The sequence below is a fragment of the Pinus tabuliformis genome, chromosome 8 (genome assembly GCF_031772625.1).
Source record: "Pinus tabuliformis cultivar Carrire ecotype Pingquan chromosome 8, CPIR1, whole genome shotgun sequence".
Taxonomy (NCBI): Eukaryota; Viridiplantae; Streptophyta; class Pinopsida; order Pinales; family Pinaceae; genus Pinus; species Pinus tabuliformis.
In genome coordinates, this window is record NC_142294.1 from 829,451,033 (window position 1) to 829,523,121 (window position 72,089).

The 72,089-nt window shown below is 37.7% G+C and overlaps 1 protein-coding gene across 1 annotated transcript; it reads left to right on the forward strand.

Moving 5' to 3' along the window:
• Window positions 1–46,708: 46,708 nt before the first annotated feature.
• On the forward strand, window positions 46,709–53,170 carry LOC149238159 (3-ketoacyl-CoA thiolase 2, peroxisomal-like). Its single transcript, XM_089372924.1, has 14 exons — window positions 46,709–46,856; window positions 48,817–48,893; window positions 49,169–49,253; window positions 49,440–49,566; window positions 49,673–49,771; window positions 49,857–49,924; window positions 50,101–50,208; window positions 50,578–50,655; window positions 50,815–50,947; window positions 51,085–51,181; window positions 51,268–51,391; window positions 51,486–51,594; window positions 52,654–52,737; window positions 52,828–53,170. The coding sequence occupies exons 1-14, from the start codon at window positions 46,767–46,769 to the stop codon at window positions 52,896–52,898; spliced, it is 1,350 nt and encodes a 449-aa protein (XP_089229050.1). The 5' UTR covers window positions 46,709–46,766; the 3' UTR covers window positions 52,899–53,170.
• Window positions 53,171–72,089: the final 18,919 nt, after the last annotated feature.

Here is a 72,089-nt window from a genome sequence, read left to right on the forward strand (position 1 = left end):
TACTAGAAAGAACAAGCAATCTAGAGGTAAAAAGAAAGGAAAAGGTAAAATGAAAGAAAACACTGCCCCTAAGGAGAAATCAAACAATAAATAACCATCTGACGAAAAGAAGAAACCTCGTTATCCTTGTTTAATCTGTGATGAAGATCATTACACCAAGGAGTTCCCTCATCACACCGAAGTTTCTAAATTCATTAAGGGTTCACCCACTCCCGTTGTTTTGAAGGATCATTTTCCTCCTTCAAACAGTAAGATGGTATCCCATATACCATCTTCCTCTTCAACATCGGCAGACATCATGATGATGTCTTCACTAGTTATGGTAGCTACGAGATCCAAAGACTATGGATAAAAAATTCCTATTGTAGATGGAGATGATTCTAGTTTACCTGATCTAAACTCCACATCCACTCCTCCTACTTCTGAACCTTTGCGTATTGAGAAACCAAATCTTGATATGATAATTTGACCACTTGCTAAAGGTGTTCTTCGAAATTCAGCTTTTAATCCTCATGCTAGAGCTGCTCAGAATTACAACATTGTTGAAGATCTGGTTATGTCACCTTCAGCAATGTCAGCTCTTGAAGTGCTTCAGACTTGTCCAGCACAAAGGAAATTACTATTATCATCTATAGGAGCAGTAAATCTTTAGGACTCAAATCTAATTGTTTTTTATCTCAAAAATCATGTACCACGACTCCCACATCAACTAGCAATTCAGTTACCAGTTTTTGTCGAATCTAGACAAGTTTTTCGAACATTAATTGACGAATGAGTGTCTACATGCATTATGTCTATTCCTTGTTGGAAAGTTATAGGTTCGCCAACAATCAATTAGTCTCCCACAACTTTTAAGGCCTTTGATGGAAGAGGTTTTCGACCTTATGGAATTTTGAATGATATTCCCATAGAATTAGAGGGTAAAATAGTTGTGATTGAAGTTGAGGTTGTCGATGCTCAACTTGATTATAACCTTTTACTTGGTCGAAGTTGGACTTATGCCATGTCTGTAGTGGTCTCCTCATTTTTTCGAATGATTATGTTTCCTCATAAAGGAAAAATTATAAAAGTAGACTAACTGTCCTATTATACTTCAGACCCTAACTCTATCGGTAGTGTTCCTTTTGTTGGAAAATCGACTACTCTATATGAAGATGTTGGTGTTGGTCTTCTTAAAGACTCATCCCTTATGGGAACTTTCACATTCCCTCCACCAAATTTTCCTCATAATGTTGCCCAGGTCAATATGATTACATCAAGCACTTCTGAGTCTTCTAATCCTTGGAAAGTTCCTTTAGAGTTAGAATTAGCCTTATACAACAGTGAGATGCCTCTTAGCCCTTTTGAATTGGCTTTTATCAGGCAGTTATGTCCTTTTCCAACGCAACATCTGAAAATGATTGAGTGAATATGATCATCATTATTATTCTCATTTAGAACCAATATCAACACCTCATCCTTTTGATGGAAACTTTATAGCTAATGAAGGGATTATGGAGGTCATGATGTTAGATGAAATGCCATGGTACACTTACCATCATTGCTCATATTTCTTACTTTTCCTTGTCAAAATCGAGAATGATTTTTCATCTATGTTTTCACCTGAGATTTTCAATGATCTTGAACATTTGATTTCTATCCTTTATTCCGAATCTGAAAATAATTTAGGAAATATATCAGCAATAATTCCCATTAACATCTCAGTCAAACCAGAGATTATTGAAAATATTCATATAGGTGCTTCTTGATCTTTGGAAGAAATTTCAACATATAAAGCCCTATTTCAGGAATTCCATGAAATTTTTTCCTGGTCTTACGAATAAATGCCAGGAATTGACCCTAATATTGTAGTGCATGAAATCAAGACTTATTCGGATGCCAAACCTATCAGACAAAGATTGTGTCTGATTCATTTGCGAAAAGTTGTTGCAACAAAAGCTGAGGTTGAAAAAATGTTAAAAGTAGGATTCATTTACCCTGTTCCATTAAATGATTGGGTATCAAATATTGTACCAATCAATAAAAAACAAGGAACCATTAAAGTATGTGTCAATTACAAGGAAATTAACAAAACTTTTCCAAAAGAAAATTACCCAACCCCAAATATCAATCAAATCATTGATGATTGTGTCAGAAATGTTATTTTCTCTTTCATGGATAGATTCTCTGGTTACAATCAAATAAATATACTCCCTGTTGATCGGCATAAAACTGCATCCATTTGTCCATGGGGAACTTTTGCTTATCGCAAACTCCCATTTGGTTTGAAGAATGCTGGCACAACTTTTCAAAGAGCAATGTCTTACATGTTTCATAATATCAAACATATTGTTCAACCCTACATGGATGACCTATCGACTCATTCAATGAAACTTCAAGATCATCCATCACATTTGAAAGCAATTTTCATTAGATGTAGGCACTACAATATTTATTTGAATCCATACAAATGCATTTTTTCCGTACAATCCATTTGAATTCTAGGTTTCATAGTTTCAAATGAAGGCATTCATGTCAATATTTGAAGGTAGAGGCAATTCTAAACTTGCCTACTCCTTCTACACTTTGTCAACTCCAAAATTTGTAGGGGAAAACAAACTTTTTGTGTAGATTCATCCATAACTATGCCGAACTGACCCAAGATTTTACCCAAATTTTGAAAAAAGGCATTCCTTTCATTTGGGATGAGCTTGCTGAAAAAGATTTTGATGCATTAAAATACGCGTTGACCCATGCACCGTTATTGCATCCACCTGATTATCACCGAGATTACTTTCTATACCAGTTGCGTCAAATGCCACCATATGCATGGGTATTAGTATAGGAATATGAGTTTAACAATGAACATGTTATTTACTATCTAAGTCAAAATCTAACTGAAATTGAGATAAAGTATGCACATGTGGAGAAACTAGCTTTGGCAACTGTTCAAGTCATTCAACGTTTTCGTCACTATATACTTTTGCAACAACAAAAAAAATTGTCATTTTAGATTGCAACCCTATGATGTATATTCTTACCAAACAATTTCTAGGGGGGAAATACTCAAAATGGATAGTTATATTACAGGAATTTGATTTAGAATTCGAAAGATCTAAATCAAACAAATCATTAGTTTTCATTGAGTTGTTATGTGACTTTCCCTATACTGATACTGAAACAGTGGTAGAGGATTCTCTTGCCGATGAATCTCTCTTTCTAATCAGTACGTTTGATCCCTGGTACGGAGATATCATATATCTTCAGACCCAAACTTTTATGCTTGAATTATCTCAAACTCATCATCGTCGCATTCGCTACCAATCCCAGCAAAACAATATTGTTGGAGACACTCTTTATCGTTGCAGTGCTAATTTTATTTTTCGTTGATGTTTACGTTGGGTTGTGTTATATTATTTCCACAACTAGCTGCCCTAATTAACCAGGGGGTTAGAGGGGGGGTGGAGCCCCCCCTTCATTGTATCGATTGCACAGTGGGGGGGTCATAGGGGGTTTGATGGGGGAGGTTAGCCCATTTTTTTTGGACGCTAGATTAAGTGGGGGCGAACCTACCTATGCTTTTGTGCATGGTTTTCACACACAGTTTTGGGCGCGATGGTTTTCGGTCCATGGTATTGGATGCTTCGACATGTATATATATGTATTGTAACATTGAAAGGAACATAATGAAAAATCAAGCTGGTAGTCCTAGTTTTGGGATCCAGGGGAAAATATTTGTGTATATGTTTTTTATGTGTTATGCTCTTGCATTGTTTATTTTATATGTTTTAGAATTCGTATGCAGGTAATTTCTATATGGGGTTAAAACCTACATTTGGTATTTGAGTTGTTTCGGCTTCAAGGGGACGCCTTTGTTGCTAAGGGGTTTTGCTTGGGCCTATAGTAGACCCTGTTCAGTGGGAGATCTACAGGATCGATTCTAGTGGTGGAAGAAGATGGAAAGCAGTGGAAAGATAGAGATCAAGAAATTTAATGGTCAAAGTTTTGAGTTGTGGAAACTCAATATGGAGGATTTGTTGGTAGATAAATATTAGTGGATCGCAGTAGATCCGGGTACTAAACCGATGGGAGTGTCTGATGAATAATGGAAGAAGTTGGATCCGAACGCAAAGAGCACAATACGATTGTGTGTCTCAGTTTTAGTATTGTTGAATGTATCAAGGGAATCTACGGTGAAGGCTTTGTGGGACAAGTTAGGGACTTTGTACCAATCTAAGTCTCTGGTGAATAAATTGTTCCTACGGAAAAATTTGTATAACCTAACGATCAAAGATGGGGACTCTGTGACAGAGCATCTGAACACATTTAATATTGTGGTAAGTCAGTTATTATATGTTGATATTAAAATTTCATATGAAGATAAGTGCATCAATTTGTTGTGTTCTCTACCAGATTCATGGGATAGTCTAGTTATTGCAACAAGTAGAAATGCAACTGCCTTGTAGTTTGATGAAATAGTCTAATCCTTGCTGACGGAGGAGATGAAACAGAAAAATATGGAGAGACAGAATGGTGATGCCTTATCTATATGAGGATGGTCCCATAAGAGAAACAAAAATAATTCATCGGGTGGGAGATCTAAATCTCCAGGAAAACATGTATAGTTGTGCTGGAAATGCGGAAAGGAAGGGCACTACAAAAGGGATTGTAAATCTAAAGCTTCTAACAAAGAAAAGGGATCTGATGTTTCTCCTTCTACAGAGGTGAAAACCACCTCAGATGAAGGTGGGGATGTGTACTTGGCTTCTTCAAGTACACATGTAGATCATGAGGCATGGTTGATTGACTTAGGTGCATCCCTTCACTTCACTCCCCATAGGGAGTGGTTTTGCGAGTATGAGAAATATGATGGTGGTGATGTCTTCATAGGGGATGACAGGAAGGCTAGAATCATTGGTCGCGGAAAAGTAAAGTTGAAGTTGCAAGGTGGAAGGATTAGAACACTTTCAGGTGTTTTGCATATTCCTGCATTAGCCAAAAATTGAATTTCTGTAAGTAAGTTGGATGATGCAGGTGTAAAAATAGGTTTGAGAAAGACACTTGCAAGATGGTTCGGGGAGCACTGGTATTGATGCACGGAGTTCGGATTGGAACTTTGTACAAGCTACAAGGTAGCATTGTTGTTGATGGGTGCAACAGTTCTATGGTTCCTGAAAGTGGAGCAGAAAATCTAGTGGTTTCTGGAGAAGAGACCATGTTATGGCATCAAAGGCTTTGACATATTGAAGAGAAGGGCCTTCGAATACTTCATGGTAAAGGTATGGTAGAAGGTATGACTAATAGCTCTCTGGATTTTGATTTCTATGAAAATTGTGTATATGGGAAGTAGAATCGGGGGAGTTTCCCTCCTAGTGATAAGAGGGTGAAATAGATATTAGAGCTTGTCCACAATGATGTGTTTGGACCTGTGAAGGTTCCATCACTGGGTAAGTCTGTGTACTATGTATCATTTATAGATGACTTCTCAAGGAATAAATGGATATATTTCCTTAAGAATAAATCTAAATTCTTTGACAGGTTTAAAAAATTTAAGGCTCTGGTGGAAAACTAGACAAAGAAGAAGAAGAAAGGCGCTGAGGACAGATAATGGTGGAGGGTTTTGCAAAAAGGAATTTGAAGAATTCTGTAAGAAGTGTGGTATAGCATGGCAGTAGACTACTCCATACACACCTGAGCAAAATGGAGTTGCAGAAAGAATGAACAAGATGTTGACGGAAAGGGCAAGAAGCATGCTCAGTGGTGTCGGGTTAGGACAGGAATTTTGGCCACAGGCAGTGGAGACTGCATGTTACCTGGTCAACAGATCACCTTCATTAGCGTTGGAGGATAAGACTCCACAAGAGGTATGGACTGGTAAGAAACCCTCTCTTTCACATCTGAGGGTATTTGGATGTGATGCATATGTACATGTTCCAAAGGAGAAAGGAAAAAGGTTGGATAGTAAATCTGAAAACTACATCTTTATTGGGTATAAGGATAGTTTAAAGGGTTATAAGCTTTGGAACACAGTAACAAGGAAGGTTGTGTACAACCGAGATGTGGTGTTCAGAGAGGTGAAAGATTTTATTAAACATGAAGTCCAACCAAAGGAAATTGAGAAGATAGAGTTTGAGATAAAGGAGGAAGAATCATACTCTATAGCAGAAAAGGAATCAGGAGATGAAGAGCCACAAACTCCGACTGTGAGAAGATTAGTTCGAGAAAGAAGGTAGCCAGAAAAGTATATTCCATCTGTAATCTGTTCAAATTTTTCTTTATCTATTACTGATGATGATCCCAGAACTGTGAAGGAAGTAGTAGATTCAGAGGATGGCAAACTCTGGAAAGAGGCCATGGTTGATGAAATGACATATTTGCACAAAAATGAGGCTTGGGATCTGGTGGAGTTGTCGGTAGGAAGGAAACCCATTGGAAGCAAATGGGTGTTCAAGATGAAGACAAATGCAAAAGGAAAGGTGGAGAAATAAAAAGCTTGGTTGGTAGCAAAAGGTTATTCCTAGGTGACGGGAATTGATTTTGGTGATATTTTTTCTCCTGTTGCCAAGGTAGCTTCTATTAGACTACTTTTATATGTTGTTGTTGCTTTTGATTTTGAGGTAGAATAGATGGATGTGAAGACAACATTTCTTCATGGGGATCTGGAAGAGGAGATCTACATGAGGCAACCTGAAGGCTTTGTGGTGAAGGGTAAGAAAGAACTAGTATTCAAGTTATAAAAGTCTTTGTATGGGTTAAAACAGTCACCAAGGATGTCGTATCAGAAATTTGATACATTTGTACGGGGACTTGGCTTCACCACAAGCAAAGCAGATCATTGTGTGCATTTTAAATTAATTGGTGACCATGTTATTTATCTGGTCTTGTATGTGGATGATATGTTGCTGGTTGGAAATGACAAAGAAATTATCCAGGATTTGAAGACCTAATTGTCCTCCAAATTCAACATGAAAGATCTTGGTGCTTCAAACTATATTTTGGGCATGGAAATTAAAAGAGATCGGGCAAAGAGGAACCTCTGGTTAAACCAAAGAAAGTATGTCAAGACAATACTACAAAGGTTTAATATGCAGGTTAGTAAACCGGTGAAGGTTCCTATTCCTGTAGGTGTGAATTTATCTGCTGAACAATATCCCAAGACACGAGAAGAGGAAGAGAATATGTCCCATGTTTCATATGCAAGTGCATTTGGTGGCTTGATGTATGTGATGGTCTGTACTAGACCAGACATTGCACATGCAGTGGGAGTATTGAGCAGGTTTATGTCAAAACCATGGAAGGAGCACTGGAAAATAGTGAAGCGGGTTTTCAGGTATTTGCGTGGCACTAGTGATTATGGTTTGTGGTACCAAGGAAGACCGGGATTGGACAGCATGTTGGATATTTGTGGCTTTGTTGATGCAGACTGGGCTAGAGATATGGATCAAAGAAGATCTACAAGTGGGTATGTGTTTAACCTATTTGGAGGTGCCGTCAGTTGGATGAGTAAGAAAAAATATGTAGTGGCACTATCAACTATAGAGGTAGAATACATGGCAATCACTCATGCAAGCAAGGAAGCAGTTTGGTTGCAGAGATTGTGTTCAAGTATGGGGTTAGTACAGGGAGCTATAAGGATAGACTGTGGCAACCAAAGTGCAATTTTCTTGGCAAAGAACCCTGCTTATCATTCAAAGACAAAGCACATTGATGTTTAGTATCACTTTGTGAGGGATATGATAGAAGACAAAAAGGTGTTGCTAGTAAAGGTGGACACTTTGAAGAATACTGCAAACGCATTGACAAAATCTATGAGCTCTGAGAAGTTCCCTTGGTGTAGAGAAACAATGGGTGTTTCAGGGCTAGATAAATGTCTAAGCTCTCATGTGGCCCCCTATGGAAAGAAAACAACAAGTGGGAGAATGTTGGGTTGTGTTATATTCTTTCCACGACTAGCTGCCCTAGTTAACCAGGGGTTAGAGGGGGGGCGGAGCCCACCCTTTGAAGTGTCGATTGCATAGTGGGGGGGTCATAGGGGGTTTGAGGGGGGTGGTTAGCCCCCCTTTACGGGGTCTGGGGTAGAACCTCGGGAAAAAAAAAATTGGACCCTATATTAGGTGGGGCGAACCTACCTATGGTTTTGTGCATGGTTTTCGCACATGGTTTTGGGCACAATGGTTTTCGGTCCATGTTATTGGATGCTTCGGCGTGTATATATATGTGTTGTAACATCAAAAGGAACATAATGAAAAATCAAGTTGGTAGTCCCGGTTTTGGGATCCAGGGGAAAATCTTTGTGTATATGTGTTTTATGTGTTATGTTCTCGCATTGTTTATTTTCTGTGTTTTAGAATTCGTATGCAAGTAATTTCTATACAGGGTTAAAACCTACAGTTTAACTCTTCAAGAGGCTAAAAAAACATTGAATGATTGCCATTCCAAAGCGTGCGGCGATCATATGTCTGGGTATACCACTGCCCAAAAGATATTGTGTGTTGGTTATTTTTGGCCATCTATGTTTAAGGATTGCATCATTGCAGTTCGAAAATGCCATAATTTCCAAGTTTATGATTGCAAGATGCGAGCGCCCCCAGCTCCTCTTAACCCTATTAGAGTTGTTGGTCCTTTTGCGAAATGGGGCATAGATTTTGTTACATGTAACCCTCACTCAAATAGGGGGCATGGGTATATTATACTTGCAGTTGATTATTTTATGAAGTGGCCCGAGGCGATGCCTACATACAAGGACGACAACGAAACTACAACAATTTTCATTTTAAATCATGTAATTGCTCGGTTCGGTGTAACACAGGCCATAGTTACGGACCATGGTAGCCATTTTTTCAATTTTATGATGACTGAAATATTTGTACAGCTCGGCCTTTGCCACAATAGCTCTACACCTTATTATCCAAAAACAAATGGCCAAGTCAAAGATGTCAATAAATTTTTGACAAACATGATAAAATAAACAGTTGGTATTCATAAAGGAAACTGGCATACCATGTTTTTCCAAGCCTTGTGGGCATAACGGACTACTATGAAAACATCCACGAGTTTTACTCCCTTCCAACTTGTCTAGGGTTTGGAGGCAGTTTTATCGATTGAATGTGAAATTCCATCTTTGAAACTAGCCATCAAATTATTACCAGCTACCTCTGCAAAGGAATAACATTTTTTACACTTAACATGTCTATATGAAACTGGTCGTGAAGCCACTCTGGCTAGCGAGGCTCATTAAAAATGAGTTAAGGCTCAAATTGATAAAAGTGTGAACCCTCGTTCGTACACAGAAGGTGACCTAGTCTTGGTCTATGATCAAGCTCATGATAAACTAGGTGCAGGTAAATTTGAGCCCATGTGGCATGGCCCTTACATTGTAAAACATGTATTAGCTAAAGGAGCCTATGACCTGGTCGATTACGATGGTGTTTCTTTGGGGAAGCCCAGAACTGGCCTTTACCTAAATAAATATTATGCATAAATATTTCGTGAATATTTGTGCAGTAGTTTTAGCATTTTTTACAATTCACTACTACTTCTCCTGCTTATCTTGTTTTACACTTGATTTATAGATGTCAACATCTCCTCAAAATTACATTGAATTTGATGATGGCGCTAAACATAATACTCGGAATTTGTCTTCCGCAACTTGGGTTATTTATTCACCCAACGATGACTTATTTTCCATTCATGCGATATGCCTTGGTCAAACAATGAATAACATAGAAGAATATAGTGTTGTTATTGAATTATTATCTAACACCATTTCATTTGGAATTTGACGTTTGATTGTTAGGTTAGATTCACAACTCATAGTAGACATTTAAATAGTGTCTACATAGTAAGAAGTCCATCAATGTTAAGAATGTTTTTACGAGTTCGTATTTTGGAAAGGCAGTTTGATTATATTGAATATCGACACATTCCAAGAAATTTAAACACATTAACTAATGCACTAGCCAACCATGTGTTAAATAAACTATCGCAACATTTGTAAGTAAAAGAAATATTCATCCACATATTGAACAAAATAAGTTGAAATCAAAAGTAGTAGTTTTTCATTAGATAAAGCTTGTAGACCGTGTGTTCCACAAAAAATATGTCATCCAAGGACATAAGGCCCGTGGCCATTATTATCCGAATATGCCGATACAATAATAAAAAATGTAGCCATAAAAGACTAAACAACTAAGCATGAAGATGATCATGATAGTAGACTATGGTGCAAAGCAACTCAGCTCCAAGGACATAAGGCCCATGGCCATTATTATCTGAATATGCCGATACAATAATAAAAAATGTAGCCATAAAAGACTAAACAACTAAGCATGATGATGATCATGATAGTAGACTATGGTGCAAAGCAACTCAGCATAATAGTCGCCTGAGTGGTCCTGGAACCCCAGTCACATGTCTCTGGTATTGGAGAGGCAGACCATTTATCCTAGTCTCTGGGATGTCAATGGTCAACCTCTCCAGGTTGTGCTCTAACTTCGCCAAAGCCTTTGCCAACTCTGGGTTGGGCGCTGCAGCTGCTATATATTGGTCATCGCGCCTGTCAAAACATCACAATCCTGTTGGTCGAACTAGTCCCACATCTGCATATGTATTTCAAATAATTAGCCTTGAAAGACAAAAATCACATAAAAAATAAAAATTCAAAGAAAACATCAAAATGAGACATTCTCACCTAGGTCACCCTACTGTGTCACTGCTAGAAGAGGGATGTTTGGGTCACCTCTGTAATCCATTCCCGCATAGGGAAATTCTTCGATCAAGATCATATGTTGAGTTAACCATACAAATAACTCAGGGACATATCGTACCATTGGACCATTGTTCCCATGACGAGCCATAAAAGAGACCCACTTAAGAATTTGTGGATCCTAAGGTCTTGCCTCATCCACTAGACCCTATTGTGTCCTAAGGAGTAGAATCCTCTCTAGAGAAAAAGAAATCAAAATGGCCCCATAATAGAAGTTCTTTAGTCTATCATTTTTTACTCTAGCCAGTTTTCCTTTCATGTTGACAACCACTGCCTCGCACCAGTTAAAAACCGTAGACTCCCAACACTCCACGATAGTCTGCATCTCGGCCTTCATGGCCAAGTGAAGGGTTACACTACCACACATTTTTATAACTGTGGAAGGAATGGTCCTCAAAGCCAGGTCCCAAAGAGTCTTGATATGAATCCTTCCATTTGTGAGTTGTGCATTCCCACAGAAACGACGGATGTATCCAGTAGTAGTGTCTCCACCCTGCCTCTACCCAAACAAAGAAATCACAGCTCCTCTACGAGAAAGTCCAGTCAAAAAGTAGATATCATCGGCATTAATGGTGATGTGATGATCCCTGATCACAAAGCATTGGTCCTGGACATCCCATGTTCGTGCCAACCAAGTCATAAGATTTGTACCGGATCTTTCATCCCTGGAATGATCCAATATTTGTAGAGGTCGTAGTTTCTTAAAGCCTTCATAGTGGCAGGATCATCCAAAGCAATTGAATCTTGGGCTTCGTGTTCTCTCTCCCTCCATTCCATGATTGAATGATTAAATAGTCTTGAAATGAAAAATACAATGAGTTAGAACAATTATTAAAACAAATTGTGGATTTTTTGGAGCGAAATTTCCGCGTTTTTCAAAAGCACTCGGTGCCTGTGCGCCTGAATTTTTGAAATAGAGTGTAGCTATTTGGATACTCAGGCAAGTTTCCGCGCAGGCGAATTATTTTATTATACAGAAAATTATCTCCCTACATGAACCTGATGGAGAGTTCCCATGCAGGGTCGAGGACGCATTTTTGAAAATGGAACCCTCCCAAAAAAATCACATGAATGCCTAAAACTGAAAAATAAATGGATGAAAATGGAGATAATGAAGAGATCTATTACCTGGAGAAAACGACGTGTGATTTCATCTACCGTTTTGCTCGGAATCAACTTCGGAAGTTCGGTGGTAAAAAAACCCTCTTTCTGCTCTCCAAATAAGTAAAAAAAATGATGAAAATATAATTACTTTTTCAACTTTTATAAATTTTTTAGGTAATTAAAATATTATTTTTATGCCTAAGACCTTTTAAAGGTCAAAATTTTCACTTTTTTTACCCAAATACTGAGCAGTTATGATAATTTATTTGAGTTTGATGTGCAGAACATGTTACAGTGTGAAAATGAATCATTTTTACTATGAGCAGACTTTTATCACTTTCCATGCTCTTAAAAAATTATGAAAAGCGAAACCATGGAGTCCTCTTTTAAGCCCTTTTCAGACTTTTAAAACGTGAAAATATTGTCGAGCACTTGATTGTTCGAACTCGTAAAAGTAAATGAAGAACCATCCACTCAGTATAAGTTTACCCCTTTTACGGACTGAACTGGATTATTTATGAAAATGTTATACATTGACTGATTATGTTCAATATAGTTCTCTCCTACATTATTTTATCCTTTTTTAGGCTCAAGGGACTAAATTTACAAAAAATAACATGACAGAGTTTCCTTATGTTTTTCTTCTAACTCCCTAAAACTAAAAAACATCGAGCTTTACTTTCTCCGGGCTCGTTAAAATTTTAAGGTAAAAGAACTGAATGATTTTTCTTTTTGTGTCTTTTTCAAATTCTTAAAATAAAACGACATCGAGTTACTGCTTTATTGGATTCATAAAATTAAACAGTACAAGACTCGTTAAGCATAACGAGATCGAACCCTTTCGTCTTAGGGTTCGTTAAAAATACTAGAATGGACTTGTCCAGAGGATGAGCTTACAGGACAAGCATATGTTATCCTCCTCAAGCTTGTAAAAAATTAAGAGGTACTTGCAATTAATGGAGGGGGGGGGGGGGGGGGGGGAATTGGGAAAAGGTATTCATTTTACATTCATTATAAAGGTAGTATGTCACTCTTGAACATGACACTCCGTCACACCTGTGTCCGGGTTGGGAAATCCATTTATCTTATAGTTAATCAAACCTCATTAAAATTCTTCAACAAGTTTTGAGTATTATCGTTGAGTCAAATGCTACCAAGTAAATTGTCGTGTCGTTATGTGTTCAAGAGAATTTCAACCTCAGTTCATGTTCCTTTGTAAATTTTAGTCTTCAATCACATCGGCCATCTCTGAGGCAGTCCTTGCAAACTATTTTCCAAAACTTGAAATTGTGTTTCGTGTCGTAGGCTTTCCTGCGACGGGTCACTTCCTATCGACTTCAACTCATTATCTAGGAATTTGATCTAGAGACCTTCAGTACCTTGAGGGCTGCATGCCTTAATGGAAGGTTCCTCGCTTTTGATGATAAGTTCTCATCATTGGCCTTCGATCAAAAGATTCTATGAGTGCTTGACTTCAGATCACTTATTCGCACTTCATAGATTGTATTGGGAGTACCTTGAGAGCCATTTTCATTATTGGTGGTTTCTCTCACACGTGTTAATGGTTCACATCATTGACTAGTAATCAAGTGGTTTCTACCATGTTCGACTTCGAGACATTCACTCGCATGGATAGATTGGTACTATGGATCGAGAGATGGAGATCAAGATCCTGGATCTAGTTTCAGCAATCCAAGTTGCGAGGAGTTTTATATTCATTGAGTTAGCTTACTCTAAGTATGGGAATGCCTACCTCAGTGATGATTATATATATTTGCATTTTAATCCTTGAACGTTTCTTGGAGGTTTCCGACCATTGTCTCTAATCTAATCTTTGGCATGATAAAACACTTTAATCTTAAATCCTTGGAAGTGGCCCTTAATCCTCCTATAGATATGGGTTTCTCCAATGGCGATGATGGAACACTTGATTCTGTTGATGTGCGAGTCCTTAGAGTAGACATACCCGCTACTTCCCATCTTAAATGAAGATAATGTCCTTTAATATCAGAGGATTGGGATCGTCCAACTCTCGATGATCACTTCAACATATTATCTACTCTAATCGACCTGCAGTGGTATTGTTTCAGGAGACCATGATAGATAAGGATAAATCTCAGGAAATTTTACTAAGACTATGCCCAAATTGGGAAGTATGCGCCACTAGTGCTCTTGGCATTTATGGGGGCTTAGCTTCCATGTGGAACCCCAAGCTTTTCTTTCTTAACGCATACAAAACATTTACATGCATCATTCTAAATGGATACTTTAAGGGCACACTCAATTGTCTGCACATACTTAATTTATATGCTTCATATGCCAATAGAAAACAATTTTTTGGAAAATATGAAAGTCCGTGGATTATTAGATATACATTCACTCATTATAACAGGAGAATAGAATCTTATTATTAAATCTATGGAGATATGGGGACAACATTGTAAACCAGACCCATTAGTCAGATATTTCAACAAATTATTCTCTTAGAAAATGCTCAAGGACATTGTCCCTGCCCTATTTGCCCTACCTAGAGGAATGGGCGCTCAGGATCAAATGGTATCACAAAGCGTCTGGATAGGTTCCTTGTTCACTCCTTTCTGCATTTGAGATTAAATAATTTGAAAACCCAGTCTATATATTATGGAATCTCGGATCATGATGCTATATTTATGGAATGGATAGGTGAACAAGAACCCATAGTGTTTCGTTTTAAATTCAAACACATGTGGCTTCGAGAAAAGGAGTTTGTTGGTCTAGTCTTACAATATTGGGTGAAGCCTGTTGAGACAGAAAAAAATAAGAAGATGGAATTGGTCTCTCATAAACTATGCAGGTTTAAGTCAGAGGTAAAATCTTGGGTATACAAGCGCAAAAGGGAACTCTCCCAGGAGCTAATTACCATAGAGAAAGAACTAGTAGATCTCATGGATCCCACATTTTCCGGGCTCTTATCAAAACAAATTAAGCATGTACTTTTGGAATTGGGGACAAGGAAGAATAATATTCTCAAACACCAGGAAGATGAATGGAGAGTTAAAATTAGAATGGCCTAGATATAAGGTGGATATAAGAATACCAAGTACTTCCATGTGGTTGCATCTGAAAGGAAAAGTTCTAATATAATCGGGTATATTCAGAATGAGCAAAATTGTCTTCTTATGTCCCTAAATGAAATCCAATAGGAGGTTGACCATTACTTCAACAAAAAATTCTTGGAACCTGAAGTAACATGCATAGAATACCAAGTGGAATTGGCCAATTTATTTCCCTATATGGTCAACACGGAATCCATTGAGCGTATGGATAGACCTATCGCATCAGAAGAGTTGCGAGGAGTACTGAATGAGCTAGCAAAGGATAAAATCATGGGACCGAATGGATGACTGGTGGAGCTTTCCATTTTCTTCTTTGATATGATGGGAACTGATCTCATTGAGATGTGTTGGGTGTGGAGCCTAATTATCTTTTGTATTCAAAGGTATCGTCACATTGGACCCCAGTTTGTCATCGTTGTCGCCCGTAAAATATTCGCTGCATGGGAGGTCCAGGGGAGGTGGCTACGACCTTTGGGAACCCCCCCTGGCGGGTGGATTGGGGGCAGCGCCCCCGAAGCTAAAAATAGATGTAAAATTGCCTTGTAAAATGTTGTAATTTCATATTCAATCTGGGTCGTTCATTGAGCAGAGATCTGACAGTAGACGTTATGTTTAATTTAGGTTTTTTTTTCCTTAGAAGGCAACCCCTCGCTATTAATGAGGAAATTGTATTGCGTCTATGTAGATCAATATTCTAAGTGAGGAAGAGAGAGGAGATTGAAAGTGAAGAGGGAATTACAACGGAACTACTATAGATTGTATCTCTTCAGTTTGCTGGATAATATAAAAGGAAGGATTGGTTGTTCTTCGTGGATGTAGCCCAAACTAGGTGAACCACGTATATTTGTGAGTCTCTTGTTTTATGCATTTTCTGTGTTTATATTTCTGCAATATTTTATGTGTTCCATTTCTCGGTAATATATAATTTTCTAACAATTGGTATCAGAGTCGAAGGTCTATTTGGCTAAAAAACTCGCAGGGGAGAAGGGTTCCTGGTTCGAGTGGGAGCAATGGCAGAAGATGGTAGGTTTAGGGTCGAAAAATTTAACGGCCAAAACTACTAGCTGTGGAAGATGCAAATGGAAGATTATTTGTACCAGAGAGATCTGTACCAACCTTTGAGCGGAAAGGAAAAGAAGCCGACGAGAATGACAGACATAGAATGGGATATTCTCGACAAAAAAGCACTTGGAACAATACAGCTATGCCTAGCGGCATCGGTAGCGTTTAATATTTCAAAGGAAACGACAACAGAGGGTTTAATGTTGACATTGGCCAAACTATACGAAAAACCCTTAGCCTCAAAAAAGGTATTTCTTATGAAGCGTTTATTTAATATGAAAATTTCAGAAGGTAGATCTGTTGCTGATCATTTAAATGAATTTAATACAGTTACCAGTCAATTAAGTTCTATAGGGGTAACTTTTCATGATGAAGTTAGGGCTCTGTTATTTCTGTGCTCATTTCCAGAAAGTTAGAATGGTTTAGTTATGGCCATTAGTAACTCTGTCTCTGGATCTAGTACTTTAAAGTTTGATGATGTTGTCGGTGCAATCCTTAGCGAGGAAATGCGACGAAAAATCTCTGCTAAGACATCAGGTAATGCTTTAACTGCAAAGACTAGGGGAAGAAAAATGGAAAGAGGAAAGAGCCTTGGATATCGCAGTAAGTCAAGAAAAGGTAGATCCAAGTCCATATCGGGGATAGTGTGCTGGAAATGCGGGAAGAAAGGACACCTGAAGAAAGACTGCAAGTCTCGGAAGGGAAAAGAAGGAGACCCAAAACAAGAAAATAATCATGAAGCGAATGTAACAGGTGATGTGTTGCAAGATGCTTTGATTCTTTCATTAGAAAATATTATTGATGCCTGGGTGGTAGATTCAGGGGCCTCATTCCATGTCACACCTGATAGGAAACATTTTCATGATTATGTTCAAGGAGATTTTGGACAGGTTCGATTAGGTGATGATAAACCCTGTAAAATCATTGGAATGGGCATAGTTTTCATAAAACAACAAAATGGAAATCAATGGCTATTGAAGGAGGTAAGGCATGTTCCAAATCTAAAGAAAAATCTAATTTCAACAGGGCAATTGGGAGGTGAAGGCTGTGTAACTACTTTCACATATAAAACCTGGAAGGTCACTAAATAATCCCTAGTAATAGCAAAAAGAGAAAAGGTTGGTACAATGTATTTATGCAATGGTATTTCTAATTCTATTAATGCTTTAACCTCTACAGGAGAAGATATGACATTGTGGCATCATAAGCTCGGGCACATGAGTGAGAAGGGGATGCAGATTCTTCACTCAAGAAATTTGTTGCCAGGTTTGAAGCCTGTTGGTTTAAAATTCTGTGAGAATTGTGTTTATGGAAAACAAAAGAGAGTCAAATTCCTCAGAGTTGGAAAAGAAAAGAAGAGCGAATAATTAGAGCTTGTGCATACATATGTATGGGGACCTGCTCAGGTATCATCTCTTGGTGGCTCTCGTTATTATGTTACTTTTATTGATGATGCAACCAGAAAAACCTGGATTTATTGCATTCAAAATAAATCTTATGTATTTGATACTTTCAAGAAATGGAAATCTTTGGTTGAAAATGAGACAGGAAAAAAGCTTAAGTGTCTCAGATCAGACAATGGAGGTGAATATTGCAGCAAAGAGTTTGATAGGTGTTATTTAAAGAATAGAATTCGTAGAGAGAAAACAGTTCTAGGAACACCACAAGAAAATGGTGTGTCAGAAAGGGTGAACAAGACAATCATGGAGCGTGCAAGATGCATGAGATTACATGCAGGATTGCCTTTACAATTTTTGGCGGATGTTGTAGATATTGTTTTTAATCTAATAAATAGGGGGCCTTCAAGTTCCTTGGATGGTGGTATTCCAAAGGAAGCATGGATAGGTAAAAAGGTAAACTATTCTTTTTTTAAAGACTTTTGGTTGTGAAGCCTTCGTCCACATTAATAAAAAAAAATAGAACGAAGCTTGAGGTAAAATCAAAGAAATGTACCTTTATTGGATATGGTGTTAATGATTTTGGTTATCTCTTTTATGATTATGAAAAACACAAAATCATTAGGAGTATAGATGTCATATTCAATGAAAAGGTTTTGTATAAGGATCAGCTGCAAGAAAAGAAGCAGGTAAAAGAAAATAGAGAATACATAGTGTTTGACGAGATCACAGAAAAAATAATGGTCCTTGAAAATCATAATGATCAACATCCAGAACAACAACCACAACAGCAACAAGCACCTCAAACAGTTGAAAGTGGTGTTAGAAGATCTACCAGGATAAGTAAACTCCCTAAATGATACTCTCCTTCATTATATTATGTATTGTTGATTAATTTTGGTGAACCAGAATGTTATGAACAAGCAGTATAGGTAGAAACCAGGAAGAAGTGGGAGAAAGCCATGAAAGAAGAGATGGTCTCCTTAGCACATAACCAAACTTGGGACTTAGTTAGGTTGCCTGCAGGTAAAACAACATTGCAGAATAAATGGGTTTACAAGTTGAAGGAAGAAGATGGAGGTAAAAAAAGGTATAAAGCTAGACTTGTTGTGAAAGGGTTTGCATAGAAAAAGGGTATAGACTTTGATGAGGTATTTTCTCTTGTTGTTAAAATGACTTCAATCAAAACTATTTTAAGTCTAGTAGCATCTGAAGATTTGCATCTTGAATAGTTAGATGTAAAGACAACCTTTCTCCATGGGGATTTGGAGGAAGAGATATATATGTAGCAGCCACAAAGATATGAGCTAAAAGGGAAGGAGAAACTAGTGTCCAGGTTGAAGAAGAGCTTGTATGGCATAAAACAGGCTCCAAGACAGTGGTATCTAAAATTTGATAGGTTTATGTTTGAACAAGGCTATACTAGACGTCACTCTAATCATTGTGTTTATCTCAAAAGGAAAACTGATGGCAGTTATATTATATTGTTATTGTATGTAGATGACATGCTTATTGCAGGTTCTAACATGTAGGAAATAAATGTGCTCAAAAGAAAATAGGCGAACTTATTTGAAATGAAGGATTTCGGATGTCCAAATTCATTGAGTACCGTATCAGATGCCTGCCTTGGGGTAGATGAGGTCTGAGTTAGGGGCCAGCCTTGGACTAGGATACAGACTAAGGAATCTTATGCCTAGTTCCGAAAGTGGGAAAAAGAACAAATATTCCTTGAGATTTCCCAAGTGTTGTGAAAACTTTCGATGTCTGCTGGTTATACTAGTTCAGCAGAGGGTGTAGGGTAAGCATGAAGTAATAAATTACCAAATAAATAAAATGTTAAATAATTCAACTTAACTTCGAGACAAAGTTTCTTAAAGAGGGGAAGTATGTAATGTCCCCTAATAATAATAATAAGAAATAAGAAATAATATAATATAATATTAAAATATAAGAAAATAAATGATAAACAATAAAGAAAAGATAATAATAGTAAATAAATAATAAATAACGCAGAAAATATAATAATAAATAAAATAATAAAATAATAAATAACAATACTAGAGTTCTAAATAAATATAAATATAAATAAACTGTAAAAATAAATAAAGTTAACAAAACGTAAAATAAAATAAGAAAGAGTTAAATTAAGAGAACTATAAAAATAGTAAAAATAAGTAAAGTTATCAAAAAATAAAAAGGAATAAAATAAGAAAGAATTATATTAAGAGAATTACTAAATTAAGTTAAACTTAAAATAAAGAAATAAAAGTTGCATGTTGACACATGGAATGTGTGCATGCGGTTCCCCTTCCAATATTTGCTCTATTTAACATCGAATTTCGGAAATATGAGCAGAGACAACTTACCTATGGCGATGATATTCCTTACTTGTGATTTCTGAGTTGAACACTATTTGAATCCTGCTAATCGCAACAAGGTTTTGGGGATGACTCTCCACCCAACCGTAAGCTCAATTGCACAAAATCTTGCTACAACTGGCCACCCCCGAGCCCTCAATCAATGTACTACTGCCAGGGAATCATTTTCTCACAATACTTTTCTCCCAAGAGAATGGATGATGGAATGATTGAATAATCTCTCATCTTCCTCACCGTCTATTAAATAAAGATAATATTGGAAGGGGAACCGCATGCACACATTCCATGTGTCAACACGCAACTTTTATTTATTTATTTAAAGTTTAACTTAATTTAGTAATTCTCTTAATATAGTTCTTTTTTATTTTATTCCTTTTTACTTTTTAATAATTTTACTTATTTTTACTATTTTTATAGTTTTTTTAATTTAACTTTTTCTTATTTTATTTTACTTTTTGTTAACTTTACTTATTTTTACTATTTTTAGAGTTTATTTTTATTTATATTTATTTATAACTCTAGTATTGTTATTTATTATTTTATTTATTTATTATTATTATATTTTCTTTATTATTTATTATTTATTTACTATTATTATCTTTTCTTTATTGTTTATAATTTATTTTTTTATATTTTAATATTATATTATATTATTCCTTATTTCTTATTTTTTATTATTATTAAGGGACATTACATACTCCCCCTCTTTAAGGAACTTCGTCCTGAAGTTAAGTTGAATTATTTAACAGTTTATTTATTTAGTATTTATTACTTCATGTTTGCCCTACACCCTTTGTTGAACTAGTATAACCAGCAGGCATCAAAAGTTTTCACAACACCCGGGAAATCTCAAGGAATCTCTGTCATTTTTCCCACTTTCGGAACCAGGCATAAGCCTCCCCAGTCTGTATCCTAGTCCAAGGCTGGCCCCAAGACTCGTGCCTGACTCAAACCTCATCTGCCCTAAGGCAAGCATCTGGTACGGTACTCAATGACTCTGGGCATCTCGCAAGTTTAGCCCACTCCCTCCACAACTACTACGGCGCACAACCCCAGGCATCGAAGTTCTTACACCCCCACTAGACTTCGGCATCCCTATCTAATAACAGGCACCTAGCCTACAACATCAGGCACTTGGCCTCCTCAAGATGGTCCCATAGCCCTCAAGAGCTATCCATTAATAGCTATACAAGACAAAGGAACCACTGGCATATGTAGTGTTGATTGAGTATGTCCCCAGCCCATATGGTGTTACATATTCTCCCTCGCAAGTATGGGCTCCCACGAGATTATCAAATAAACCGGCCCTCTCGACCCATTTGTGGATTTCTTGTCAGTCACCACATCTCAACATGTAACCACTGCATTAGTTATAGTCATAGTATCATATAAAATAATCTACATGCCAACTCTTGCATGTCATCATGATAACATAACATCATTGTTAATCACCACATTCTCATGTTATAAAATTTGCTCGCAATTACCACATGCTTCACATCATAATATCATCATAAGTTACAACATCAACATATGAACATCAAAGACATATCATCATATAATAAATAAACCACATGGAAATATACATCATATCATAACATCATAATCCCTATGCATATCATATTAATCATGAGCATACTACATCATTATCATAACAGCTAAATAAATAAGAACTATATGTGCATCATTATCCTCATACCATCATATCATGAAACCTAATCCTAACATTATATTCAACAACTCTATTTTGACATAACAGTTAACTAAAACCATAACTGAAATTATAGTGTATGATTTAGATGTATCAATAAATTTAAACAATAGGACATGATTTATATGCTCCATAAAAACACCTACCTTAGCTAAGTTATGTAATCCTATCTAGTTCACCACACAATTTAATCAAAGGAAAGTCGTTAAAATAGCATTTGCATCTTCCCAAGTAGCTGACCCTGGGCTATATTGGTCCCACTACTTCTGGTTGACTTCTTCTAGTTATTTGTGAAATCCTCACTCGCTCACCTTAAGTATCTTATCTATTACTCATTTCAATTCATCCCCTCATTCTATGTTGGTCATAGTTATGACTCATGAGGGCTACCATTTGTTATTTTCATTATAAAATTTACAAATTCCTCCTTTGCCTTTATCCCATAGGATAACTTTATCAAATCTACATTGCTAAATTGTTTGTTTAGTTATAACATCCATTTTCTTTACCTTGACATAAGAATATGAATACTTCGCATAAAAAGTGTTTCATTGGACAAACTACATCTCTCCTTTATGTAATATTTGTTAATATAAAATAATCTCCCTATGTACCTATTTCAAAAAGAATGATAATTAAAGAAACTAAACTTAACACCTTTTATGTAGAAACCTTAAAAATAAATCATAATCAAAAAATATAACTTCTATTTACATTATATGTACTCCATATTTAACATTACTTTTAATTTAATTCATAACTTTATTTAACTCATATTGACGTTAGATAACAACCCAATATATTTAAGCATAATATAATAATATCAATATCACAAGCAATATTTAACCTATAGATAATTTTTATATATATATTATATTTAATATGAAAGTTCATCACACACACATTTACCCTATTCTCTATACATTACCTCTTTAATTATAATTAATATATTCTATTAAAAAAAATATACTTGCTTTTATATATCTTCATTTTATACCTAAATTACTAATTATACCATTTTCCTAAAATTAATATTTTCAAAATATCAAATAAGAAACCTTATATATTTATATATCAATCTAATATATCACAAATAATTTGTGAGTTTAAACTTATGAACATGTAATTTTAACTATCCAAGCCAATATATAACTATAGTGACTTTTTGAAGTCCTGGCAACTGATAGGATAATTCTAGATGCAAAAATAATATGTCACCAAAATTGCATTGTTTAACCATTGCAAAGGCTGTAAGAACCATCGAGCTTATAACGACCCATACCTAGTTTTTATTTAGACAATGTGATTGTAGTTTCCATGTGGGAAAACATGTTTCTAATTACAATAAGGCTTTGTTCGCAGTCAAGACCCAATAAATTTAAAAAATAATTCGCTCTGATTTCAGTAATAGTAGGGTAAAATAATTAAAACTGAAATGAGAATAGTTAATTTGAGAGGAAAAGGAAAAATGGAAAAAATTTACGTTAACAATTTGCGCATACAAAATTGTTTAAATTTTGGTTAAATTAACTTTGGTGATAGACTAATTTAATCTCAGTGGACGTTAACCATCACAATCATCATCATCAATAAATTAAATATATTAAAATTAAATATTACAAACGTAAATGGTATGCATCCAAAATTAAAACTAACCATTTTTAACCATCCATCATATGTCCTCCAAAAAATAGTCGTTTTAGCGAATATCCTTAGAATTTTATCCAACACATAAATAATGAACTTTGTATCTCCGTATTATAATTTTCATGTGGCAGTGCCACTTTAAAGTGAGATCCCAACTCCATAAGTTCGTAGTCCTCTCGTGATAAGAAATTAAAGGAAAACTTAATTATTTTATGAAATAGAAAATGTTTTTAAATGAAATAAGGGGATTTAATTGGTTGTGTTTGTATATGTTAAAGCTACGTAAAATACAATTTCCTAATTCAAACTTCTAATGCCCATCTATCAAATTCTGCATAAAAGAGAGCATGCATAACCCAATGCACTTGATTACAATGACATGTAAATTTAAACATTGAGTAATTATTTTGGCATATATAAATTACATATAAATAAGTTCTTTTATTTAATTTGTTTTATTAATAATAATTATTTTATTTTATCTTAATTTAATATTAAAAAAATTCTTTTCCAAATCTATTTTTATTTTTTTATTTTATTTTAATAAAAAAATTTAAATTATTTTTATTAAATATTGTTCTTCTCAATATAAAACAATATATCAAATTATTTCTCTATTTAATTAAATAATATCATAGATATTTTTAATCAGAGGAAGAAGTCAATTTACATATAGATTTTTTTTAACTAAATCAAACATGTGTGCCAAGGGTTATAGGCTGCAAGGGTTGTAACTTGCTCTGATACCATATGTAACAACCCCGAAATTAAAACATGCAACTAATATAATCAACACACAATTTATCAACTATTTAACATCGAATTTCCGAAATATGAGGAGCGACGACTTACCTGTGGCGATGATATTCCTTACTTGTGATTTTCGAGTTGAACGCTATTTGAATCTTACTAACCGCAACAAAGTTTTGGGGACGACTCTCCACCCAACCATAAGCTCAATTGCATAAAATCTTGCTACAACTAGCCACCCCCAAGCCCTCAATCAACGTACTATTGCCAGGGAATCATTTTCTCACAACACTTTTTTCCCAAGAAAATGGATGATGGAATGATGGAATGATCACTCATCTTCTTCACCATCTATTAAATAGATCAAACATTGGAAGGGAAACCACATGCACACATTCCATGTGTCAACATGCAACTTTTATTTTTTATTTTAAGTTTAACTTACTTTAGTAATTCTCTTAATATAATTCTTTCTTATTTTGTTCCTTTTTACTTTTTGATAATTTTACTTATTTTTACTATTTTTATAGTTCTCTTAATTTAACTCTTTCTTATTTTATTTTACTTTTTGTTAACTTTACTTATTTTTACTATTTTTACAGTTTATTTTTATTTATATTTATTTAGAACTCTAGTATTGTTATTTATTATTTTATTTATTTATTATTATTATATTTTCTTCATTATTTATTATTTATTTACTATTATTATCTTTTATTTATTGTTTGTCATTTATTTTCTTTTATTTTAATATTATATTATATTATTTCTTATTTCTTATTTTTTATTATTATTAGGGGACATTACAGCTGCAAAACAAATCCTTGGTATGAGAATAACTAGAGACAGAAAGAATCACAAATTAACATTGTTTCAAAGTGAGTACATAAAAAAGGTGTTGAAAAAGTGAGTACATATAAAAGGTGTTGAAAATGTTTAATATGCAGAATGCAAAACCAATTAGTATACCTTTGGCTAACCATTTCAAATTAAGTAAGGAGGAGTGTCCCAAGACTCAAGAAGAAATGGCTCATATGTCTAAATTTCCATATGCATCAGCAGTTGGAAGCTTAATGTATGAAATGGTCTGCACAAAGCCCGATATTGCACATGCAGTGGGAGTTGTAAGTAGGTACATGAACAATCCAGGAAAAGAACATTGGATGGCGGTGAAGTGGATTCTCAGGTATTTGAGAGGTACCACAAATCAAGCATTATGCTTTGGTGGTTCAAACATTGCTCTACAGGGATATGTTGATGCAGATATCGCAGGTGATAGAGATAACAAGAGGAGCACAATAGGGTATGTGTTTACTATAGGCAGAACAACTGCCAGTTGGGTCTCAAAACTGCACAGTGTTGTTGCACTCTCAACAATAGAAGCAGAGTATGTTGTTGCTATAGAGGCTAGTAAATAAATGATTTGGTTATGAAGGTTTTTGAATGAATTAGGTAAGAAGCAGGAGTTGGGCAGGTTATACAGTGACAACCAGAGTGCCATACATTTCGCAAAGAACTCTGCGTTTCATTCCAAGACTAAACATATATAGCTCAAGTACCATTTCATATGGTCAGCGTTGGAAGATGGATAGTTGAAGTTGGAAAAGATACAAACTAGCCAGAATCCTGCAGATATGTTAACAAAAGTTATAACCATAGAGAAACTAAGAATCTACTCAGTTTCAATTGGTCTTGAAGTATGATGAAGAAGATGAGAAACAGTTAGGTCCAAAGTGGAGTCATTGTCCAGGAAATGAAGCAGCAGTGGAGTTGCTATAATCAGTCTATGTAGATCAGTATTCTGAGTGAGGAAGAGAGAGGAAATTGAGAGTGAAGATGGAATTACAACAGATCTATCGTAGGTTGTATCTCTTTAATTTGATAGATAATATAAAAGGAAGGACTAGTTGTTTCTCTGTGGACATAGCCCAAACTGGATGAACCACGTATATCTGTGTTTCTCTTCTTTTATGCGTTTTGTGTGTTTATATTTCTGCAATATTTTATGTGTTCCATTGCTAGGTAATATATAATTTTCTAACAAGATGGCAGAAGAGTCTTGACTCCAAGGACACATTATAGGTGTTATTAATGCTACCTTTCTTACTCTCATTCCAAAAAAATATAATTCATCTTGTTTTTCAGATTATAAACGTATTTCTCTATGTAATGTGGCATATAAGATGATATCTAAACTCATTGCTAACCAAGTAAAGCATATACTAGTCGAGCATATTACTTTGGAACAATTTGGTTTCCTTGCAGACAGAAGGATCGAGGATGTTGTGGAGATTACACAAGAATGCATCCACTCTATTAAAGCCTATAAATTGAAAGCATGCCTGATGAAGATTGATCTTATCAAAGCTTATGATAGAGTTGAATGGGAATTTCTCAGGCTTATCCTTCACAAGATCGATTCCCATACAGGCACATCAAGTGGATTATGGCTTGTGTATTGACGACCAGCCTAGTTGTCCTATTCAATTGGATGCCCTTAGAATTTTTTCAGATCTCCAACAGACTTTGCCAAGGTTGTGCATTCTCCTCACTACTTTTTATTCTGGTTATGGTTGGCCTTAGCACAGGGATTTCCGCATCCAAGGAAGCTTAAAGAATCATAGGTTTGGAAGGTCTCTGCAAATATTCATTTGTCACACCTAATGTTTATAAACGATGTCCTATGTCTTGGGGAGGCAGAATTTGTAGAATGACACACCATTCACCAAATTTTGACTAAATTTGGGAATGCTTCCGAGCTCATCCTAAACAAGGACAAACATGAACTCATCTCTAAATGTATTAAAGATGAGGAGACTAGGAAGATAGTAAATCTATATGGGATCAATGCCAAATATTTCGCTAGTGGATACAAATATTTGGGCTTCTATTTGAAGCCTTGCAACTATGAGAAGCGAGACTGGAACTAGATCGTTGAGAAATTCGAAAATAAATTAACCTTGTGGGAAAATAAATGGCTTACATTAGGTGGAAGGATGATTATGATCAAGGTTGTCCTCCAAGGCATCTTTGTCTATTGGATGCACTTGTTCCATTTACCAATGTCAGTCATCTATAGAATTGACTCTATTATAACATAATTTCTATGGTCAGGTTCCAGAAATAAATTGAAATATCATCTATATACACTTGCTTCCATTTGTAGGCCTATTGAGGAGGGGGCTTGGGGCATTAAGGACACCAAGAAATTCAACATGGCTATGCTTACTAAAAACCTATGGAGGACATTCATGGGCCATGGTATCTGGCACAACATCATCAGTGAAAAATATTTAGACCATGTCAGCCTAGAAGATTGGGTCCTCACTGGTGCGTCGATGTTGGCTTGAGGGGTCCTGACCCAGGTTCAGAGTTAATTAGCCAAACAATACCTACACTACTAGCCCTTTCGGCAACAACCCACGGAGTGCGGACTAAGGTCTCACCCGAAGTAGTATGGCGGTATGCTAGAACCAAGTTTCCGCAGCCTTGAGATGTCTGAGGGGTCAGTTTAGTCCAACTGTGAATACCTTCGCGTAGGTCATGTCGCACACTATCCTGACCTACGAAGCCTTCGTGATCTGTTATAATCACCTTCGCGCAGCTCTAACCAGGGGCTGAGGTGCTTTCGCACTGCTAAAGCAACGATCTACGCTATTTCCCCAAGTTACATTGCGTATCTTACTTATCTTCACGTAAATAGATACTTTATCTTATATTCAATTTATCAACACATTCATATAAGTTCGCGGATCATATAAACAATAAAATGCAATTTATATATATACATTCAATGCACAAAACAGGAAAAAGACATACATAAATGATATGAAACTTCTCTTTTTTACTTCTCCAACAGTTACAAACTCGACTCGCTCTGCACACTCAGCTGCCAGGGTCTGCGCACTCAATTGCAGACTACTAGGCCTCTGCGCACTCAGCTATAGAGCCTTCTCCTACTCTATGACCCAAAGACTCGACTTGACACTTAGATAAGACTCAATTCTCCATCTATTACTTCCACTTCTCTTCGCTGATTTACAACTTAGAGCCTCGCTCTATTTATACAATCCCATGGTCCGCGGACCATGGGTAGATTTCTAAAGCCGACATTACATTACAAAAATGAGGGCGAACAACCCTATAACTCATTTACAATATTCACGCTTCGCGCCCACAAAACGCGGAATCTTTATATCAGATTTAGTCAAAATATGGGCTTTAAGCCCCAAAACTTGCCTTGGGGGATCCCGCGCCTAACAGGCCCCCAACACAAACATCATGACTCTCCCTCGATTCACTCTGTCGATGTGGAGATCTTCGCGTGGAGACCTCCCAACTTTGCCGGGACCGCTACAAGGCCGGCAACGCACTAAGTGGTTGTGTGCTATATCTTCTGGATGTGTTGTTCAGAGACTGTTGAACTGCTTCTGTGCATCTGCTCCTGCATTCCCTGCATCTGTTTATAGTCACGTGCCTCCTTTCAGCTACCTGGAGCACTGATCCAGGTGGATATTGGTGGCCACCTGCCAAATCCACTTGGACCCCCACCACTGTTTCTTTCAGCTTTTCATTTTCCTTAATTGTAGCACAGTTTACTATTTTTAGCAGTTTTTCAGGTTCTTAACTTCTGGCGCTGTTTTGAGGCCCTAAATGATGTTTTTTGGGAAAATTGGGAGCAACATCAATCCTTGGATCGATCTCGCTCTTCCCAAAGTTGTAGTTCTCGGATAGATCTTTCTAATGAGATATTGTGCATGTCAAACAGAGATCGTATGCCAAAGTTACGACCCCGGGAAGTTGATGTACCAATTTACCCAAATGGGGCCCACAGTTTGGCATTTCATCTTCTAGGGTTAGGTTTTGCAATGTTAATGGTTTTCCATTGTTTCTCAACAATAAATAGGCCTTCAAGCCTCATTGTAACATAGTTCAGAGGCATGTAGCTGCCACATCTCTTCTCAGAGATAAGCTACCATCGCCCTAGCTAGTTTATTTCCAACTCTGTTTGTAAGCATATTTCAGTATTTTACATTAATGAAATGAAGTATTATTTCCGCTGCATCTATGTGTTTATGGTTATCTCTGTAATTTGTTGCATTCCTGTTTAAATCTGGATCAGTGGTATCAAAGTGGTCTGCTTTTTCTCTGTTTTTCTTTGCATGTCCCCAACAAAGTCGGGATATAAGGAGTTAGGGCTTGAACTAGTCGAACCTTTACAAGACTAGCCTCGCAAATCCCGATGGCCTCCCATGGCAGATGAAAAGAAAGACGAGGGGGCAGGAGATCCTATCAAAATCTTGCTCGAAGAAGCCCTCGAGCGACAAAGGAATGCGATGATGGACAACTTCGCCCAGATCCTTCAGCAGCTACCCAAGGGCGACGCATCGGCTTCCAACAACTACTTTGGAAATGCCACACCGTTTAAGGTACAATTTAATTTATAAATCCCCATATTCGAGGGTCAAATAGACGCAAATGCCATCGATAAATGGTTAAATCTGCTAGAGGGTTATTTTTCTGTTCATGATTTTTCCAATCGAGAAAAGATTATTTTCACTCTTCTCAAAGCAGCCCTCCACGTCAAGGACTGGTGGGAAACCTACTGCGAGCAGAAGGATGAAGGTACAGGCTCATTGTTTTCAGTCGCACCCACTTGGGATTCATTACGAGAGGCCATCAAGGGGCAATACTACCCTCTCGGAAGCTATGAGGATCATTACATAAAGTGGACCACGCTGCGGCAGGGAAGGGACCAAGATGTGCTGGAGTTTACCAATATTTTCCATAACCTTCGCACAAAGTTGGGTATCAAGGATTCAGAGCAACATTTGATACTCAAATACCACGGCGGCCTGCACAAGTACATCCAGGAAGAAATAGAATTCCTGAACATCCCCTCACTCGGCACGACATACCGATATGTTGTCAAGGTCGAGCAAAAGTTTAAACAAAAGAAGCGAGACTTTGGTTCTGTGAATCAGAAGCAAGGGAAAGGTGCCCCCAAACCACAGAACAAAGAACAAAGCCAAGGCGGGGCGGCCCAAGAAAACCCGCCAAAGTTGCAAGCAAAGAACAGCGTCGTGAAGCCGAAAAAGGACACAGGAAAGTGGTGTGAGTTCCATAAGAGCTCCACTCACAACACAAGTGAGTGTCGGGCCAAACAATCACTGGTGGCCGAGCTAAAGGTTTCAAAATCAGATGCATGTTTTGACTCTGAGTCAGAACCCGACAAGGGGAATGAAAAAGGGAAGTAGATTATCGATGCAGAGCCCAACACCACCGTTGCCACCACGAAGATCCAGAAGGAGGAACCCGAAGATCCAGAGGAGGAGGAGCGTCTCTTCCACTCCCAAATGTGGGTAAAGGGCTCCCCGCTACAGTTCATTGTCGACAGTGGGAGCCAAAAGAACCTCATTTCGGTAGAGGTTGTGAAGTGGCTAGGCTTACCAACCACAGCACATCCACAACCGTACACCATCGGGTGGCTTCACCAAGGACGGGATCTTCGCATGAGCCAGTAGTGTCGCCTTCCATACAACATCAAGCCCTTCACGGATGAGGTATTGTGTGACATTGCTCCCCTTGAAGTTTGTGATGTATTATTAGGATAACCTTACTTTTGGAAGCAACATGTTGTGTATGAATCAAGGTCCGTGTTGTTATTGTTACTTTGGGAAATAAGTTGTACAGGATACAGGAGGTAGCACCGCCTACTGCCATCTCTTTGTTTACTACAAAACAATGTAGTCAGCTCATTTCCAAAACCGGGAAATTTGTTTTCCTGATGATACGCCCTCAAGGAATGAAGAAGATGGTGGCCACAACCTCCAAATAGGGCCCCTCCACACAACAACTACTGATGGACAAGGTCATGGAGGAGTACGAGGATATCTTCACCTCCCCCACAGGGGTTCCTCTACACTGTTAGGTCAAGCACTCCATCGATCTAAACCCAGGTGCACCGCTGCCCAATGGACCAATCAGCACTCTGTTATGGAGAATGATGAAATCAAGAGGCAGATTCAGGAGTTGCTACAGAAAGGTCACATCCGTCCAAGTTCATCGCCCTGTGGGAGCCCGATCATGTTGGTACAGAAGAAGGATGGGACTTGGAGACTTTGTATTTACTATCGGGTGCTAAACAAGATAACTGTCCTTAATAGGTACCTGATCCCATGGATTGATGACCTCTTGGACCAACTAAAGGGGACAAAATATTTCAGCAAGATCGATTTGAAGTCAGGATATCACCAGGTACCAATCGAACCTTCCAATATGTGGAAGACCGCCTTTAAAGCCAAGGAGGGCCTTTTCGAATGGTTGGTTATGCCTTTCGGATTGACGAATGCTCCTGCAACCTTCATGAGGCTAATGGATGACATCTTGTGGCCATTCACCAACTCATTTGTAGTGGTATACTTGGATGACATCCTGATATTCAGCCAGAGTTGGGAAGAACACCTCCACCACATCTGACAGGTTCTCCAAACACTGCGGCAACACAAGTTATGTGCCAATTTGGAAAAATGCACTTTTGGCATGACCTAGGTTTAGTATCTGGGATACATTATTGATGAACAGGGGGTACATGTGGATCCATCCAAGATCCAAGTCATTCGAGATTGGCCATCTCCAACCACTCTGACAGAGCTTCACAGTGTCCTAGGTCTTGCCAACTTCTACCGCAGGTTCATGTTGGGATTTTCTCATATCACTTGGCCCTTGAGTCAAGTCACCAAGGGAGGAGCGAAAGAAAAATTCTTTTGGTCTGAACCTCAACAGAAGGCATTCACAGAGTTGAAAGATCGCCTTTGCACGGCACCAGTGCTTGCATTACCAGACTTGCAACAACCATTTGAGGTCGAGACAGATGCCTCTGACTATGCTATTGGGGCAGTCCTCACTCAACACGGGCATCCAGTGGCATATCACAGTGAAACAATTTTAGACACAGTCCGGAAGTATCCCACTTATGACAAAGAGATGTATTCCATTATACAGGCCTGCTGACAATGGAAGCATTACATTTTGGGGAAGGAAACGGTCATCCACACAGACCACCGACCCCTGCAGTTCATACAGACCCAAGAGAATGCAGTTCATACAGACCCAAGAGAAATTGCAGAATGATCGCCATCAGAAGTGGTCCACATACCTGCAACAGTTCCATTTGAATATCAAGTATAAGAAGGGTAGCACCAATAATTTTGCAGATTGCCTCAGTCGACCACCGATCATGGTGTTAACCACTGTACTCAACTCTTGTGGGCACGAGACTTCTGATTGGCCACTTCTCTACAAAAGCAACCTAGAATTCGGCCACACATACCAGACACTCTTGGAGGGTCAGTATGTTCCAAATTTTCACCTCCAGGATGCCCTGTTATGCCACCTGGGTCACCTTTGTGTTCCTTCAAGCGAGCGTGCCAAGATGATTTGGGAAGCACACTACAGCCGGGCTGCTGAACATTTCAGGGTCGAGAAAATGTTGGCAGTACTGCAGAAGTATTTCTATCGGCCGAATCTTCGACAAGATGTCGGGAAGTACATCGGATCATGCATTGCCTACACCATTGTCAAACCGACCATCAAGAAGCAAAACCTCTATACCTCGCTGCCTACCCCTAGTCGACCTTGGGAATCCATCTCCATGGATTACATGTCAGGCCTTCCTTACACTAAGCATGGAAATGATTGTGTTTTTGTGGTTGTCGACAGGTTCTCGAAGATGGCCATTATGGCTGCCTGCAAGAAGAATATCATAGCAGAAGCCACTGCTAAACTCTTCTTTAAACGAGTGTGGGTATACTTTGGGATTCAACAGTAGATCGAGACAACAGGTTTCTCAGTACATTTTGGTCTAGTATATGGTCGATGCTCAACACCAAACTCACTAAGTCCACAGCCTTCCATCCTCAAACTGATGGCTAGACAGAGGTTATCAACAGGATGATCGTACACATTCTACGCATGTACAACTCAGAGCATCCACGCACATGGGACAAGAGCCTCCCCTATGTTCAGCACATCTACAATCGAGCTCTCCACATCTCGACTGGCCATAGCCCTTTTCAGGTGGGCTTGGAATTCCAGCCACTATGTCCCATTGATGTGGCCATGCCATTTATAGCTACTCACGCAGATTCGGCTCATGTCCAGTCCGAAACAGATAAGGCAAACAGCTTCATTGAGCACATCCAACATATTTTCCAGCAGGTCCATGACATTTTGGAGAAATCAAATGCCAAGTACAAGCAGTGACATGATCAACATCGGGTGCCACACAAGTTTCAGGTGGGCGACAAAGTCTAGTTGCATTTGCAAAAGGAACACCTTACCGGAGCCTATCGGAAACTCAGACCACTCCGATATGGTCCTTACACCATTACCAAGGTTGTGGGAGACAATGCATTTGAGCTTAGCATTCCCCCATTTCTTGGCCTGCATCCAGTGTTCAATGTGGACCGCCTTCGGCCATACTTTCCACCATTACTAGACACATCCGACATTGCTGAACAGCTCACACCCACAGAGTTAAATCCAGATTACATGGAACAAGCTGCAGCTGATCGAATCATGGACACACAGATCAAACACACTCGCCAGCAGAATATCCAATTGTATCGAGTTGTCAAAGCAGGCCAACTCCTTCACCAGGGCAAGTGGCTCACTAGGGACCAAGTTCAACAGAAGTTTCCTCATCTCATGGAGGAACTCAATGCAATGGGGACCATTGCTTCCTAAGGGGGGAGGAATGATCCAGGTGGATATTGGTGGCCACCTGCCAAATCCACTTGGACCCCCACCACTATTTCTTTCAGCTTTTCAGTTTCCTTAATTGTAGCCCAGTTTACTATCTTTAGCAGTTTTCCGGGTCCTGAACTTCCGGCGCTGTTTTGAGGCCCTAAATGACGTTTTTTTGGGAAAACTGGGAGTAACATGATTCCATGGACTAATTTTTTTCTTCCCAAAGTTGTATTTCTCAGATAGATCTTTCTAACGAGATACTGTGCATGTCAAACGGAGATCGTATGCCAAAGTTACGACCCCGGGAAGTTGATGTACCAATTTACCCAAACAAGGCCCACATTTTTGTGTTTCATCTTCTAGGGTTAGGTTTTGGAATGTTAAGGGTTTTCTATTGTTTCTCAACAATAAATAGGCCTTTAAGTCTCATTGAAACACAGTTCAGAGGCATGTAGCTGCCACATCTCTTCTCAGAGATAAGCTACCATCGCCCTAGCTGATTTATTTCCAACTCTGTTTGTAAGCATATTTCAATATTTTACATTAATTAAATGAAGTATTATTTCCGTTGCATCTCTGTGTTTATGGTTATCTCTGTAATTTGTTGTGTTCCTGTTTAAATCTGGATCAAGTGCTAAGACTGTGCTTCAATGGGCTAGTCAGATAGCCCGGCCACCTGTGTATGGCTTCAACCGACTGCCATTCGCTCTTCCTGGGAAAGGTTCTTCATTTAACTTTACCAACTGCATCGCGCATTTTACCAACTGCGATCCCCTTAGTAACATATGGTCCAATCCAAGGCATCAAACTGATCAACTCTCGGCGGTAGTCCCCAAATTTATCAACATAATCGTGTGCATCCTATTTTATCACCACAGTTTTCTTATCAAGAAAGTCCTTCTTTATTCCTTCCTCAAGCTTCTTGACTTCTTCTTCCGCCATGGCGCTTTTCTCCCTCAACTGAACTCTTTCATTCATGAGTTCTTGGAGCCTAAGATCACCCTGCTGAATCTCTTCATTAGATCCCAAGCATTCTTCTTCGAGTTCTTCCAACTGCGTGATCCCATATTCCAAGGCTCTGTGATCTGTCATATCCATGGGCGCTGCTATGCGTGGACTGGGCAGAATATACTCCAACGGCGTTACATCATTTGCTCCATAGACCAGCCTAGAAGGCGTCTACTGTCAGTTTCATTCACGTTGTCCTATAAGCCCATAAAACTACTGGTACGCGCAGGTCCCAATCACTTCGCTGCGCATTACATACCTTCTTCAGTGCTTCACACACTTCGTTAAATGCTTCCGCGTGGATAACCTTCTACGCACTCGTTCTCTCCACAATGTCGTTCCAACTTGAGGGACCGTTCACGCAATTTCCCCCCCAACATATGCTTATTGACCATATTTCTCAACATGAAGCTCATGTGCATCCGCGTAGATTATTTACCATATGCATGTACCCACCTGCACAGATGCACGTGCAGACCATCCCATCCATTGTATTTATCTATCCATCGCACTCTAGGCTTCTCAAACCGTGAGCGCAACATTTTTCTACATGCGTGCCAGTCCTCAAAGCTCCCTCTATGTGCACCCCACCACTTCGCAGGTGTAGCGCGTAGTACCCAATTCAAGGCCTGGAAACGTTGCTTTTCCAGCACCTCCCTTTCAAACTTATCTAGGAAAGTATCTACCTCACTTAACCCATCATAAGTAGGCAGATCCCTCACTTCTGTCAATACGCAGCACAACGATCTTGTCATCATATTACAATTTAGCGTGGTTACCTCGTGTAACCAATTCTGTCATTGCTCTATCTCCTCATCAGAATCCGATGTACAAGAGCTTTCGCGCTCCCATGAGATCCATTCGTCCGCAATGGGATTTACCCAGTCTTGCTCTCACACAGTTATCTTGTAGATGCAGTCCAAATCATCGTCGCTTTCATAGTTGTGCACTGGCTCGGTGTAGCGCGATCCCTCAGTAGGGTTTAAAGGTATAACTACGTGCAGAGACTTCTTCTCAAAAATCATCTTGCGCTTCTTTAGATTAATCTCCCCATTCATATTAGTGGCCCAATCAATTCCTAAGAGCGCAAGGTAGGGATTGTTGTCATCAACAATCTCTATCACTTCAAAGTCTACCAGCGCGCTTGCTCCCTCAATATCGACGGTGATTCCCTGCAATCTCCCCATTAGGCATTATCTTTTGTTGCTTCGCCATTCACTGTAGAAATTTTGAATAATATGACACATATTCACAGAGATTATCCTGATTATACACTTATAAGCGGAACATGCATAATACATAACCTCCTCTACGTTGATCATCAATTTACAGAAGCAGAAACATTCACAGGCGTACATAGAAGCATCAATCACACATATCAACACAGTATTTTCACGGGGAAAGCATCTCGCTAAAAACCCCAACTATCTGTATATTATAGTGATTGAATCATGTAACAATACATAGTACAATACTCCTCACAAGTACTCAATACTATCTCCACATGCTACACACAATACAGCTCAGATCTGATCTCCAAATCTCCCCCGCTGCTTGCCTGCCTCCACAGCTCAATACCTGCTCAAGAATGAATGAGAATGGTTTACCAAACTCGTATTTAACCTCCAAAGAATCACTCACACTGGGAAAGACGTGAGCAGAGGCTATATTACTTGGTATTGGCCAATTCATTGGCATACTCAATCCCTTTGATTGTGCAAATCATCATGCACCACTATAGTCACAACTGATAGCAATCTGATCCTCTAACACCTGTCCATGCTGAACTAAACATGCACTGACATGCAACTGAGTTAACTGATGTATTTTATAGTTGCATTATGAGTTGATAATTAGTTTAACAACTCATCATTAGTCTATTTGCAGTTAGACTAATTACAACTAGTTTAACCAAGTCAAACTAAACACAACTTCATTAACTCTACAATCAACTCCACCAAACTCAACTGATTGAGTTCTAACTGAAGTCATGCATGCAACAACTCAACTGACCCACAAAGAAAGCGTACTTCCTTATGAAAGCTACATGTGCCACATCTGTAGCTCAAACTGAAGTGCTCCAAGAGAATAAGATCAAGTTTATAGTCCAAATATTATTATGAGACAATAATATTTGACTTTTCTATTTTTGACAGCCAGTCTAAAAATAGACATTGATCACTCCTGCTGTGATCACTCCTGCTGTGATCATCCCTGCTGTGGTCACTCCTGCTGTGATCATCCCTGCTGGGATCCAAAAATAAAACTTGCGCCATAATTTTCCTGCGGGCCCACTTAGTGAAGGCGACTCTTTTCACTAAGCTCCATCATCTTGTTGCATTCTCAACAAGCATTTCTTGTTGCACACTTTTCAACATTCACAGTTGGATAGGAGACCATTGCAGCATAGGCCTCCCCATGCGCTCCCATGTCTGCTTCGGCAAAACGTTCGCGTCTGATCTTAAATCCAAAATTACTTGGTCTATCTCATATTCTCCAATCTGCGCGGTTAGCCTCATTTCTCTCCCTGTCCTAGTCTTGTGTTTTCCAATCTTCCGGACTACACACGGTTCTCCTGGCGCAGTCCCAATGCATTTTCTAATGAGTTCCTGCAATCCTTTTACAGCCTTACTGTCACGCAGTAGCTTCATGCATGTTTCTAGGAACGTCGTAAGCATAGATGGGTCCAATTCCGGCTTCGGTCTATCTTTTCTTTCTGAAGTGGAGGCATCAATGAAGCTCTTCTTAGCTTCCATGAAGGTTTCCTTAGCGCACTCCAAATCAAACTCTGCTTCTTTCGTTAGAGCTTTGCGAACCCAAGTACTATCTTCAGGTTGTTTGCCTTTATCATCTCTCGTCGCGATTCCACTTCGGAGCACAATGTTCACATTTGGATCTTCCTCGCGCAGCTCAGACCTCATCATCTGCAGGTTCTGAGTCAGGGGAGGCAGTAGCGCTCCCTTGTCGCGTATCCTAGCTATCAGTGTAGGACAATCTTCCATCTCATGATCAAACAAGGTACAATACAAACATGATGGATGCGTTGGGTTCGTACAATCATGGGCATAATGTCCTGGCCCTCCGCAATTGTAGCATATCAGCTATCTGTGACCTCTTCCAGGTCCTCCTCCACCTTGGCCTCATCCGCGCCCTTGAAATCCGGTTCGTGCTACTCCTGAGTTTCGGTCTAGGGGCCGCGTTTCGGCCTGAACTCTATAGGTGGAACTTCTCTCTTATAATAAGCTCATAGCTTCTACAAGTGCACTCATCATGTCCAATCGATCTACAAAAATTACAGAACAACTGTTGCGAATTCTGCGTGTACTTCTGTAACAAATGGCAGTTGTCCATAACATGCTTTCCTCCTATTTGACAAATTGCGCACCACAAAGCAGGTGCCACACTAGGTCTTGCTTGCGCTTCTAGGCTTAACGGCATCGGTCCTCCTCCCGCAAGGTAATTCGCGAACATAGGGCAGTGGTCCTTATCATGATCCTGATCCTTGTATTTTACGCACCATACCTCTTCGCGCACTTCCTGACGAGCTGTCATGTCCTGTTTCAGACTCTGTATCTCAAGGCATAAGTTTTTCAACTGCACGTGGATCTGCTGAACCCCCAAGTTAGGATCCTGTATTGGGGTCTCATGCAGCCTCATCACAATCTCCAAGGCCTCTGCCTGAGTCGATAACCTCTGTTGCGAAAACGCGTTCCTCATTCGCGGTGTTGTCCATCCGTCAAAGTCATATTAGCTTCGCGAATCGTACACTTCAGTCTCTGATCCAACTCCCAAGGAGTCTCGCCTAGTAGCATTGTGATCTCTTTGAATCCAATGATCGACTGCGCTTCTGACTTCGGCTTGCTAAATTCTTTGTTTAGCACAATTTGGATATCCGTGATTCCCGCATTTGGATTGTCATTAGAATGCTTAATATACCAGGTCAACGCGCGATCCTGCAGAGCATTGACTAGTGTCACTTTCTTTATATTATCATCTATAACTCCCTGTGCTTCCCATACGGCTCTTATCACGAACCAAAACTGGTTCAGATTTTCATTTCCTAATCCCTTGAACACAAGAAACTTTATCGCGCTTGCCATATTGACTCGTGGTGGCGGTGGAGGTGGTATGGGTGAAGATGGAGGTGATAGCGGTGAAACTGGTGGTGGTGTGGGTGGGGGTGGTATGCGGGAAATTCTCTACCTTATCAAATGGATTGCACTTCGCAGAGAGACCTTCGCGAGCTCTTCCTCGTCCCCTCGTGGAGGTGAAATCAAAAGGATATTCTGTGGTCCCTTACTTCCTTCATTTCTGTAGGTTTTTCGGCTTCGCGTAGCTCCAGACATCAAAGTAATTGAATAACCCTCTTTTCACACAATAGCATTTTAATCCAAGTATTCAGAGACTTTACGTACTTACCTTGTGGTCCTTTGAGAAAGCGTCGCTCTGTCTCGCTATAACTGACTGAAGTATCTACCATGAACTCAGTAATGAACCCTCTTATAATCCGATCGAGCCAGTGATCAACAACATGCATGATCTTATCCTCTGCTGCTTCTAATTTGCGCACCAACTCTGGGGTACACACAACAGGATTGTCAAGTTTCCACCTTCCTTGGCTATCTGCTAGCTTCGCAATCCACTCGTACAACTCAGTAGGGAAAGATGCTAAGAAGATTTCATGGATCTCTGTGTACAGGTAGCAATCTAACCACTCTTTTTTTGTTAGTGGCAGATTCATGTTTTCCTGTGCCGCAAACTCGTGAATCCTCTTGTCCAACCAACCTTCAATTTCCTTCTTAGTTGGATTCCAATGATACGACATCAGGCATCTCTATGCAAATTCTGGTCCCGGCAACGGAATCATTTGTTGGCTTGAGAGGGCCTCAACCAGGTTCGAAGTTAATTAGCCAAACAAATCCCTACACTACTGGCCCTTTCGGCAACAGCCCGTGGAGCGCAGGCTGAGGTCGCACCCGAAGCAATATGGGGGGATGCTGGAACCAAGTTTCTACACCCTTGAGATGTCTGAGGGGTCGGTTTAGTCTAATTGTGAATACCTTTGCGCAGGTCACTTTGTGCACTATCCTGACCTGCGAGGCCTTCACGATGTGTAATAATCCCCTTCGTGCAACCCTAACTAGGGGTTGAGGTGCTTTCGCGCTGCTAAAGCAGCGATCTGCGCTATTTCCCCAAGTTACACCGCGTATCTTACTTATCTTCTTATAACAGTTAGTTATCTTCATGTAAACATAACTAGTGTATGAACTTATCATAATTAATAAAAATGTTTTAAATTTAGAGGAGATCTAGTTCACCTTTGGACCCTGAATTTTTAATAATTATTACACAGTTACCTATTGTAACTATATTATAAGAATATTTGTAATTTAATACTATTTATTATATCTAAATAATAATAAATTTAGGTTATTTGAAGATTTAATTTATTAATGACCTTTATATTTAATTTACCTTATTTATTAATGACCAATAATTCTAGTTCACCTTTGGACCCCTTGGGTTTAAATAGTTATTATTAAATTAATACACACTTACCGATTGTAACTAATTTCTAGGAATAATAGTAATTTAATACGATTTAATTATATTTAAATAATTTGGGGATAATATTAAATATAGGTTATTTAATAAATATGATGATATAATGACCATTATATTTATTACTCAATTAACTAATAATAATTAATTATATGCTTCTATTAATAGAAATCAAGGGTTTGACTTTGATCCTCAGGTCAAAATTAGCCGTTGCAATATAGCCGTTGGAGTCTCTGCACACTCTATTTAATCAAGCTTAGCCTGATCAGTTCTTCAACTTGTCCTGACGATGAACCACACTGGTTGGTTCGAAACGCGTCGACAAAAGATTGATTATGTGATTTTGCCGAAGATATCCAGACAATGTTATGGATCACAGAAGTCTAAATTCCTTAACATTCATATAAGTTCGCGCATCATATAAACAATAGAAATGCAACTTATATCAGATACATTCAATGCACAAAACAAGAAAAAGATACAAAAATGATATGAAACTTCTCTTTATTACTTCTCCAACAGTTATAGACTCGACTCGCCCTTCGCACTCAGTTGCAGGGGTTTGCGCACTCAGCTGCGGACTATTAGGCCTCTGCGCACTCAGCTGCAGAGCCTTCTCCTACTCTACGACCCAAAGACTCAACTCGACACTTAGATAAGACCCAATTCTCGAGCTATTACTTCCACTTATCTTGGCTGATTTACAACTTAGAGCCTCGCTCTATTTATACAATCACATGGTCACAGACCATGGGTAGATTTCTAAAGCCGACATTACATTACAAAAATGAGGGCAGGCAACCCTATGACTCATTTACAATATTTGCGCTCCACGCCCACAAAACGCGGAGTCTTTACATCGGATTTAGTCAAAATCTAGGCTTTAAGCCCCAAAATTTGCCTTGGGGGATCGCGCGCCCAACAGTGGATGAAGAGAAAGGCCTCTTTCATATGGCACAACTTGTTGAAATTGAAGCCTTAGTTGTGTAGTAACCTCCAATGGGTGGTCGGTAAAGGGAATAAAATCCACGTTGGACTTGATGCTATTATAGAGCTGGAGGGGAAACACTATCTCTCACTACCTATTATATTTCATCTCAACAACAGTGGAATTCTCACTTTATCGCAGATTGGTCACTCCTTGAATGTTGACTTCCCCACTACCAATTGGATGTATGCAAAGGAGTTGGATCTGCCTGCTAAACTCACTATTGAATGGGAATCCCATTACTCTTACTTAAACCAAGTGGGGATTGTTCTCTCAGTCTTTAGATAAGGTGGATAGGCTTGCATGGGGCGACCAATCCCAAGGTGGCAACACTTTAGCTAAGGCAACATACTCATATATTACAAATCTAAAGTGGTACGTTCCTTTCTCTACTTGGCTAGCTCATATGTGGAGGTGGGAGGCTTATACAAAACTCAAATGTTTCATATGGTTGGTCGCTTACAATCAAATTCTTACCTGGGACAACCTTGCTAAGAGAGGTTTTCTGGGCTTGGGATTCTACCCACTTTGTAGGTCAGCTAGTGAGGAGGCAACGCACCTTTTTTTGCATTGTCCTTTTGCAATGTCCATCTAGGAGGAGGTATCCATCTCTCTCAAGCTATCTTTGTAAGTGGACAGATCCTCCATCATATCTTGTCTCATTAGCTGGTCTATCCATCATCATGTTTTCAGAGCACTTCCTCTTCACATCTTTTAGCGTATATGGTGATGTAGGAATAAATGCATATTTGATAATATTGCTCCATATTTGCGTTCCACTTTTCTCATAATCGTGGCTCATTTCATGGAAATTGGCCCTAGGCGAGCAATCTATCATAAGAGCAAATGGTCATATAAGCACCTTGACACATATCCCATTAGCTTTTTTAACAGTGCCTTTGCGAGTGGTGTGTGTGGGTGTGGTGCCACTATCATTCTCAACTCTTCCTAAACTTTCCATTTCTATTAGTTTGGTGATGGTTATGGCACCAATATGAGAGCAAAGGTTCTGGCATTATTAGGTGTTATGCGTTATGCATCTTGGCTAGCTATTGATGAGATCCTTACCGCTGGAGTTTCGAACACAATAATAGAGTGGGCCATGAGCCATCACTCCCTTAATGTGCCTTCCTTAATCCACTGGTTGGAACAAATCACATCTTTGAACGCTTTCTTCAGCTCCATTTCTTTCTGCCACATCTTCAGGGAGCAAAATGCACTGGTTGACCAAGCGTGGTGCACTTATTCTGCTTGGGTAGATTTGTTTTCACTGCCTGGGCAATGGTTCAATCATCAGCTTGGGGGCATTTTTGTTTTGGCAGGGGCTTTGTTTCTATTTGTTCCTTTTGGTTCTTCTCTGTCGGGCTCTTCTGTTTTGACATCGTTGGCATCTTCACTATGTACTCTATTCTTGTCGTAGGGCACTTATTTGTTATCGCATGTCTGGTTTTTTGCACATGATCAAGACATTTTGTTCTGTTTTCTTGCCTCTTTATGGGAAGATCTTGTTTTGATTTTTGTGTTTTTGTAGGCTTTGTTCTCACTGGTTTTTGTTCTTAATTATTGGTGCATTGTCAGCACACAAACTCTAGCTAATGTAACCTCTTTCATATTATTAATGGAAGATATTTTTTTCTATCGAAAAGTTAGCTCTTCTATTGAACAAGTCCACAAAAACTTTTGAATCCCCGTATAATCTGAATACTTTTACTTGTTTCCGAAAATACAATTCTCATCTCTAAATTTTTAAAAAATGGCGGGATTTTGTGAAAAGCTCTCGTGTATAAACAATACGCACAAAAAGGCAATCCACAAAAACTTTTGAATCCCCATACAATCTAAATATTTTTCCTGTTTCCGAAAATACAATTCTCATATCTAACTTTTTAAAAATTGGCGCGTGACTGTATATGCCCACCATTAAATTTTGGAAGCATCATCGAACCGTAAGCATATACAACGGCCACTCAATTAAAACCCAAGTTTACCCTACGATACGCACAAAAACGCTGCAGCATTCATATGGTAGTACTGATCAAGAGTGTCAGCGTTACGGCGTAGCATAATATAGTCGAACTAAAAATATTTGCAACTTGATTGTCACAGCTTGTACGTTTTGAATGAACAAGCCCTTATATTATTAGCCAACACTAAAGTACTGCATTATATCGCATAAAAGGTTTAATTGGTCGGTAGATGTCTCGGAATGCATTTAAAACTACTTGAAACCAGAGCAGGGAGAACAAGGTGAACCAATGAAACCCAAGAAAAAAAACCCACGAACGATTTAGGTGGAAATTTAGATTTCACAGTTGCAAGAAGTAGGAACTTCAAATCTGAAACAACTCTCAAATAGATGGTTTCGCTCAAGGAGAAAAACTCAGCATTGAAAGTGGAAATTTAGTTTCCTCAAATGGTAGGTAGGAATTCAATTCTGAGACGCCCATCAAAATTGACTTTTCTCAAAATGCCTACTGTGATAGTTTCACAAAAAACAGTTGATATGACATGGAAATTGTTTTACCAACTCGCCTAGTGACAACCATTTTCCCGTCAAATTCCATGCCTGGTTGCGAAAGCGAGTTGTTGTGATCACGTGCAGTAGTGTGTGTAACCAGGACTGCTTTGATCGAGGACTTTCCGCCGCGTGCATCTCCTCCTAACCACACGTCAAGCGCGTGATTTAACCAACCCATAGATTTCAACCTAACAACCTATTTCGCCCAATTCCATCGATAGCTATAAATATACTTCCTTCCGGATTTGGGGCTGAACTCCTGTCAAGTATCGTAAGCGTGCAAGAAGGGACACTTGCTTGGAACACTGAAGACAACACAGCGGGGCAGAATCCATGGTATGTTACATCTGTGGAATTGTTTTACAGTACAGAAGTTGTTTTTAAGTTACAGATAAATTCTACGATTACTACCCTAGCTTGCGCAATAAAGAAGTTATTTCGCCTTACAACGCTTGATGAAGTTTTACTATAAGTTTATGGTGCAAAGAAACGTAGCAGTGATTCCAGTCATAGTTCCAGGTCCGAGTCCTTACGGATAAGCTTGAGATTGTCACACCATACAAGTTTGTTTTTACTCCTATGCATTCATTTATTGCTTTGATGACTTTTAGCTAAAACTTGTAAATATTCATTTTCAGATTTTAACTTTGGTAAGCCCCTTCTTTCAAGGGAAATCTATTCACCTTGGCTCTGAATTATTGACCGCTACATATAAGTGTCAGTCTTTATTTTAATTGTGTAAGTTTTAAATCCTTACAGTAACCCATATTTCGTATGCAGGCCTTTGCTTCACATTTTATTTTTATTGTATTAACTTCAACATTTACAATAATATATAGGATTTTATGACATCATAAACCTTAATTTCTTTACTCATATAGGGTTACAAGATTAATTCCTAAACAAAAGTTAGTTAGAAAACAATGGGCCAAAGAACTATTAGTGAAAAAAACACTAAAAATAGACCAAAAAATTACCTAATTATTTTTGTTGAGTAGAGCTCTCAACTTTTTGAACAAGGGGACTTACCAAGCCCAATAAGGGGTTACCATTTTTCATAGATCATAATACTTTCAATATATGTGACTAATTGTGCAAGGAGTATAACATATACCTAACATTTTCTCACTTGTTGTTTTATTGTATTTAGGGAATAATATCCATTCTTTCTCTATATCAGAAAAATTTATTGGTGCTAACATACTTTGTTAATAAATATGTAACATTTTTCAAAGTGTCATCCTTCACTTGTAACACCCTTATTGTCACCCCTTGTGTAATTGTACATATTCTTATTAAGATGGTGGGTTGTGACATATTAAGCCTATGTGCCTATGTGTATCTACACATGTTTTATGGGGCCAAAGTTCTTGTATGGTTTAGTCCAAAAAGCTTATGTGCTCGAAAGCTAGCGAGCCTAGTGAATGTAATATGTAATCACACTCATATTAATAAAAATACACCATTATTATAGACCAAATTAAGTAAAAGTGATGGGAGCTAGGACCCCACAAATGAGAAAGGGAGCTTGGCTTATTAGCTTAACCTCCCTTTCCATTTTATTGAATGTTAGCACATTAATCTCTTCTAATTACAAATATTGATCTTATGTTTAAAAACGAAAAATGCTCCTATAGTCTAAATTGATAAATATAGATTTAAGTAATAATAACTTGTATCTTTAAATCTGTATTTAAATTTTCAATTAAATATAATTATAAATTTACTATATTACTCGCTGATGGCCACGTATTAAGATTAATAAAAAATCAAATTAAAACATAATTATATAGTATTTAAATTTATAAAATATAACTCTATCACTTGACATGAAAACATTTTCCTAGAATTTAATGTTTATTATTCACTACTATATCTGTGGGCGATTCACTATCAGAGCTGGATTGATTTTAGCACGGTGAATTGATAAAGATGGTGGACTCACTACCAAAACAAAAAGTTTAAATATCTGTTATATTTTATACATTGTACCTATAGGGTTGTTTACCTATTTTATAAAATTTGTTTGGATAGCAATTTTTATTTTTTTAGAATTTAGTGATTAAATTTGTTTGGATAGCAATTTTTATTTTTTTAAAATTTAGTGATTTTGAATTTTTTTTAAAATTAGAATGTTGGAGTGTTTGAATTTTCTTAAGTAGAAATAGATTCAACACTATCAAGCATTCAAAATCTTGAAATTTAACGATTATAACTTAAATTTTCAAAAATTTATATTAAATTTTATCATAATCTTACCAAAATTTCCATTATATTCCAATCTCATTTACACTTATAAAAATTCAATATAACCCACAAGAAACCAACTGAACACTTATAAATTCAATATAACCATCAAGTAACCTATTGGAAAACAATTACTTCAAATAAATGAACATACACATGTGGCTTTAACCGAACCAAAGGCATATGATCTCCAAGATAACACCGAATAATGTTAATGTGGAGAAAGTTTCTTTGTCACATGTTATTTGGAAAGTTTGGATCTGTGCTGTTATAGAGAGTTCTTTGGAAAGTTGGGATCTGTGATGTTATGAGAGTTATTTGGAAAGTTCTGATTTGTTATGTTGTGGAGAGGAGGATCTCTTTGTTATGTTGTGGAGAGGAGGATCCCTTTGTCCTTGGCGTTATATTCTCCACCTTAGATGCAGAGAAAATAGAAACAAACAGTTGAGCCATCATTGGCTTTTCCTACGAAATGTAAATCTTCACGATAGAACTTACCAACTTTTAGATAAAGCTTGAGCATATCATTAAATAAATCCGATCCAAAACATTCTCGATTCTGGAGTGACTCAATTTGATTACATTACTTGAGCACTAAAAATAGATGAGCCCAAAACGCTATAAATCCTGACAGAGCTAGCTTTAATGGTCTGGCATGGCCATCTTGTTAGCGGGAACGACTTGGTTACAATCTTCTCGGCATCCTCTTCATTAATTTGTGCCTGGGTTACCCATCATCTATTGGATTTAGGGAGTTCCAATTTCCATTTGGGTTTCTCCTGTTGAGAGGGAATCTTGGGGAGGAATGGAGATGGAGAAGCTACGCATCAGGCAACAGGTGCTGTTGGACCATCTTCGCCCAATGCATTTGGACAAGGACTCCAAACATCTTGTGGTCAGTCTTGCCTTCTCTTATTTCAGCTTCAAATTAATTTTAGTTATGATTGCAGCCGGTTCTGTCGAGATGGTTTAGAAAGAATTACTCCAAAAACCTTGCCCATTCCAAAGTTGAAGCTGGTTTTTAGAGATGGTTTAGAAAGCGTTACTCCAAAAACTTAGCCCATTCCAAAGCTGAAGCTGGGTTTTGGTGCAAGTTTTCCGGCTGATGTGACAAAAAAATGTCCTTAGGGTAGTAATACAATCCCCAAGATTTTCCTCATTCTAATACTAAAACCGCAACGATTTTGGTGTCTTGCCTTGTGGTTGTCATCTCTGGTTTTTTTATATTACAATTGTATATATCTATGTTGGGATTGTGTGTTGTTTGAATGATAAAAAATGCATAACTGTCCTACGAAGACAAATATTGTTTAGAAGGCATTAACCATACCAAATTTTTTGCCTATTTGGAAGTTGACATTGGGGTACAAGTTGCAATGTTGAGTTATGACATCTTCCACCTCCTAACATCACCCATGCTTTCATCTATGTGATGTTGCAAGTTATCTTATCGAAGTGGCTTGAAAAAGGCAGACAGGTGAAGCCAACTTGAGTTTTGGTTGGGAGAGGGGAAATCTGATCACATGCCTTGAAAGGAGAGCAGGCCCTACTTGCTTGAGCAGGGGGATTCCCTACAGGAAAAACATAGGATCCAACAAAACTGCTTGAGCAGGGGAGGTGGTTTTGACTCTCAGAAGGGAGGGAAGGTCCTACCCGCTTGAGTGGAGGGAGGGGCAGGTTTAGATATTAAAGTTAAAGGGATATTAGATTTGGAAATCCTACCAACTGAATTTGGGATAAAGTTCAGATTTTGGATGCCATTACTTTTGCTTCAAATTTACTATAATTTGAGGTTTGTTCTCAGAAACTTTCCGAAATTAACCTATATCTTTTAATCCATAGTGTAATAGGAGATCTATCTCATAAAAGTTATACTCGTTTGTATGCTATTCAATTGTGAGCAGGGATGTATCTTTATCAACCTATCTTCCTCTAAAGTTCATATTTACTTATCACTCGACCCCATAGTGTGTTGTAATTAAGATACCTGGATATTTAATCTTTTATCACAATCCTCCGGGCCTCAGATGCTAACTCAAACAGCTTGGTTTGTGTTGGGATCCCCAACTAATCTTTTTCAATCAATCCATCTTGTTTATTCCTTTACATTCTGTAGAAAAATATTTCTTTATAATCCTTTTTTATTTTCCTCTGTGACTGTTTTTTGTAACTTTTCCAGTTTTCCTGTGTTGAGTTAATCTTGAGTCCTCCGGACCTCAGATGCTAACACAACCAGCTTGGTTTGTGTTGGAATCCCCAACTAATCTCGCTCAATCAATCTCATCTTGTTTATTCCTTTACATTCTGAATGAATATCTCTTTATCATCCTTTCTTATTTCCTCTGTGACTGTTTTTTTTGTAACTTTTCCAGTTTTCCTGTGTTGAGTTAATCTTGATTCTTGAGTTAGTAATTCATCAGTGTATCGATCATGCTTATGGGCTCATGGTATTGGATAACCCGTGATATTAGCATGTGATAAAGTCTATTTAAAAGCTTGAAGAACTCCATTGTAAAGTGCCTTAGGTAGTTTGTTCTTTTGCCAAATTGGCCAAGGTGAATGGAAATATATATTTTTGAAAGTTAGTTTTTTCTGTAAAAAGTGTATAGTGTAAAAATCTCTCATGCATTTTGTAATTGCTTTTTGATTGTCGATATTGCTTTTCTTTCTATAGGTTTAACACCCTCGTCATATGAAATATGTTGTTCAACAGGTTTATTTCATGTTAGCTATTGTTTCTGGATGGGGTGTCACATATTCATACTTTTGTCATCTGATTTCTTGTCTAGATATGTGGTCAAATATCTGAATGGATTTCCCATTTTCCTATTATTGACATGTCACTCGTTGAGCAGGCTTCTGCATGTGCTGCTGGAGATAGTGCCGCTTATCAGAGAGTTGGTGACTTTGGTGATGATATTGTTATAGTAGCGTAAGTATGAGCCCCTGTACAATGCAAATCAATGTCAGTTGTTCCTATCTTATAACTGACTGCCTGTGGGTTTTATAAGTGATTCATTATCAATACTAAGACTTTTAATAAACTACTACCTAATTAAGACAATTCCAATCATCCAATTCAATGGGCCAGTCTGTACGTTTATCAAATATATCATGCATGATATTGCTGTATTTCTGGTATGTTGTTGACAAATTGTTTTTGTCGATTGGCTGTTGTTTGTATATTTGCATCAATTCTTCATACAGGGCTTACCGCACTCCCATTTGCAAGGCAAAACGTGGAGGCTTTAAGGATACTCATCCGGATGACTTGCTTGCAGCTGTTCTTAAGGTTGGTATGCCTTTTTGTTTAAACTTTTATATCCAGACTTTGTGTTTTGACGAACAATTTACCGAGTCTATTAGAACTTCTTCTCATTATGAAATATTGATTCATAAATATATCAGGGTTTTTCTTATGATGTTTCCTAGAATGCTACCATTATCAACTTGCTTTGGAAACTTGAATGTTGTGTAGGGATTATTGGAGAAAACTGGAATCAATCCAGGTGAAGTTGGTGATATCGTAGTTGGTACAGTTCTTGCCCCTGGTTCTCAAAGAGCCAGTCAGTGTCGGATGGCTTCTTTTTATGCTGGATTCCCAGGTGTGTAGAGTGGCCATCCCCTTTAATTCATTCAGTTCAGTTATTTCATGCTTAGCCATATTTTATAATATACAGGCTTATGATTATACTTTCTTGTTCACTACAGAGACTGTTCCTGTCAAAACTGTCAATAGGCAATGCTCATCTAGTCTTCAAGCAGTAGCAGATGTTGCAGCAGCGATTAAAGCTGGGTTTTATGATATTGGTAAATGAAATCATGTCTCTTCTACAATATTTGAGACTTGAAATTTCAGTTACTTCATGTTCATCTATTTCTGGGTTTATTGCAGGGATAGGTGCTGGATTAGAGACAATGACTATCGACTCAATGGCATGGGCGGGCCCGGTGAATCCAAGGGTAAGCATTGACATATTGTAATTGTAGTTGTGATCCTTTTCATACTAACTTCTTTAAATCGGTTTGGCCTTGCTCTAGATACAGCACTTTCTATTTTAGCGAATCAGTTTCATTAGCTTCTAGATTGTTGAGCCTATATTTGTGGAAGTATGTTGATATATTTTTCTTCGCCATAGAATGAAACTCACAAGCAAGCACAAGATTGCCTTCTCCCAATGGGTATAACTTCAGAAAATGTTGCTGAACGCTATGGAGTTTCACGACATGACCAAGATCAGGCTGCTGTAAGTAGTTATCCTTTCTGTTTCATTAATATGATAGATGTCATAAATTTCCAATTCTGTGCTCCATCCAAGATTTTATGTTCTTGCTAGGTCAGGCATTCACAATACTCGGGGATAGTAACTTGATTAAAATAGTTAAAGCTTTATTTCTTGGTGGAAAAGTTTTAGATAGTATGACAAAGAATTGAATTGCAATTTATGATAGATGTCATAAATTTCCAATTCTGTGCTCCATCCAAGATTTTATGTTCTTGCTAGGTCAGGCATCCACAATACTCGGGGATAGTAACTTGATTAAAATAGTTAAAGCTTTATTTCTTGGTGGAAAAGTTTTAGATAGTATGACAAAGAATTGAATTGCATTTGCAGGTTGAATCTCATAGGCATGCAGCTGCAGCAGTAGCTGCTGGGAAGTTTAAGGATGAAATCATCCCAGTAGAAACTAAGGTATGAAAGTTGTATTTCTGAAAATACTGAAAGCCTTGGTCCAACATGTATGCTTCATCCTATGAAAAAATGTTACTACATGGCAGTAAAAATGGTAAATATGCTCGTCGAAACCAGATCTCAGATGGTGGACATTATGGTTCCTGTTTTATGTTTCAGATTGTTGATCCTAAAACTGGAGAGGAGAAACATGTTACGATATCTGTTGATGATGGGATTCGACCAGATACTAGCCTTTCTATTCTAGCAAAACTTAAACCTGCCTTCAAGGAGGGTGGAACGACAACTGCAGGTATATATTTTTTGTGCGAACCCCTTGACACACTAATTTTTGAACTGGATATGCAACGTGAAACATTCAACATTTGCATAGAGTAGGAGGCTGGTTATTTGGTCATTCATGATGTTTTTGGAATGCAATGGTATTAGGGAACTCAAGCCAAGTGAGTGATGGAGCTGCTGCTGTCCTCCTAATGAAAAGGGCACTAGCAATTCACAAAGGCTTACCTATTCTTGGTATATTCAGGTTTGTACCGTATTCAGATTGATTCATTATTAGTTCATTTATTAAGTTCAATGTCACGAAGTGATTTCCTTATGATGACCATGCAGGAGTTTTGCAGTTGCTGGGGTTGATCCAGCTGTTATGGGAATTGGCCCAGCTGTTGCAATTCCAGCAGCAGTCAAGGCAGCTGGCCTTCAAACAAGGGATATTGATCTTTTCGAGATTAATGAAGTAAGCTTGGGAGACAGTAATACTTATCTGGAATTCCCAACTTTATTTGATTGAACATTGTCAAGTATATATTTAACCCATATTTCGTATGCAGGCCTTTGCTTCACAATTTGTATACTGCGTTCGAAAATTAGAATTGGATCCTGAAAAAGTGAATGTTAATGGAGGAGCGATGGCTTTTGGTCACCCACTTGGTGCAACGGGTAAGCTTAGTGAGAAATCATGCTCAATTTCCCGTTTCAAAGAGGGTTGTTACATTGACGGTCTTGAGGCTTTTAATTTGAAGAACTTAAATTGTTTCTTGTTTGAAGACTATAAGTGAATGGTTTTGAGGAGAAATCTGATATGTGACAGTAAATGAAGAATTAGCTTCTTAGAATTTGAACATTTAAGTCTATACTACAACATCTATTCGATGTCTCTGCACCAAGAAGAGAAAGGTGCTCTTGCAGCAGCCTACGGTGGAAAAGATGTGTCACCTACATCTGTAACATGCTAATAAAATTAAATGAAAAATAGTTGATGTCTGAAGTTTAATGTCAAAAATGAAACAAAAAAACTCTTGTTTTTTTACTTCTTTTAAATGATCATAATATAAAAATAGGGTTAGTATAGATCCATTGGCAAACATTAACCACTAGGCAGTGGGCCAATGATTGGCTCACTGCCTTTCCATTTTTATCTATTGAATTTCACATTATTCTGATCCAATGGACAGAATGGAAAGGCAGTGAGCCAATGATTGGCTCACTGACTTTCCTTTTTATCTATTGAATTTCACATTATTCTGATCCAATGGACAGAATGGAAAGGCAGTGAGCCAACAATGATTGGCTTACTGCCTGGCAGTTAATATTTACCTACCATCTTAGCCCTGGATCTTTAAGCCCCAAGAGATTTTCACCCAAGTTTTTTTATTCCTTTTTATGCTTGATAGATCTAGGTTACAATGAATCTATGTTAGTAAATATCCGTCTCTATCTATTTAATGGATTCACTTTACTCAAGGTTGTGAAGTGTACCTTTCTATGGATTGTAAATAATATATAGGTAACTTGGAAAGACGAAAACAACTCAGATCATCTATTTTGTAAGCTTAAATGTTCTACTCGAATAGTAGAACATAACTATAACATTGTTGGGGGTTTGGGCTTCAATTACTTGCACAATGGATTGATCTATTTCCCCTTGCTTCATGATTGTAAAGAGTCTGCATGAGGATTTTAAAACAAGGTTTGTTTTCTTGGCATCAATGTTTTTAGGGGCTCGTTGTGTTGCCACATTATTACATGAAATGAAAAGGCGTGGCAAAGACAGCAGATTTGGAGTAATTTCAATGTGCATAGGTGGGTAAAAAACCATGGAGTTTATAGTGCTGTGTTGTTTAACATTAAGTTCACTTGTTTGAATGCTTATCGATATTGTGATTCTATCAGGCACTGGAATGGGTGCAGCAGCAGTTTTTGAGCGTGGGGGTGCTGTGGATCCCTTGAGTAACACTCGTTAAGTCAAAGCTAATGGTGTTTTGTCAAAGGATGCAATGTAAAAAGTGTCTTACCATAGTAGATTGGTCTACAGTGGTGTTGTCCCTGGTTTCCATTCAAATATGGCACTTTTTAACAAACATTTATTATAACTGTGCAATGTTTTTCAAATAAATTATTTTCTAAAGGTTGGATCTCTTCTTATCCAAGCAGATTATGAAGTCTATCTCAATATGTAAGCAGTAGGTGGAGAAACTAAACAATTTGAAATTGTTATAAAATGAGAATTCTTTTATGTTTATGTTCACAGTATCTGCTGCATCCTTAATAATGATTAATGGTTTGTGAGGAATGTGACTTACGATTTAATATAAAGTGACTGTTGAACCAACAACTTGTACATGAGAAAGTCGCTGTTCTGGCATGTTTGTATGGATGTCTTACAGCTTATTTTTTTATTTTTTTCCCATGACAAAACTCGTGCTTACCAAGATTTCTTTCGGATTAAAATTGGTCGAAATATTGATGAATTACAATTGCTGGACACCAAAAGCTCCAAATGGCGAAGTGAAGTGTGGCAAAGATTAAAGGGGAAGTCCGACTCTTATGCCAAGAAAATTCTGAGCTAAACAAATGTAAATCATGCATGCACCCTGCTATTTACAACTTTTGAGGTAGAGGAAGTAACCGACAAAAGCAGGAACAAGGCTAGAGTAGGCCAAGGAAATTAACACAAATACATCTGTGTATAGTATATTGAAAAATTGAACCAGCTTTGAGTGATTGAGTGAGCTTAATGGTTAAAAGCATTTCTTCCTTGTAAAAGTCTTAAGTTCAAATTCAGTAAGGGTAGATTATGTACACTTTTGTTGAATTTAATGCAGTCAAATCCCTGCCTAAAGGGGATATTTATTTTTAAAGAGAATGTATGACTGACTAGCCATCATAATTTATATGGGAGGTTTTGTTTATGCCATTATTTTGGTTTGATTGTTCTATAATTCTACTAAAGTTGATGTCTTTGGTATTGATTTGGAATTTATTGTTAATGAAATAATATTTACGTGGAGTATTGTATTATTCCTTTCATCATTTAACTATGATATAAATTAAAACTTTGAAGATTGGTTTAGTTTTTAAAACAGTAATCACAAGAAGGGTTTAGTTTAAACTTTCAAATATCATAATTGTCAAATTGAGTAAGATTGAGAAAAAAGAAAATATTTTAACTTGTTTAAAGTCTTTAGCACAACTCAGGGCTCAAATGTAACTCCTTGGCCACTTACGAGTTTTTTGTTGGATTTCCTTGAACTTGGCACCTGGTATTTCATTCCAAGCAATAACTTAGTGAACAAACATAGTTAAGTTTTTAACAAAAATATTTAGCGGAAGCAAATAACGATCTATATCACAATAATACAAATAGATTCATGTCTAACAAATCAATGCATCATTAATAAAACTAAGAACCTATTTGGGCTCCCGTCTTGGGATAATGGTCCAATTGAGAAAATATAAATACAAAAAAACTTGGATCTGATCTAGCAGGTCTACCCTAGATTGGTGTTTGTTCTCTCTTGCATATTTAAATTTCAATCTCTAGCCCTCTACAGTTCCTTTGACCGAACACATGCTCACTGACATGCCACTCTCAATATTGTGGTGTTGTTGTGTCTAACTAATCCAAGAGGATCCTCAAAATGCTCAAAATTGATCAATCTTAGATACTCATGAAACCAGTGCCAAAACGCGCTGATTCTAGTGGTATATTCGGTTTTCAAAATGGTGTATGAAAGAGAAAATGCACTACCAGGGAGGCCCCTCTATAGTTCCTTTGACACAACACATGCTCACTGATATGCCACTCTCAATATTGTGGTGTTGTTGTGTCTAACTAATCCGAGAGGATCCTCAAAATGCTCAAAATTTATCAATCTCAGATACTCATGAAACCAACGCCAAAACACATTGATTCTAGTGGTATATTCGGTTTTCAAAATGGTGTATGAGGGAGAAAACACACTCCCAAGGAGGCCAGAGTAGGCCAAGTGGCAAATGCTCAAAATTTATCAATGTTAGATACTCATGATTCCAGTGGTATATTCGGTTTTCAAAATGGTGTATGAGGGAGAAAATGCACTACCAGGAAGGCCAGAGTAGGCCAAGTGGCAAATGCTCAAAATTTATCAATGTCAGATACTCATGAAACCAACGACAAAACGCATTGATTCCAGTGGTATATTTGAGAAAACGCACTACGAGGTGTCAGATACTCATGAAACTAGCGCTAAAACGCACTGATTCCAGTGGTATATTTGAGAAAACGCACTACGAGGTGTCAGATACTCATGAAACTAGCGCTAAAACGCACTGATTCCAGTGGTATATTTGAGAAAACGCACTACGAGGTGTCAGATACTCATGAAACTAGCGCCAAAATGCACTGATTCCAGTGGTATATTTGAGAAACTACACTACGAGGGCCCAGTGGTATATTTGAGAAAACGCACTACGAGGGAAGCCATAGTAGGTCAAGTGGCAATAGGTGAACAAGGCATGTGGCAGTAGGTCGAACCCCATGGTTCCAATTACCAAGCGAAGAAATCGTGGGTCGAACCACGACCACTGGGCCAACAACCCGAAACCTACCAACGGGCCACGAGTTGACTTTGTTATATGAAAGGCATGAATCTATATTTGAACTTTCGATATTGTTAAACCATATGTTGCAATGTTATACCGTATCTCAGATGGCGCGGGGTTTTATACCATTATAAAACTATGTGATATAGTTGTAACACTATATATGTTATATAGTTATGCCAACTCCAATGTTTTGCTATGTTAATACATATTGTTGCCAAGCAAATCCCGGGAGGCTCGCGGGTTTGACCTCGGTGCCTCTTGTGGGTATTATAAAAGATCTCACCAATGGCCAGAGCCAAGGGAGAAAGGAGTGATTTTGTAATTGTTTTGAATAGTGCTTATAAATTCCTTTTGAGGCATATCTTGGTTAATATTGGGCCTTTTTGTAATCTGAAAGTTGTGTTGGAAAGTTGAGGCTGAGGCCTTTTAGTTGACAGTAGCCATTGATGCTTGTGAGCAGATTCCAAAATGGTGAATTTTGATGTAAAGAGACTTTATGAGCATTTTCAATACATCGAATGCCCATTGGAAGTAGACCCAGAGATGTAGTCCAAGAGGGACGAACTCCATCATCAAATTTGTTGTGTTTGATTCTTATTTCTGTTGTTCATGGTTGATTTCATATTTCAAGTGCACATAAAAATCCATTTTCCCTATTAATTCACTTAAAAAGCAACCTTAGTAAATATTTGAAGAAATTGAGCAAATAGTCAATTCCGCTGATTTTGGATCACTAACTCCTCTCCTCAACCTTGCTCTTATAACTTTACATTGAGTCAAAAACCCTAATCTCTAATCTCAAATTGATTGATGGTCAAGATTAGATTTCGCCTCACTTGAGATCAATGGCTAAGATTAAAACTTACTCACTAAAGTAAATTACTTTACTTTCCCTAAGTTTTTATTAGCTCACGTTCGACTTAGGCTAAGTTACATCACCAACTTGCTCAACCTAGAGCAAATGTTCTAAGGAGCTTTGATACTTAGTCGATTTAATTTGGCCCTAAAAAAAATTTGCTTGTACGATCTCGACCGAACCTGCCTCCAATGATTTGGTACAAACCTAACAATTGTGATTCCAAGATTAGTTCAAAGTTTACGCTCTAATATTATGTTAGATTTCCTTGAATCCATAACTTGGTATTTAATTCTGAACAATAACTTACTAAGTGAACACATAGTTAGGTTCCTAACAAAAATATTCAGTGGAAGAAAATAACAATATGAATCACAATAATACAAACAAATTTATGCCCAACAAATAAGTTCATCATTAATAAAAACTCAAAACCTACTCGGGTTCCTGTCTTGGCTCAAGTGAGAAAATACAGATACAAAAAAAACTTGGATTTGATCCAACAAATTTTCCCAAGATCGATGCTCAATCTCTCTCGCAAATCTAGATCTCTAGCCCCTCTACACTCCCTCTGGCACAACACATGCTCACTGAGATGTCGCTCTTAATTTTGCATTGTTGTTGTGTCTAACTTCTCTCCTCAACCTTGCTTTAATAACTTCACATTAAGCGAAAACCCTAATCCTAACCCTAATCTCAAACTGATTGATGACCAAGAGTAGATCTCACCTCACTTGAGATTAATGGCTAAGATTAAAACTTACTAAAGTAAATTACTTTACTTTTCATGTTTTTATTAGCTCAATAAACCAACATATTAATATGTGTTTTTTTCCTAAGTTAGACTTAGGCTAAGTTACATCAACAACTTGCTCAACCTAGAGCAAGTGTTCTAAGGAGATGTGGGTGACTTCTACATGCCTGTGCATAAGTACTTGCATGAGCTACAATCTTCAACATTTTTGATCATCATGGTTTAGTTGTAGTAATCATGAGAAGGGGTTAGTTTTAACTTTCAATTATCATAATTATCAAATTGAGTAAGAGTGAGAAAAAGGAAAACATGGATTAAAGTCCTTGTATGTCTTTTTGACTTTTTGAATATTTTAATACTTTTGAGCTGGTAAAACTCAGTGCTGAAGTGTAACTCCTTGACCACTTATGAGTTTTGGATCATCATGGTCTAATCACTTACAATGTTGGTATGTATCTTAGAGGTAACCATTTACATTGTTGCTTGGTTCTTTTAATCATGTAAAAGTTAATACACATTATGCAAGATTCTATATTGTGCTCATGAAAGAAAGTTGTTCAAAGTTATTTAAGAACCAATAATTAGTTGCAACTTGCAATTAACCATTTCAATTTCAACTTCGTAAAACTTTTAAAGTTTTGATAGAATTTTCCATCAAAATCATCTTTATGGGCATTCACTAGAGGTGAAAAAGCTCTCAACTTTAGTTCATGAGGGGAAACCATCTCCAACCAAAGGAATTCATCTCTTATTTGGCCAAAGGAACTACCCATGGTTACCTTGATAGTGCCCCAATTATCTTTATGGATGGTGCTTTTCCGACCCAAGGGATTTTTCCTAAATACCTATGTACATAGTTTAACTAAATCTTCGTGTACCAAATTTGTGTTGAAGCTCTTCTATTCTAGATTGAGTAATGGAGATCATAGGATTAAAACGTTGATGTATATAAAGAACACTAAAAAGAGATATTTGGAGGGTTTTCTTCAAATGCATTGCTAGGTAAACCATTGGGTTATGGAGTCATATAGCCAATGATTAGGACCTAGGGGACTTGAAAAGACACTCAAGAAATCTAATAGGAAGATGGACTTTTCAAATACTATTGGAGATCAAATCAAGGTTCCAATGTGAATATGGAGAAATTTGTTAGTGTAATGTAATTTTCAAGGAATCCTATAGATCAAGAATTCCATACTACTATCTCATAATATAAAAGGAAAAGCAGTGAAGTATGAAAGTGTTAAATATCACATATGTGCCTTCTACTTGGACTTTCTCTTAAAGTGTTTCTTTGACTTCAATGATGCCAAGCATAATGTTTATGATGGGGGGTCTTTTCTTTCTAATATTAACCTTAACCATGAGAATTGCCATCCACCATGTGTTAAGATGTGATTTATGCGTAGATTGGGTGCGACTTACATAACAATATGAAGTCGTGTTGAGAGAGAGAGAGTTTTGACCATCCAATTTTATTTGATTGTACTACATGCACATTTTGAAGAGAAATGATATTGTCACTCCTATCGGGATGCATACACCATTGATTTTCTACAATCCAATGGTGGGTACATTATAAGGAATTTGAAAACAATTTGTTAGTATAATTTATCCAATAGTGCAATTGTAATTATTTTGGGGTGGATGAAAACTCTATTTCATGTAAAACATTTATCAAGATTGCATCTTTATAACATGTATCCATCCTTGATAACTACTTGGACAACATTTTCTTTTTTTTTTTACTAGTGAAACATCCCTTTCTTGGCCTTTCACATGTGATCTTTAGCCGATGATTTGGTTAGTTTATGTATTTTCACTCACCAAGTGCTAAGCATTCCTAATGTGAAACAAAGATATTGAGAAAGGGCCTATTTTCTTAGCATTTTTATACTTTTTTGCCTTTTCTATTTTCCTTTTACGGTGGGTGACCTTGGCCTTTGCTCGATGAGTTAGTCCATTGCTACCTATGCTAATTATAGAGCATTGTATGCTCTCCTCCCTTCAAGCAAAGTTGATTAGTAAAGGTAATTCAACCCTTTGCTTGGTGATCCAACATATGGCCTATTTCATGAATTTTTAAGCACCTAACCTTATACTGTGAACCCTCCAAACTTTCAATGTTTTACTTGTTCAATCCAATGATTAATTGTGACCCCTTAACCATGGATACCTTTAAAGAGGGGAGGGTGTTAATTTATGCTAAAACATGTTGGATTAAGAATGATTTATAATTATTATATGAATTCTCTAGTCCAATGCTTTTTAGTGGGATATGTAACATCCTCCAGTCGTCCAATTGGGTCGATGCCACTGCCTCCGAAACTGGAACTGTAATAATACATATACATAACACTATTAATAGTAAAATAAAATTCCAATTTTTGTAAAACATAAACAATGGGCATACATAAAACATGTTTCAAAAACTTATCTATTAGAATCAACTGACTAGCTGCAAAACTTAGACGTACCACCCAGCCATAGACCATGTTGCTCCAACCCTCTCAGCAGTTGGTCACCCTTGAGCTAGGGCCATTACTCCACTATAGAAACGACCGCTTAAACTAGGTACATATCTAGTACCGAATATGAACAAGGCCAAGGTACTAATCCCTAACATCCTCCAACCAATAGGCTCACATCTCCCATCATCCCTAGACCGAAATGGTGCACCCTCTTCTCTGCACTCGCAATCCCTCGAGTTGTGCTATTGCCTCTAGGGTGATCAATTCGGACCAACCAGGGATGTCTTAGATCCCTATGGCTTCTAGGAGTTCCTAGTACCCTCAAGTGTCTCCAAGTACCCTATAGGCCCTCACACAGGGACACTTGTCCCTACTGATAGATATCTCACTAAATGGGGGAACCACTCTTTTATAGGTTTAATTCCCCCATACTTTATTATTTAATATTATATTATTATATTATAATATATCATGACAATTTTCTTGTCGTGAGTCCCAACCATCCATGCTCTATTTGTCCCCTAGCCTGTACTTGTGGTGTTATTTTTAATACATTTTGACTTGCATGATATACACTCACTAGCCTTTTAACACACAAGCTCTCTAGCTTGACCACATAGGCACTTTAGCCTCAAAACATATATGCACATAGGCCTGTAGACCTCATGTAACTAGCATTATAACATAAGTGCACAAAACGAACATAATTCAGCTCACTAACCTAATAATACATGCTCTTTGGACTTAAATCACATTAGTAAATTGGTCGATTGGCTTAACACATTTGTACATAAAGGCACACAAACTTCAGTAGAACCTGAATCACCAACCTAATTACCATATGCACATATACAATATCATTCAAGGGTCAAACCAAGGGTATTACATTCCCACCCCCCTTATTTATGCACTATCCTCGGTGCCTTTAGATACATGTATAATCAAAATTGACTAATAGTTGTAAGTATTATTATTGCCTCGCTTCCTCAGGATCCTACTATAAGATGCATGATTGTAACAGGGTAATTGAACTTATGTCGTGTAGTATCCCTCTTAGAGAGATTACCCTTAGGGCGCAACTCTAAGTTAGGGTTTCAAATAACACATGAAAGAACTATATTTCATGACAGTGTTTCAATAGTCATCAATCTATAAAAAAGTGATGAGATTTTATTGAATGCATTGGTAGTATAAACAATAATTCAAATAACAGTTGATTCCACAAATAAACACTATAAAGTAGGGTTGATTCAACAAACAAATCACAAAAATACAAAGATCAATAGTCTTCCAATAGGGTAATGAAACATAGTTTTTAAGATTACAAACTGTAGTCATCATTCTTGCTACTGAAAAATCATATCAACATGCCTTCTTGCTACATTGCACCCTTATTCACCCTTGCTGCCTTAGTATTTAGTGCAACCAACCCTAGAATTCACCCTTAATCCCTCGTTGTCTCTTAATCGTGGCCCTTTAGGCCACTCGCTGCCTTAGAAGAAGTCTTCTTGGCCTTTCGCTACCCCAGAAAGTCAGATTGCTGCCCGAGGAAGACATATACCAATCCTTCGCTACTTTAGAAAGGAGAATACTAGTTCTTGCTGCCTCAACTAGGGAAATACCAACCCTTCACTGCTACAAAAAGACAAACTCCAACCCTTTATTGCCTCAAAAAGATGGGTCCTATCCTTTTGTTACCTCATAAAAGTAGTTTCCATCCTTCGTTGTCTCATAAAGCTAATTACCCAGCCCTTCGTTGCCATAGATAGATAAACCTCAACCCTTCTCTGCCTTAGAAAGTTATAACTCAGCGAAAATTTGATCCCATAGTAAGAAAAAGTGGAGAGATTGGCTAGGGTGGAATCTTTTATCACTAAAACCAATCACAGGAAAGGGGTCTTAATACACTCTAAGAGCCTCGGCCCAAAATAAAAAATATAACAATCTATGATGATTACAATGACTCTCCTCCCTTCCTTTTATAGATTCCTTTTGGGGCTTTTCCCTCCTAAATTCAAATTTGAGTCACTTGCAAGTTTCCCTCCATTTGTCCCAATTTAATTTTTATTATCTAATGTTACCTAACATTAAATAATAATTTCCCCTTTTGGATTGACTATAGCCTACAGGGTTAGATAGGCTACTACGTCTTTCGTTAGGAAATTAATTAAAAGAGGGCTTTATAGTCCCCCCTTCCCGACATTACTTGTCCTAAAGTAATTGCAGATTCGGGTGCTATAAAATCTGTTCTCCTCCCCACGTGGCATCCTCCTCAGGAAAATCCTTTCACTTGATAAGGTATTATGATACCACCCTGCCCCTTAATCTTCTCTCTCGGATAGCCATGATAGCTTCTATAATCAATACTAACTTCCCCTGTTCATCCAAATGGGGTAGCTCAGCTAAGGTAGTAACATGTTGACCTATTTCCTTCTTGAGGCATGATACATTGAAGACATTGTGATTTTTTCTCCCCTCTAGGAACGCCATCCCATAAGCTACTTCAATTCGTCTGATTAATTTGTAAGGCCCATAAAATATTGGTTTTTAGTTTCTCTACATGACTTTTTTTTAGTGAAGACTGTCTATATGGATGTAACCTTAGGAAGACTAAATCTCCTACCTCAAAGTTGCGCTCTACTTTGTGCCTGTCTGCATACATCGTTTGCTGGTTTTGGGTGGCCTGCAGATTCTCCTTAAGGATGTCTTTTCTTTCCTATATCCAATATTGGCTTTTAGAGCCTGCTTATCCCCAAATTCCAAGTCGACAAATGATGGAACATTGTCCCCATATAGGGCCCTGAATGAGGTCATCCCAATGGATAGATGATAAGTGGTGTTGTAGTAGTGCTCCCTGAGATGTAACCATTTTCTCCATGCCTTCTGTTGTCCTTACACATATTTATGTAGATACCCCTCAATCCATTTATTCACAATATTTGTTTGGCCATTTGTTTGAGGGTGATAAATGGTACTAGGGGTCAATTCCATGCCCATCAATCTGAACAACTCTTGCCAAAATACACTAATAAAGATGTTATCCCGATCACTAACTATATTTTTGGGTAGACCATGTAGTCTAAACACCTCCTTGAAGAACAATTTTTCCACTTGTGTTGCCTTAGAATCTGTCGAAATCACAAAGGAAAGTACGAACATGGTCAATTTGCCAATTGTGAAATTTCCTTAAATTGTAGCAATTGGAAATTTGTTCTTCTAACTAATTAATTATGCAGTTTATTTTCTACGACAAACAATGAATAAATCACATTGCAATTATTTACAAATAAAAATGTTGCGGAAAATAAAATGCTAGAACTGAGAAATATAGAGCACACACACAAGTATTTTACACAGTTATTTTTGGACAAATGTCCTGGAAAAACACAATGTGGGAAAACCGGTCCAACATATGAAGGTTATATTATTATAATGCAATAATGAAAATCTAAGTACAATCTGGACGCCCAAATTGGCAATCTGTTCCAAGATAATTTGGCCAAAAATTAGTGAGACAACTTTGCCTCGCTTAACACTGATTTGGCACAAGCTGGTTGTTCAAATTTCCCCCACATCAGCCTCTGCACAGGACAAACTCACATTTCCTGGATGTTTCTCTAATCAAGACGTCCAACCCAACTTAGCCTTTGAGAATGACTCGCTTGGCCTTCTCGAATTTCTCACGGCCTCCAGCAACTAAATCAACCCTCTCTTCAGCGAAATCAAACTCCTCCTCTGAAGTTGCTTGCACAGTCCTTGAGAAATCTCATTGAGGCAAAATTGGCCCTCCTGCAACTGACTCTTAGGAACTGGAATCTCCTCTGAAATCATTGTCTCTGCTCCCTCTCTATCTTTGCATCCCTTTTGGCTCGAACTCTTCTTCCTTGCTCAGTCATTGTTGCTGGATATCTCGATCTCTGCCCAGGAACTCGATCTCAAGTATGTTTATCTCCAACCCCATTGACTTCCTCTGATAACATCTCGTTGGTTCACCAAAGACAATGATTAGATCCCCATCAATGGCTAAGGTCATCTCTAAGTCGATCCATGTGAGTTTCTAGAGAAATCCCACCTTTCTCAATTAATTCCTGTTAAGTAATCACTTTTCCTAAGTTAGAATTAGGAAATATTTAATTATTGATTAATTAACTTAATTGAACCATCTCTAGGTGATTTCTCTTGAAACTTTTTTGGATTCTGGAGATCATGTGTTCATTAACCTCTCTGACTAAATTCGAGACTAGAACACTAGTTTGATGTGACAAAAACTAACATCAACTATCACACAAGTGCAATCTTTTCCTTGTGACTTGGGTAGACCTATGATAAAATCCATCGATATGCTCTCCCATTCTTGTTTTGGAATTGGCAAGGGTTGTAGCAACCCTGTAAGAGGAGTATGCTTAGGATTGTTCATGCTGACATGTCTTGCACTCTATTACATGCCTTAATACATCATCCTTGAGACCTTTCCAAGAAAACCTTTCTTTGATCTGCCTGTAAGTTTTGAAGAATCCTTGGTGCCCTACTAGCGGTGTGTCATGTGCGGTCTTCAAGATCTATTGTTTGAGTATTTAATCAGGGACCAAATATAGTCGGCCTTTATAGAAAATTACCCCATATAAAATTTTGTACTTGTCATCCTAGATGATACCATCCATTAATTAATAGGAAAACTTGTTTTTGGAGTATTCTACCAAGACATGGGCTTTCCAATCTCCTGTGATCTCCATGAGTGAACACGCGGCCAATTTTTGGGAGAGTGCATTAGCCACAATATTCTTCATTCCCTTCACTTACTTAATATCAAAATTATAGGCTTGAACCTCACTTATGTTGGAGAATCTACTAGGGAAGTTGTTAAAAATAATTATCCTTATCCTTGATAAAAGTTTGTGATCATATATTTTCTTCTTTATATTCTTAGTTAAGTTCTCTTCATCAAACAATTATCAAGTGCATAAACAATAAGAGCAATAAACAAAAATATAGGCTCCAAGCCAGGACAAAACCCAAAAGAACTTCTTCTCTTCTTATATAATCTGATCAAATGAGAAAACCATGACCCAAAACCAAAGTCAAAACCAACTCCAAGCACCAAGTCAACCCTCCAACAAAGCCCTTGCAATAAGTCAAAGTCTTCCAAAGTTAACAAGAGTCAATGTCCTTCAAATTAGCCCTAATCTAGCTCTTGGCCCTGTAATTTGGGTTTGCAACTCGACTTGCAACTCTTTGGCCCTGCAACAACATAGGAACCCTAATTTTCTTCGCACGTGTGAGTAGAAAAATCCAAATTTTAGCATCTTTCCTTCGCTAGGGTCTCATCCTTGTATTCTTGCTTCTTCGTTCTAGATTTCTTCTTGTTCTCTTGTAGATCAAACTTTCTTATGATTGCAAATCGAATGTGTGCCAAAGGAGGTCGAAACTAATTATATATATATGCATCTATGGAGGTCAAGCAACCTCTTCTACGCCGACTTGTCACTGGTAGGGCCGACTTGTGCTAGGAGGCTTATTTTGACTTTCTAGACTCAAAATAAATTCTTTTACATGATACATCTTGCCCATATTGGTCTTATATACATGACATTGACTCTATGGACTCATGAAAATTAATCTTATGACATGAAAAACCCTAGAAGAATGAAGAATAAACTCAACCTAGTTGATCAATCGAAAGAAGCATGAAACCCATCCTTGAAAATAATAATTGTTCTTTCTTATTTTGCTTGTTACATAAGATATACATAGTGACATGAGTACAATGACAATTATGAAGATCAAAACTAGTTACATTTTCCAACAACTTACCCATTTCTGTTATCTTTCATTTAGGTCCTTTTGTTCCAGGAATTGTTGTAATTTGTTGTGATATGTTATGACCACAAACTTGCCCCGTACCAAGTATTATCTAAACTTTGTCAAAGCATGCATGATGGTGAGAATATCTTTGTCATAAATGGAATATAGCTTCTCCGGATATTTGTGTTTCTACCTTTCAAAGGATATCGAGTGTTTATTTTTCATCATCACAACTCTTATCCCCCAACCCAAAGCATCACATTCTAATACGAAGGCTTGGTTGAAGTGAGGATTTGCTAGCACTGGGCATGAGATCATCACCTATTTGAGCTTGTTAAATGCCCTCTCTTACTCCTTTATCCATATGAATGCCCTTTTCTTCGTCATTTCTTTCAATGGTGCGCCTAACTGAGAGAAATCTTTAACTGCCTCTAATAGCTATAAATCCCAAATAATCCCCACAACTTGGTAAGTTTCCTGGGTGTGGGCCAATCCAGTATGGCTTGTATCTTCTCCTAATGTACCTATACCCCTTGCACACTGATCACATGGCCCAAGTAAAGGATCTCGGTCATCCTAAACTCACACTTTGATGCCTTGGCATAAAGTGACTGCTCCTTCATAATACTCAAAATCTCATCCAAATGTCCCAAATGTTCTTCCCATGTTTTGTTGTATATGAGGAGGTCATAAAAGAATACCAATAAGAACTTCCTCAACTGTTTGTTGAAGATGTGGTTCATGCATGACTGAAAGGTGGCTGATCCATTGGTCAACCCAAATGGCATGACCAAGAATTCAAAATGCTCATAGTGGCACTTGAAGGTTGTCTTATGCACGTCTTGCTCTCATACTCTGATTCGATGATAACTTGATCGAAGATCAATCTTCGAAAAATACAATACTCTATGCAAATCATCCAATAGGTCATCCAACTTAGGGATGGGGTACCTGCTTTTTATGCTCTTCTTGTTCAAGGCTTGGTAGTCAATGCACATCCTCTAGGTACCATCCTTTTTCTTCACCAAAACCAATGATGAGGCAAATGGAATCAAACTAGGTATGATGTGGCCCATGGCTAGCAGTTTGGCTAGTAGTTCTTGGATGGCTTTTTCTATCTCATCCTTGAATTTCTTGGGATGCTTGTAAGATATGATGATAATTAGTTTGGTCCCCTCTAGCTCTATGGTGTGCTCAAAATCCCTGTCAGGAAGTCTCCCTGGGGGAATCTCTCCAAAAACCTTATCATGCTTATTCAACAATAATTGAATATCTTCTTGGTACTGTTGGATGGTATCTGATGACTTTTGACTCGTAATTAGAAATTATTCTATGCAGGTTATATCTTCATGCATGAATCTAGCCTCCATTTTCTTAGATGACAGAGTTTGAGGACTACCATTGGACATAACCCTCATCACTACCTTATTTCCATTTGAGGCGTTGAATTCCATATCCATTACTTGGTAGTTAAATGAGAATTTCCCCAACGAGTATAACCATTGTACCCCCAATACAACATTAATGTCTGCAAGGTCTAGTACATAAAAGTCATAGGTAAATGTGTAATTTCCTGGTGTCACATTCAAGTGTGGAATCCTTTATGTGCATGTCATGTTGTACCCATCGACCACCATAATGTTAAAGCCCTCAAATTCCTCTGGAGGAATACCTCTCTTTGCCACCAAAGCCGCATCGATGAAGTTGGGAGTTACCCCACCATCGACCAAAGTTGTGAGTAATTATCCCTATAGGACCCCCATAATCCTAAAGGTATAGTATCTGGGAACTCTAGAAAGAGTGGAAATAGTACCAGCTTTAATTCTCATACAAGGTCTCTCATCCCCTTTAGCTTCCTCACAAGACTGCTCCCTATCTGCATTGTTACGTTCACTGCTTGGTGTTGGCATTGTATCTTATTCATCGTTGCTTGGCATCACCTTATTAGTGGAATTTTCCTTTGCACAAGCATTTGTGACCTGGTTCCCATGGTTCCTTGCAACTAAAGTAGAGTTTATTAATTTTCAACTTGCTCCAAGTCTCATTATCCAACCTTGCAACCTACTTTCTGAAATGGATTATTATCTCCGTTCTTCTGAGTGACGAGTGGTTTGGATGGAATTTTAGCTTTAGATATTGCATCTTGTAAGGTGGTGGGTTTGAAGGCCATTACCCAGCCACGTAGTGGTTCGGCTAAACCTTCCATGAAGAGCATGATCAACCTATGTTCAGATATGTCTGTCACCATAAAAACTACTCACTTGAATTATAAAATGTAGGCATTTAGTGTTATGGTTTGCTTGAGTTATTTTATCTCCCTGAAGTGTATCTTTGGATTCTTCCTGTCAGATTGGTCTATCAATGTTTGTGTGAATTCCATGTAAGAAGTATTGCTGGTATGTCCTAGTATTACCAATCCGTGGTTCCACCATTCATGAGCTTCTCCTTCCAAATGCAAGGTGGCGAATTTGATGGCCTTTGTTTCCAACATTAGGTTAAGTTGGAAGTAAGTGTCTAAATTTTGTACCCAAGACCTTGCCGAGTATTTGGATGACCCATTGAAAGAGGGGATGGACAATTTCCCAAACTTGCATAGTCGATCATAGTTTTGTTAAGTGCCCTTATTATGATCCTCGGGCCTATTTTTTTAATTAAAGTTACTAAACTCCTTAAAGGTCATAATTTCTCAAACATCCTCTCCTAGTGACACATACTCCAAGAAATATTCCAAAAAATCCCTTTTATCTTCTGTAGGTCCTTGGTTTACTACTCCCTGGCCATCTAGAAATTAGGGTAGTAAAGGTTTAGGGGTCCTCCTATTGGTTGCCCCTGTGTGATTTTTTGCAGAGATGTTAAAAGGACCTGGATTATGGTTTTTTTTCTCTTTTTCCAGACTATGACTACCTCCATTAGATCCAGTAGCACCATTGTTACCTGCATTACTTAGGTTTACCAAAATATGGGTAAGTAATTGGGCCATATGTTGCTGCCCTTGTGCCATCAGTTGAGCCACCTGTTTCTTCCTTTGTGCCATCTATTGAGCCATCTGTTGTTGCCCTCTTTCTATCTCCCCCAAGATGTCTAAAGGATTAATCTCTGGTGGTTGCTCTTCCTTGTCCTCCATGACTGAATTGTTGGTACTGTTTTTTTTCCTTACTGTAACATTTTCCCTATCCTTTGAGAGCATCCACAAATCATATGCTCACAGACTGGTAGAATGCACAAATATGATACCACTGTAGTATCCCTCTTAGAGAGATTACTGTTAGGGTGCAATTTTGAGTTAGGGTTTCAAATAACACATGAAAAAATCATATTTCATAACAATGTTGCAATGCTCATAAATCTATAAAACAATGATGATCATTTATTGAATGCATGAGTATTATAGAAAATAATTCAAACAATAGTTGATTCCAGTAGCAAACACTATAAAGTAGGGTTGATTCAACAAACAAATCACAGACTTACAAATATCAACAATCTCCTAATAGGGTTATCAAAACATGGTTTTGAAGCTTACAAACTACAATTGTCCCTCTCGCTTCCACAAAATCATATCAACATGTCTTGCTATTGCCTTGCACCTTTATTCACTCTTGTTACCTCAGTTTTTAGTGTAGCCAACCCTTGAATTTAATCCCTCACTATCTCCTGATCGTGGCCCTTTAGGCCACTCGCTGCCTCTGAAGAAGTCTTCTTGGCTTTTTGCTGCCCTAGAAAGTCAGATTGTCACTTGAGGAAGACATATACCAGTTCTTTGCTGCTTCAGAAAGAAGATCATCCCTTCGTTGCTACAAAAAGAAAAACTCCAACCCTTCACTGCCTAAAAAAGGTAATTTATCTACCCTTCGTTGCCTCATAAAGTTATAACTCGGCTAGGATTCGGTCCCGTAGCAAGAAAAAGTGGAGAGATTGGCTAGGGTGGTATCTTTCACCATTGAAACTAATAAGAGAAAATGGGTCTTAAAACCCTCCAAGAGCCTCAACCAAAAATAAATAAGAATAAAAATCCATGATGATCATAATCACTCTCCTCCCTTCCTTTTATAGATTACTTTTGAGGCTTTTCCCTCCTAAATTCAAATTTGAGTGACCTGTAAGTTTCCCTTCATTTGTCCCAATTGAATTATTATCTAATGTTACCTAAGTAACATTAAATAATAATTCCCCCTTTTGGATTGACTATATCCTATGGGGTTAGATAGTACTACGCCCTTCCTTGGGCAATTAATTCGAAGAAGACATTGCATGCCAAGTTGATGGCTCTACTTTGGAACACCTTGATCCTCCTGCACATTGTGCTTCACCTTTACAAACATTCCAATCTGGCATGATCATTATCAAACCTATAAAGAAATGGAGGAAATAATTAGTACCTGTAAGCATTGCATCCATGTACAATTTCATAAACAACTAAATTTGATATAAAAAGAAATTCAAAAACATCCTTTTGTTTGGCGAGTGCATTGCCAAAATCCAAAACTGAGAGCTTGCAACATGTGGCACTAGATCACTCACTGAGTGGTAACTTCGTTACCACCATCAGTTGTCCATATCAATGTATGGAAATACATTTACAAGTGTATGGTCATCATCCTTGTGGTAGGTTGGTTTGAACTCCTTGACATATTCTACCTGCCTTGTAAATGATAAGAACTTTGATAGCAATAATTCTTCACTTCCCAAGTCAACCTTCTAATAGGATTTCAAAATATTTCTTTCAAGGATGGATAGCATACTTTCTTTGTAGTGAATTATGTTAAATTATGCTAAATTATGTCTTGGCTCAACTCCTTAAAGCTTCTATAGAATTTTAGGCTAAATATTGTTCATGGATCCTCAGCTAAAATAGTATAATTATCCCCCTTTTCACCATGTAAAATTGGTCATATATGTATAGAAATATTCTTCTTTGTTCCTCCTATAAAACACGATGTTTATATTTACGTGAAAATTTGGTCTGGAGCCTCTCATTGTTTATAAATGAGCTTCTCTGAAACTGTATAGTGTGCTTCTCATTAAAGCCAAACTGTTGGTCTCATCTTGCAACAACTTAGAAGATACCACTTGTATGTGTCACCATGTCACCATGAATCATCCTACATAACTTACTTTGGAAGATGATAAGGTCCACATAGGAAGTGTGCCATCCACTTGTCCAATCCAACCACAATTTAACAAAGGAACTCTTTAAGACCATGAGCTCATGATCTTTATCAACTTGTACATGGATAGATCTAGTAACCAATGAGGACTAATCTCCTTTCTGACTAGTACTAGTGCACTTTTCCAAGTTGCCATAGATAAGCCATGTCTCCAGGAATATATGTGTTGCATAGCTGCTAAATAGAGAAGGTGATTTGTTGATTCAACTAAAAATGTTCCACCATTGTTGAATGAACAAGATGAGAATTAAGGGTGTGCACTGCCTCACTCTGCTAATTTTCATGTTATCATCACCTGCCCTTAAAAAAACTAGGCATCAACTCCATTGTTGCATTCATTTGGAGAATTTGTTAAAAGTTACGAGGAGTACAAGAAAGTAGCTTACTAAGTTGTAGCTTAAATATGCACATTAGTATCAATTAGAGAATAAGACCTTTTATAGTATTCCCCCACAATAACGTTCAAACTTCACATTGCCCTTGTTTCAAAATCAAATGGAGGTACAATGGAAGAACATTACTAAAATTATGTAACAACATATGAGGACTCGTACAAGACACATTTAGGCAGAAATAAAATACTAATAATAGCATGTCTAGAGGCATATTTTGCAACTTGCAAGGGAGAATCCCTCAATTCAAAACTGCATTTGTACTTTGTTTGGTTTCTTAAATATTTTGTAAGAGCTATAGCAATATCGACATAGAAGCGAATACGAGTATAGTCAACCATGTGGACAGATGTTGCCAAAGAGTGTAGAGGGGAATAATTAAAATTCTTAGTGCCAAGATATGCTATGGCAACGAAAAAAATTGAATTCCTCTTGATCTTTTACCCATCAATTGTCAACAACCATAAACAACTTATGATCTACATTGATATGCCATCGTGGGTTCTTGTAAAAGCTCGTTTAACTCCTGGAGTAGCTCTGACTTCTGTAGAGTGCCCATCTACTAGGGTTTTAGCCAGAAATATATTAGACTGAAGCTCATTGTTGGGTGATTTAATTGTGGGTTAAATCCCTGTCATTAAATTGTCAACCCGGGGTTCCTAAACTGATGAGGTATACGTGTACTACATGTACTAGGTGATTATTTCTCAGAATAGATTAATCTAATGCAAGAAACTTGAAACTAAAGCAAATTAAATCAATCCAATCCAATCCAAACATAAAGAAATTTAATAAATCTTAACAAAACAACATGAATCAAAATAACATAAAAGAAAATAGACTAAAATTACATAAATGAAACCACACTTGCTTAAAATGAAAATCACACTTGCTGAATTGAAAATCACGCATGCTTAAAATGAAAATCACACTTGTTGAATTGAAAATCACACTTGCTTCAAATGAAAATAAATGAAATAACATAATTACACAATGTTACCAATATGTACAACAAATAAAAAATGTGTGCAAACTGTGGTTGATGGGGGCCTTCCATTCCTCAGTAAGAACACTAAACGATTATCAAATCTTGGAGATCAAAGCAACAATATGTATTCCATAAAA

What these genes read in the sequence shown, in the direction of transcription:
- LOC149238159 (XM_089372924.1), top strand. Translation starts at nt 46,767, where the DNA reads ATGGAGATGGAGAAGCTACGCATCAGGCAACAGGTGCTGTTGGACCAT. An exon ending in TCACCCACTTGGTGCAACGG is followed by an intron (nt 51,595 to 52,653) that starts GTAAGCTTAGTG and finishes CAATGTTTTTAG; the next exon opens with GGGCTCGTTGTGTTGCCACA. An exon ending in AGTAATTTCAATGTGCATAG is followed by an intron (nt 52,738 to 52,827) that starts GTGGGTAAAAAA and finishes TGATTCTATCAG; the next exon opens with GCACTGGAATGGGTGCAGCA.